Source organism: Falco rusticolus, chromosome W (assembly GCF_015220075.1).
Source record: "Falco rusticolus isolate bFalRus1 chromosome W, bFalRus1.pri, whole genome shotgun sequence".
In the NCBI taxonomy this organism is placed as follows: domain Eukaryota; kingdom Metazoa; phylum Chordata; class Aves; order Falconiformes; family Falconidae; genus Falco; species Falco rusticolus.
This window is the reverse complement of record NC_051209.1, coordinates 12,147,304-12,215,249: the sequence shown is the minus strand read 5'-3', so window position 1 is coordinate 12,215,249 and position 67,946 is coordinate 12,147,304. Positions and strand designations below refer to the sequence as shown.

Here is a 67,946-nt window from a genome sequence, read left to right as displayed (position 1 = left end):
CCCAATCCTCTCAACCATTCATCAAAGGGATTATCATCAGCAAGAATATGCTTCATGTTTCCCTGCACTTGTGACAACTTCTTGTGCATCGATATGGAATGATTGGAAATGCTCATACAACACATCCCTTCAAAATCCTCACAACCGTGTCCATGTGCTAATAACAAAAAAATTATTGCAGCTCTATTTTGTAATGTAGCATGCCTAACACTATCTACATGAAGCAATAACGAACTTAAAATCTGTGATGTAGGATTAAATTGTTTCTCTCCCCAGCCCGCTAACCTTCGTATATTCTTAGTATTTAATGCTGCCGTTGCCCCCAGCATAAATATGGAAGCCAGGACATTTGCTGTTACTCTAATGTAGATCGACTCGGTCATTACATGTTTCATCAAAGGTGCGCAGTGCCCTCCGTGATCTGTGAGATTGTTGAGCCATTTTCAATAAGTCTTTCATATGTGGAGCAAACAAAGTCAAACGCCCTAAATAACATGGTCCACCGACAGGATACAAAGGAATCCCTGGCCACGCTCTGTCCCCACATATCAGAAAGATTCCCGGTGGTAACTGATAACCCCCTGATACATCTATATGGAAACCCCCGGTTTTCAGTTCACCCCAAATAGGTGAACCGGTTAGGTTTTGAAACCCTGTATAAAACTCCCGTTCACCTTGACGTGTTAGCCAGAACTGTCACGGGTCACCAAACCAAATTACTCCAGTGCCATTCACGGGTTGACGTGGTGATGACATGTGGGTACAGTCCGCCATACCAGTTGCAGTAACATTAACATATTCAACAGGTACAACACTAGCCAATAGGTCTAACTCAGGGGTCCGAAAACTACAGCCCGTGGGATGGATACGGCCCCCCAGGGTCCGCAATCTGGCCCCCAGTATTTACAGAACCCCCCTGCTCCCCCCCCCCCCCCCCTCACAGGGGTTGGGGGGGATAACCAAGCAACCGCAGATGACTGCCTGCCACTTCATCCGCGCGCCGGCCCCCTGTTTAAAAAGTTTGAGGACCCCTGGTCTAACTCCTGCAAAGGTAAATGATGTGGCTGATTTAAATTCTCAATAACTGTCTTCTGCCACGCTGCATTATGCATAGAAGGCCAAACATTGCCCATTGGGACTCATACATGTACCATTCTGATTGGAAGTCCGATCCACTGTTTTAACATTCCAAAAAACATCAACATTTGTTTCATTCTCTTGCAGGGGAATACCAATTAAACAAGTTCTAAAGGGGTTGTCTGCCTGTTGCAGACTTAAACAAAAGTCTGTTACTCCCGTGATATTTGCCCATGTCACCCATATGTTTGTCCTAGGCAAGATGTCAAAAATACTGTGGCCAATGGGTAGAAAATTCAAGACCATAAACCAAGTCCACCACTCAAACATGTTTACTCCTACAATTTCCACAATTTTTTATTATTTTTTTTTTACATTCCACACCACAAATCTCTGGTGCTATCACAGATTCTGATGATGTACACTGTCTCCAATCAGCATGGTATTACACTAGTCGTATGCTTTCTCTTGCTTCATGCCCGGTTACTAATCAAACACATACACTCTTTACACCATTTACATTTAAGCTTTGGCTTACAGAACCGTTTTACCCCACATAGCATACATTGGCATAATACCTGTGGGTTACATCCCTTAAAACATAGACAGTTTATTCTGTCTGCTCGCTCTGAGTCTTCTCTTCCGTCTTCTGATCTTGACATACAGGTCACACAAACTTGCTAGGGACCCATATAGGTCCTTTATCTGTGGAGATACAAAAATAACCTCTACTGATAAATAACACCGGATTAGGTCCTTCCCATACGCCTGAAGCCATATTTTTATACAAAACATTCAAACCAGGAACTGTAGTTGTTTGGTTCCCTTGCGCTGTTTGGTGATGTATAACAACAGGTGGTCCCTCTCTATCCTCCGTAAGGGAGAGTTTAAGGTAAGCAACACCTTAGTCAACCGTTTAGTTACATCTATGTCCTGCCATACTTTCTGTCTCTGAAGATAATCCTTCAGGGTACGGTTTGCCCTTTCAACAACTGCTTGCCCCGTTGGGGAGTGAGGAATTCGCTTAACATGTTTAATTCCCCAAGTTGTCATAAACCTAGCGTCTCGTTGATTACTATACGCTGGACCATTGTCTGTCTTTATTTCTACAGGTACTCCCATGACAGCAAAACAAGACATTAAGCATCTCTCCACATGTAATGCCTTTTCACCGGTTTGTGCAGTGGCCCATATAAAATGAGAATAGGTGTCAATTGTGACATGCACATACTTAAGCTTCCCAAAGTCAGGTACATGTGTTACATCCATTTGCCAAACCTGAAGTGCCTTCAGACCTTTTGGGTTAGTGCCCACCCCTAAACCAGGTCCATGATGACTACATTGAGGACAGGAGCGGACAATACCCTTTGCATCTGCTATGGGTATTTGATACTGTTGATGTAAAGACTGCATTCTGATGAAACGTCTCATGGCTGTTACGAGCTTCTTCAAACTTATTTGTTGGAGGAGTTATTGCCAGACAGCTGACTGCTTCACCAGCTCTAGCATTACCTTCGCCAAAACCAATGGTCCACTGATGACTTCTAATATGCAATAATACAAAATTCATGTTTTCTCTATCGAAGAGTACTATGCAGTCGTATAAGCATTTCACCAAGATGTTGGTTCTTTGTCTCTCTCAACAAGGCATCTTCAATGTGCTGTACTACACCAACTACGTACAATGAGTCTGATACTATGTTTACAGGTGTATTGTTCCAGCTTCCCAATGCCCAACACACTGCTTTCAGTTCTAAGGTTTGAAGGTTGTCCCATGGTTCACCGGTGATCACGTGTTTCTGCCACTGATTATCGGATTGCCAAACACACGCAGCCTTCTTTTTCTTTTGCCCTGCATCTGTAAACACCGTTGGCCCGTCAACTGGTCTTTTTGAGTATAACGGTCTCGCAATCCACTGGTAATGTTCTAACATCTTCCAGAGAGGTCCTTTTGGCCGGTTGTTGTGTACAACACCTGTATAACCCATCAAGGCTTCTTGTATGGCTGTTGAATGTCTCAGGAGCCACTCATAATCATCACCACGGACTGGAATACTGATATCTGCTGGTTCAGTCCCATCAATTTCAACAATCCTGTCTCTTCCTTTTCTCACCAAGGCTGCTACTGCTTCAGGGTGACTTAAAATACGATGTCTGGGTTGCAATGGCAAAAACAACCACTCTAAAACGATTGCTGTATTTTCCCCTTTTTTCTTTTGCCATTGCAAAATAAGGGCAAAAGGTGAAGTGGCAACATCACAAACCAAAAAAGATAACGGATGATTTGCCATTCGGCGACCACACCAGCCAGTCTGAACCTTGCAGGACACAACTTCTAGGGCAGCCCGCTGTTCTGGTGAACAAGTTCGAGGACTGTTGGCTTCGGTGCCACGCAACCAGGATTGGAATGGTTGCAAATCATCATTAGTGAGGCCAACTATATTACGAACCCACCGTAGATCTCCTAAAAGCCTTTGAGCATCATGCAGATTAGCTATTTGTGTAGTAAGTGTTACCTTTTGGGGTTGGATTTGAGCATCCGAGATGAGCCAGCCTAGATATTTCCATGGGGCCAAATGTTGAACCTTCTCAGGCGCCACAACCAAACCACATGATAGAAGGTGATCAACAAGCCATTTCATTTGATCATCTGAAATCCCTTGTTCAGCGGCCAGTAAAATATTGTCCGTATAATGGTAGATCAGGACGTGAGGCCAATGTTGTCATACCGGAACAAGTGCCCAATCTACAAAAGTCTGACACATCGTAGGAGAGTTCTTCATTCCTTGTGGTAAAACAACCCATTCATACCATTTGGTTGGAGCGGCACGGTTTATTGATGGCAGAGTGAATGCAAATCTTTGCGTGTCGTCAGGATGTAAGGGAATCGTAAAGAAACAGTCTTTCAAGTCTATCACGACAATTTGCCAATTCTGAGGGATCATCGTAGGAGTTGGAAGACCAGGTTGCAACGCTCCCATCGCTAACATCTGATCATTAACCTTCCATAGATCATGTAAGAGTCGCCATTTCCCATTCTTCTTTGGTATCACAAATATAGGAGTATTCCAAGGACTTGTAGAAGGTCGAATATGACCTACTTTCAGTTGTTCCTGCACCAATTCCTCAGCAATGCACAGCCGTTCTTCTGTTATCGGCCACTGGTCTCCCCAAACTGGCTTTTCTGTTAACCATGTAATCTTCAGTATGGGTGGCTGCCGATCAGTGGCCGTGGTGCAAAATGCTGGTCAGTTGTCATAACTAGACACAATTGTGACAAAACATCCCATCCAATCAGCCCTGATAATGTGTGTGGGAGTTGCATTACGTATGGCCGAATTACAATAGCCTGTCCGTCTTCAAACTGCAATGTAATCAAGTCTTTACTCTGCTTTGGGGCTTTTGCACCTCCTACTCCTACCACTTGGGTGATTGGAGATTGCAGTTCCCAATCCTGGGGCCATAGATGTTGATTAATGATGGTGACATCTGCCCCGGAGTCTAATAGAGGTTCCAGACTAATTTGCTGACTGCCTTTCTTCAATTGAATCTTCTGATATGGTCTTTGATTAAGAGCTAATGTGAAGCACACCTCATGTCCGGTAGATCCAAAACCGTCTTCTCCTATCTTAGATGTCTGGCCTTGTTGTCTGAGTTGCTCATAATATTGTCGATGCACAACAAGGCTTTCATAGGGAAGTATTTGAGCAATTTTACTTCCTTTTGGAATAGTAACAGGTGGTTGTAATGCATAGGCCATAACTTGTATGTGTCCCGTAAAATCTGCATCAATTACTCCAGGTAAAACAATTACTCCTTGCCTTCCTGTCGAAGATGATCCCAATAAAAGTCCTTCAACTGGAGAATTCACATTACACAAAGGTCCTTTTACTTCAGTTGGAATTAAAGTCACTTTATTATTCAAAGTTACATCTACTGTGGTTGCCACGTCCACCCCGAGGCTCCCCCAGGTGGCTGGGATGCGCTAGTATAAGAAACCACATTTCTCATCTGCATTGTTGGGGCCTGTACTTGTGTATTCACGCGTAGACCTGTCGTACTGTGCTGCATGTTTCCCGACCTGTTATATCTACAAACAGCAGTAGCATGTGAACCTAATTTACATTTATGACACCAAAGTCTTTGAACAGATACGCCTCATGTGTCCAGATTCACCACATCAATAACAAATATCAGATCCTGATTTACCATCATTCCCTTTTCGATGTCCACCTATATGATTTGTTAAAGCTGCTGCAATTATATGCCCTTGCTCCCTCAACGCAGCAGTAAAGGCAGCCGCTTGGTTATTTTGTTCGGCTCGAGTAGCTCTAATCAACATTTCATCTACGGGACTTCCTTGGGGTAGTGTTGCTAAGATCGCCCTTGTTCTTGGGTTAGCCCCTTCAAAAGAGAGGGTGCGTAACAAATGTTCCTGCAGATCCGAAGTCTACAAATTGTCCATAGGGCTCCGTTGTCCCCTGACGAACAGTGGTATAGGAAGCAGGTTTCTTCTTGTCTGGCACAGACAAAAGGGCTCAATGTGCTAAAGTTTGAGCAAGTTGATGCATTTGTATAGGATACTGCAATTGAACCTGCGTAGTAAAGTCCCTGCCCAGTTAACATATCTGCCCGTAGACCATAAAGCAGATCTCCTATATTTGGATCTTGATGTCTGTTTGCTTCCTCTACAGCTAGTCTCTTCCTCTCAAACATTAAATATTGAGAAGGAGCCAATAACAGGGAAGCAAGTCCAGCACAGTCAGCAGGTGAAAGAATGTCTGCTGTGAAAATAAACTGTATGATCTGTTGTGCAGCCTCTGAACACAGACCATGAGTAGTGACCGTTTGCTTTGCTTGTTGCAATATTTTCCAATCATGCGGCTCCCATTGTGCACCAAGGTTATTAATCGCTACTGGACAAGCTAACGAGCTAGTCATCTGCCAATCACCCTCCAAAAGAGCATCACGAATAACACCAGACCAATGCTGTAGAATTGGATCTTTTCTCGAGTTCAGCATCGTAGGGGCAGTTGGGCTAACTGGAGGAATTACAGGTATTGAAGTAGTAGGCAGGTTCATTTTAACTCGCTTTTCCAGTTTTCTTAATTTATCTATTACCTCCTGTAAGGATTTCTCTGTATTGTTATCACAAAGCTTCTCCCCGCCTTCCTCCTCAAATTCGTCCGATGATGTTTCAGGAAGAGGAGGATACAACATCGGACATCGCTTTTGCCCTCCTTGATTTGATCTATGAGCTGTAGCCACCCTCCGTTTTGGCCTTGCTCCACCCACAGCTCCAATTGGTGCAGCATGACTTGCTGCTCCTCCTTCCTGGGGAGGCTCAACAGGCTCTTCCGGTTTCAGCTCAGTTACAACAGACCCCCGAGGAGTAACTTCCGGTTTGTCCGCTGTCTTATATAATAACTCCTGTACTGTTGAACACGCAGAGGCTGACATACCCTTCATAGGATGAGCATGCCCAACTCCGAAAAACATAGCCAAGAGAGAAGGCTTAGGTGAATCACCCTTCTGCTCTATTGGCTTTTCTACCACATCTCCTCCCAATGCTTCTATAGCTGTTGCCGCTACTTTTTTTTCCGCCTTCATAGTTTCCAGAGTGTTAATTATAGACCGCCATGTAGCTCCTAACGCTTTAGCTTCTTTTCCTTCTTTACCTCCCTCGATCGTAGTACCCCAGAGGCGATTTCCCACTTCTCTTCATTTCGTAATACTAAACAATAACGCAGGTTCAGGAATCAATTCCTTTTTTTGTGCCCAGCGAACTAAAGCCTCCACTTCTGTTTCTTTAGTGCTCTCATCTCTCTTAAAGAGGGTACTAGTTAAGAGTTTAATTTCCGCGTCTAATTCCATTGCGGTCTTCCTGAATGCCCTCCCCTCTCACAGAGAGGGTATCAGCGGAGAGCCCGGTTGCGTTTTTTTTTCGTCACAGTCTTCATTAGTGCTCCCCCCTCTCTCAGAGAAGGTATCAGAGGAGAGCCCTGCTGCGTTTTATTCGTCGCGGTCTTCGTTAGTGCCCTCCCCTCTCTCAGAGAGAATATCAGTGGAGATCCCTGCTGCGTTTTATTCGTCGCGGTCTTACCACCGGCAGGGGTGCGATCTGCAGCTCTACACCGAACTCTGGACTCCGCTTTTTGCCTTCCAGGTTCCGCCCACCTCTGACCTCCAGCTCCCTAATCGGACAACTTCCCTTCAGGTCCGATGCATGGAGACTTCCACCATTAAGCGAACCACATTTAAGCGAATAAATGGGTCCCTGTTTAGGCACCAGATGAAGAGGGTCCCCCGTGGAGAGTCGGCCAAGTCACGACAATCACACCAATATGACTACATGCCGTGCCCCTTTAATTAAACAAACTGGTCATATTTATAACTTAAACTGATCACTCACATGACTTTACACACAGGTGATTGGATAAAAGTTTCTGGTCATGGGGGCGTCTGTGTCGCTGATTGGTGAGCATGCTGCAGGCGCCTGATCAGAGTGTGCTGATGAGAGTGTGTTGATTTCCCGGTTCCCAGGACTTGCTCTGCACCTGGCTACTTGTTTGGGCATAGCTTGTTTTCTTTCTCCCACTGCTTGTTCCCAGGACAATTTAAAGCTGCTCTGCAGCTTCAACTAACAGGCCTGGGTTGTCCAACCCAGACAATGGTAACATATGTCCTCGGTCCTTTAAAAATTCGTCTACAGCCAACAAACCTGCTCCAGTGTGGGCTCCGCTCCACAGGCCGTGTCCTGCTAGGAGCCTGCTCCAGCATGGGGTCTCCACAAGGTCACAGCTTCCTTCAGGGCACTTCCCCCTGCTCCGGCCTGGGGCCCTCCACAGGCTGCAGGTGGGTATCTGCTTCACCATGGACCTCCATGGGCTGCAGAGGCACAGCCTACCTCACCATGGTCTTCACCACTGGCTGCAGGGGAATCTCTGCTCCAATACCTGGAGCACCTCCTCCCTCTCCTTCTTCCCTGACCTTGGTGTCTGCAGAGTTGTTTCTCTCGCATATTCTCTCTCCTCTCTCTTGGCGGCTGCTGTTGTGTAGCAGTTTCTATCCCTTCTTGTCATGTTATCCCAGAGGCGCTACCACCGTCGCTGGTGGGCTTGGCCTTGGCCAGTGGTAGGTCTGTTAGAGCCAATGCCAACTGGCTGCATCTGACATGGGGGCAGCTTCTGGTGTCTTCTCACAGAAGCCACCCCTGTAGCCCACCTGCTACCACCAAAGACCTTGCCACAAAAATTCACTTCAGTCAGATAATTCTGTCAATTCCCTGGGACTTCATTGTTATTATTTTTAACCTGGAATTACACCTTGCTGTATCTCACACAGCATCCTTAACTTTGTGAATGAGAAGTGGATCTGATATATGCTAAATGATTAAAAGATGATGGCCATTGTCATTCAGCAAGTATATTCTTCAGTCTTTAGAAATTCAACTTGTCGGAGTATTGGGTGTGATGACTTAATCTTGACATAATATTTTCTTGATGCAAGGTTGTATCAGCATACATTGAAATGATGCTGTCTACTTGCATCAGCAGAGACTATTGTGTTGTCTCCTGGTAACATTTCTCTATTGAACTCTAAAGATAAACTAAATTGAGACTTTGTAATCTCTACAGAGTATTCCTACTATGCTTATGCCTGTCTCCTTTCCTTGAATGAGTTCTTTACACCTCTGAGAGAGCAAAGAAAGAAGCTCTCTTCATATGGTGTCAGAAGTAATGTGGCATTCTATTTCACCAACATGAAGGCCATGTTAGGCTGATGTTTTATATGAAAATTGCAGGAACAGAAATGGTGTCAAAGCTTACCACTTTTTAGGTAAGATAGGACATATATAATGTGCCTCTGTGGTGAAAAAAAACCAACCCCAGAACTATTGATGAGAGGATCTATTATAGTTAAGATTCAGACTGTCAATCCTTATTGCCAAAACATATATGTCCTTTCTCAGATCTACCTTTTATCCTTCTTAGGCAAGAGATAGAGGACATGGTTAGTTTGCACACACTTTCTGTAAAGTTTTGAGTTTGGCCTCTTTTTTTATTTTTTATTTTTATTTCCTCTGTCCTTTAGGAGTGTTGCTCTTGGTGCTGCCAAGAACTAATGGCAGTATATATTGAGACAAACACGTGATGTTCCTGGTAGCTTGTTGCTGGTCCATAATAGCCATACTTATCTATCCTGTTGCAGCTATACAAAGTCCTTGTGATCCCAATCTTAGATCGTGTGTTAGTGACTGATTCTTCACCCAATCCTAGTGTGGGAACTCTAGTCTTTGGTCTCACTAGAGTGTTATCTCAGTGGATTTATCATGGTTTAACCCTGGCTGGCAACCAAGCACCACGCAGCCACTTGCTCACTCCCTCCCCACCCAGAGGGATGGGGAGGAGAATCAGAAAGGAATGTAAAACTCAAGGGTTGAGATAAGAACAATTTAACCATTTAAACAGAATAAAGAGGTAAGAACAACAATAATAATAATAACAATTAGGATGGAAAGGTTGGAAAAAAGGGTAAAATCCAAGGGAAAAGGGAAAAAGGAAAAATACCAAGTGATGCACAGTACAACTGCTCACCACCTGCTGACCGATGCCCAGCCAGGCCCTGAGCAACGATCCCCCCCAGCTAACCCCCCAAGTTTATATACCAAGCATGACATCCCATGGTATGGAATACCTCTTTGGCTGGTTCAGGTCAGCTGACCTGGCTGTGTCCCTTCCCAGTCTCTTGTGCCCCTCCAGCCCTCTGGCTGGCAAGGCCCAAGAAACCACAAAGTCTTTGACTTAGTATAAATATTACCCAGCAACAACTAAAACCATCAGTGTGGTTATCAACATTGTTCTCACATCATAGCCAAAACACAGCACTGTACTAGCTACTAAGAAGAAAATTAATACCATCCCAGCTGAAACCAAGACAGTATCCACCCCTTATTCCATACCATTTATGTCATGCTACATTTTCCAATACATTATCATCATCGCCTCTCCTGCCCTTTATATAAATACACAGATTATCATTCCCTTAGTCTATGTAGCATCCCTCTAAAATCCATTGAGTTCATTTAGTCCATGATGTTGGGCTCCATCTGTTATAACAATCTTTCTGGGCAAGGAGGACCGTATGAGGTGTTGAATTGTTCCATGTTGAAGCCAGTTCTAATCCTATTACAGCTGTGCTGATCTGGTTTCACCAGTCAGTCTTTGTTGGTGTGGCAGTTGAAATAAAAATAAGGTTCACATCTTCAAATCTAAAGATGGTAGAAATGAATGCCACAAAATTATCCAGTCTCTCCGGGACGTGGGTTCAAATTCTGCCATCATCACCAAAGACAATATACAGCATTATGTAAGAATTGACATCACTTAATTTATTGACTGTTTTCACCCAAAAACAAATCCCCTCGAGGCACACATCGGACTTCCCCATCTTCCTGCATTACCCACCAAGTGCTCCCAGGCCCTTGAGTAAAAACAATCCCACGAATGGGTTTGCCTTTGCCTGAGGCAGGAATGACCCAGACTCTTTTCCCAAGCATATTTTTAAGGTGTACTACAGGAACTTTATCCCCTACTACAGTATGCAAAAGCTTTGACTGGGCAGGACTAGCTTGTGTAGCAGATCCTCTGGTATTAACCAACCAGGTAGCCTTTGCTAGATGTTTATCCCAGTGTTTGAAAGTTCCACCACCCATTGCTTTCAGTGTAGACTTTAACAGTCCGTTACATCGTCCAGTTTTCCCAGAGACTGGTGCATGATAGGGAATGTAATATACCCACTCAATGCCATGTTCTTTGGCCCAAGTGTCTATGAGACTGTTTCAGAAATGAGTTCCATTGTCTGATTCAGTTCTTTCTGGGGTGCCTTGTCGCCACAAGACCTGTCTTTCAAGACCCAGGAGAGTGTTCTGGGCAGTGGCATGGGGCACAGGATATGTTTCCAGCCATCCGGTGGTTGCTTCCACCATTGTAAGCACGTGTCGCTTGCCTTGGCAGATCTGTGGGAGTGTGATATAGTCAATTTGCCAAGCCTCACCATATTTATATTTCAGCCATCGTCCTTCATACCAGAGAGACTTTAACCATTTGGCTTGCTTAATTGCAGTGCATGTTTCACATTCATGGGTTACCTGTGCAATAGTGTCCATGGTTAAGTCTACTCCTTGATCTCGGGCCCATCTGTATGTTGCATCTCTTCCTTGATGACCTGAAGTGTCATGAGCCCATTGAGCTATAAATAATTCAACTTTATGTTGCCAATCCAAATCTACTTGAGCCACTTCAGTCTTGGCTGCTTTAGCTACCTGCTGCTGGTTGTTTAAATGTTCTTCAGTGGCCCGACTCTTGGGTACATGAACATCTATATGATGTACCTTTACAACCAAGTTCTCCAACCGAGCAGCGATATCTCGCCATAATGCAGCAGCCCAGATGGGTTTACCTCTGCATTGTCAATTACTTTGCTTCCATTGCTGTAACAACCCCCACAGGGCATTTGCCACCATCCATGAGTCAGTATAGAGGTAAAGTATCGACCACCTTTCTCGTTCAGCAACGTCTAAAGCCAGCTGGATAGCTTTCACTTCTGCAAACTGGCTCGATTCACCTTCTCCTTCAGCAGTTTCTGTGACTTGTCATAGGGGACTCCATATAGCCGCCTTCCACCTCTGATCCTTTCCTACAATACAACAGGACCCATCAGTAAACAAGGCATATTGCTTCTCATGGTCCAACAGTTCATTATATATACAATGGGGCTTCTTCAGCATGTGTCACCTCTGATGACATCCCAAAATCTTTACCTTCTGGCCAGTCCATAATAATTTCCAAAATTCCTGGATGATTGGGATTTCTTATCCGAGCTCATTGTGTAATCAGTGCGATCCACTTACTCCACGTAGCATCAGTTGTGTGATGTGTAGAGGAAACCCTCCCTTTAAACATTCAGCCCAGCACTGGTAACTGGGGCACCAAGAGGAGCTGCGCTTCAGTACCAATCACTTCCAAAGCAGCTCGAACCCCTTCATAAGCTGCCAAAATCTCTTTTTCAGTTGGAGTATAGTGGGCCTCAGAACCTCCATATCCCCGACTCCAAAAGCCCAAAGGTCGTCCTCCAGTCTCCCCTGGTGCTTTCTGCCAGAGGCCCCAGGTAAGGCCATTCTCCCCAGCTGCAGTGTAGAGCACATTCTTTACATCTTGCCCAGTCCAAACCGGCCCAAGACCTACTGCTTGAACTATCTCCCATTTAATTACTTCAAAAGCTTGTTGTTGCTCAGGACCCCATTTAAAGTCATTCTTCTTTCGGGTCACATGATAAAGAGGGCTTACAATCATACTGTAGTTTGGAATGTGCATTCTCCAGAACCCCACAACACCTAAGAAAGCCTGAGTTTCTTTCTTATTAGTTGGTGGAGACATAGCTGCTATTTTGTTGATCACATCCATTGGGATCTCACAATGTCCATCTTGCCATTTTATTCCCAAACCTGGATCTCCTGTGCAGGTCCCTTGACTTTATTTTGTTTTATGGCAAAACCGGATTTCAGAAGGATTTGGATAATTTTCTCCTCTTTCTCAAAAGCTTCTTCTGCTCTATTGCCCCATACAATGATGTCATCAATGTACTGCAGGTGTTCCGGAGCTCCACCCTGTTCCAGAATGGCCTGGATCAGTCCATGACAGATGGTAGGGCTGCATTTCCACCCCTGGGGCAGTCGATTCCAGGTGTATTGGATGCCCCTCCAAGTGAAGGCAAACTGTGGTCTGCACTCCGCAGCCAAAGGGATCGAGAAAAACGCATTTGCAATATCAATAGTGGCATACCACTTGGCTGCCTTTGATTCCAGTTCATACTGAAATTCTAGCATGTCTGGTACGGCAGCACTCAACGGCGGTGTGTGACTTCATTCAAGCCATGATAGTCCACTGTTAGTCTCCATTCTCCATTAGATTTTCGCACTGGCCATATGGGGCTATTAAGGGGTGAACGGGTTCTGCTGAGCACTCCTTGGTTCTCTAGTTGGCGAATCAGCTCCTGGATGGGAATCAGGGAATCTCGGTTGGTGCGGTATTGCCGCCAGTGCACTGTGGTAGTAGCAATCGGCACCTGCTTTTCCTCAACTTTCAGTAACCCCACCACAGAGGGGTCTTCTGAAAGACCAGGCAAAGTAGACAGCTGCTTAATTTCCTCTGTTTCCAGGGAAGCTATACCAAAAGCCCACCTATACCCTTTCGGATCCTTGAAATACCCTCTCCTAAGATAGTCTATGCCAAGGATACATGGAGCTTCTGGGTCAGTCACAATGGGATGATTTTGCCACTCATGCCCAGTCAGGCTTATTTCAGCCTCCAATACAGTTAGCTGTTGCGATCCCCCTGTCACTCCAGAAATAATAATTGGTTCTGCCCCTTCATAGCTTGATGGCATGAGACTACACTGTGCACCTGTATCTACTAGAGATTTATATTCCTGTGGGTCCAATGTGCCGGGCCATCGGATCCACACAGTCCAATAAACCCGGTTATCCCTGTCCTCCACCTGGCTGGAGGCAGGGTCCCTCTAATCCTGGTCTAGGGACTCCGCACTAGGGTGGCTAGCGGTGTGAAATGGATGTAGCGTGGAGTGGTTCCGCTCACTTATGTCTTGCCAGAATGGGTTAGAATTCCTTTTCACAGGATCAAGAGTAAAGTCAGCCCTATCACTCTGTCTGGAAAACTGTCCTCTGGAGACTGGAGCAGCAACCTTCCTGGAAGACTCTTTATTTGTGATTGGTTTTCCTTGTAGTTCGTGCACTCGTGCCTCCAGAACTGAGGTGGGTTTTCTATCCCACCTCCTCATGTCCTCTCCATGGTCTTGCAGATAAAACCACAGAGTACCTCGTGGTGTGTATTTTCTATATTCTCCCCTCCAAACAGAAGGGCGTCTACGGTTGATATCTGATATGCGAGTCTGTATTGGTGGAGAGTAGGACATATTCTTGCCAAGCTCCTGGACCAGCCTCTCCACAGCTGAGACGATGCAGGTAGAGACACTATCTTCATAGTCTCGGAGCTGATGAACCGCCTCATCCACTGTTGGTGGTGCAGTGTCTGACCAACCCATTACTGCCAATGAGTTGGCATATGCTGATGGTGCGCTCTGTATCAATTTCTACCACATCGGTTGAGCGCATCGGACTTCATCAGGATCTATGGGTGACTGTGGATCATTCAGGTTATAATAGATCATCTCTTTCACAGCTAATTCCCTCAAGTACTGAATACCCTTCTCTATTGCAGTCCACTTGGTTGGGTGACATGTAATATCCTCCTTGTAGGGATACCTTTCCTTCATGCTTGACAGAAGTCGCTTCCAGAGGCTGATGATTTGCACTCCTTTTCCAATTGCCCCTTTCTTTCACAAGTGATCCCAGTTGCTTGGCTTCCCTACCCTCCAAGTCTATACTATGAGCTCCATTATCCCAGCATTGAAGCAACCAGGTGATAATGTGTTCACCTGGTTGACGGGCATAATTTTTCCGCATATCCCACAGTTCACTCAGAGATAGGGATCAGGAGGTTACCTCTTGTTCGCTTTCTTCATCTTGTTCCTGTGATGGGCCTGCTCCTTCAGCCTCCTTTACCAAACGAGCTGCTTTCTGTTTCCATTTCCTTTTATCTACAGGGGCCACTAACACTGACAACAGTCGGTCTTCTGCATCACTCGCTTCAGGGGCCAAAGTAGCTGGAATGCCTGCCACAGGGGCTAGAGTAGCTGCAGCGCCGGCTGCGGGGGCTGGAGCGGCCGCAGCGGCTGGAGCAGGGGCTGGAGCAGCCACAGCGCCTGCCACAGGAGCTGGAGCGGCCGCGGAGGGTGGAGCAGCGGCTGGAGCGGCTGCAGGGGCTGGAGCAGTAGTTACAGTTTGTCGCTTAGAATTCCACCAGATCCAGGACATGAAAACCGCATTCAGTATTCCTATCACTAGGTTCAGGACTGACACTATGGAGCTTCCAGCGGACCAAAGATACTCAGTGTCTCCTAAAATCCTAAATGTTTCATTAATTAGCCCTGAGGGGAAGGGGGAGGTGTAGACCCCACCCACGGGCCGACTCTCTGGGAAAACAAAGCCAAAGGTACAGTTGTTGGCATTCCCCCGCAGGGGCCACCAGACACACAGAGGAGACAACACCGAGTGCACAGACCAGATTAGTTTCATAACCAATGAGCCCATCATATTATAGATTAGTACTATATAGTACAACACTACAATAACTTTAGCCCAGGTCCCAGTGTAAACAAACAACACAACAGGGAACACATACAAGACATAAACAAGACAGTTCAACCCTGGGACCATGGGCAGCAAATTCAAAAGCAGAGAAGCCAGCATTGTAGCCAATTATTATTAATTTAATACAATGAATACTGCAAACAATTTAATCTAACACAGTCTGATAAGACCTGTTGTTATCTCAAACCTTCGAGCCCCACGTTGGGCACCAAAAAGGACTGTTGTTGTTGCAGATTATCCTAAGATTTTTACTGAATCTTTCTATATTTTGTGTTTATGTAACAGTTAGTTATAAGAGCATTTTGATTTTAAGGAGTTAACCTCCACGTTAGAATTATGTTAGCACTTATCAACCAATGACGTATGAATTGCTGTGCTGCTTGTTATCCGAGACTGTTACTTGAAGTCCCTATGCTATAGACCATAGTACCCTTAGTCTTTACTCTCTAGACCATAACCAGAGCACCTAGGTTCTACTGTGTATAGGATGAGTTATTGGACAGTTTGACAAGGCCGATATCCAGCCGTCCAACTTGGCAACAAAACTTACTTTTAAGGTGTCCTGAAGTGAACTACCTTCATTATAATACTAAAAATCACGCCCACAGGTCAAGAAGACCCTTGCCCAGGTGAAGACCCTTCCCCTGCACAAGCATAGTAACAGAAAAGAATGACACAGCAAATATTACAATTGTATGCAAATTACTAACCAATCATTGTAACTGGGAGTGTACAACCTTGTAATTTTGTGTATAAATGTAACAGTAAAATCTACACAGGTGTGCTTGATTTGTGGAGATGCCACCGAGCACCCAGCGCTGCAATAAAGGAGTGCCTGCTTCTTAATACTACATTGGTGTTAAGAGGTTTGATTCCCAATTTCGGTGACATTGTGGTTCCAAGCACCACGCAGCCGCTTGCTCGCTCCCCCCCACCCGGAGGGGTGGGGAGGACAATCGGAAAGGAATGTAAAAAACAAGGGTTGAGATAAGAACAGTTTAATAATTTAAACAGAATAAACAGGTAAGAACAACAGCAATTACAATAATAACAACAATAACAAATAATAACAATTATAATGGAAAGGTAGGGAAAAGGATAATATCCAAAGGAAAAGGGGAAAGGAAAACAAGTGATGCACAGTACAACTGCTCACCACCCGCTGACCAATACCCAGCCAGTCCCTGAGCAACGATCCCCCCCGCCCCAGCTAACCCTCCAAGTTTATATACCAAGCATGACAGCCCATGGTATGGAATGCCTCTTTGGCTGGTTCAGGTCAGCTGACCTGGCTGTGTTCCTTCCCAGTCTCTTGTACCCCTCCAGCCCTCTGGCTGGCAAGGCCCAAGAAACCACAAAGTCCTTGACTTAGTATAAATATTACCCAGCAACAACTAAAACCATCAGTGTGGTTATCAACATTGTTCTCACATCATAGCCAAAACACAGCACTGTACTAGCTACTAAGAAGAAAATTAATTCCATCCCAGCCGAAACCAGGACAGTCTGATGTGAGGCTGTCACACTCAAGGATCAGAATCCTTGAGATAAACTTTTAGTCTGAAGGTGGATGAGCTGGTATTGAGAACATTGCTTGAGTACTGCCTTTGTCATTAGCTTTAAGGATGATCTTTTAAGTTTATTTCCAAAATGCTTTGGATTTTTAAAACAAGTTGAAGGTAGAGCAGTGTCTCTGCAACTCTGATCTTGTTCATACAATGACTTTGTCATTCAGAGTACCTTACTTTGACGTAAAATATTACCGTAGAGGAAGGTCCTGTCCCCATCCTCCCCCAAGTCACCACCACAGATTTTTCTGGTTTATTTTCTGGTAATAATGACACTAACAATTCATCTAGCTCTACAAGCAGAATTTGAAATGGCTTTTTATAAACTATTACTGGGATCCAAAGCAGTCTTGTGGGTTTGATGTGAATGTTTTCTGATGAGTGTTGGAATTTAATTTTGATCTGGACAGCAGTTTTCATGAGTCTGTTCCATTATGAACTTTCTTGGTGTGTTGGTGTTGAAAGATCTTTGAAGCTGAGCAAGAAAAGGACCATTGTGTGAGGTCAGGTGTTGATTTAACCATCTTCCAGTTTCAGGAAGGTATTTTTGATAAGCAGGATTAATTCTGAAAAGTGATCCAGCAGCTTTAACTGTTTAACTAAAATACCTCCCTACTATCACACCCTACCCCACCCCCCAATACCATCATCCCACGTGATGTCATTATTAAATAGACTAAAACAACTGCCAAGGAGTGAATCTGATCAGGTTACAATTCAAAAGTCAAGTCAGATTAACGTACCCTTACTGTTTAAAATGCCACATAACATATGTAGTGTCCTACTTAAAACATTTTTTACCCCTTAAATTCAAATACATTAAGAATTACAAAAAGAAATTAAGCCCAACTGAGTTTTAGTAATCAATACATAAAGTAATTGAGGTGCATAAATATCTTAAGGGAAACCAAGTTATGAGATAATGAATTTTGTCAAATCACACCACTAAAAATTCCATTTTATATCCCCCCCCAATGGCTAATTATTCCATTCCATGCTTCTGTATAGATATTGTACTGCAGATTTAAGGAAAATGCTTCTTTTAAGTCGTTCTATAGCATACATACCATATGTGAGAAGTGACAGACTTTTATTTCTTCATTTAAGAGTCTTCAAAAAAACTTTGACATTATTCAGTGGATTGTGTTAAGTGATTCAATGCTTCGGGAATACTTTATTGAAACTCCTTATTCTGAGCATCCAGAATGAGTGGAGTACGCAACCTCCATTATCTCTTTCCCTATCCCTGAAGCCTATAAAATGAAAGCATTGAAAAAGAGCACATGCAATGAAAAGGTTCTTGACTGTAGTACCTGTTTAGTACCCTAGTGCCTTCATGTACTTAATCATATTGGTTTAGGTTCTTCAAAGGTGCTGTTTGCTGTAAGCAAAGTCACATTGGGGGTGAGTCTTGAAATATGGTTTCTCTCAAGTAGCTTGTGGACAGAAAGGACAGAAGTTTTTAAGCTTTCTCTTGATTATTAAGGTTATCAGGCTTTTATAGAATCATAGACTGGTTTGGGTTGGAAGGGACCTTTAAAAATCATCTAGTTCCAACCCCCCTGCAATGAGCAGGGACACCTTCCACTAGACCATGTTGCTCCAAGCCCCATTCAACCTGACCTTGAACACTTCCAGGGATGGGGCATCCACAGCTTCTCTGGGCAACCTGTTCCAGTGCCTCACCACTCTCATAGTGAAGAATATCTTCCTAATATCTAATCTAAATCTGCCCCCTTTCAGTTTAAAGCTATTCCCCCTTGTCCTTTCACTACACTCCCTTGTAAAAAGTCCCTCTCCAGCTTTCCCCTAGGCCCCCTTTAGGTATGGGAAGGCTGCTAGAAGGTCTCCCCAGAGCCTTCTCTTCTCCAGGCCGAACAACCCCAACTCTCTCAGCCTGTCTTCATAGGAGAGGTGATGCAGCCCAGGATGTAGTTGGCTTTCTGGGCTGCAAGTGCACATTACTGGCTCATGTTGAGCTGCTTGTCTACCAGTAGCCCCAAGTCTTTCTCCTCAGGGCTGTTCTCAATCCATTCTCTGCCCTGCCTGTATTTGTGCTTGGGATTGCTCTGAACAATGTGCAGGACCTTGCACTTTGCCTTGTTAAACTTTGAGGTTTGCATGGGCCCACCTCTCAAGCCTACCAAGGTCTTTCAGGATGGCATCCCTTCCTTCCAGTGTGTCGAAGCACCACACAGGTTAGTGCAGTCATCAAATTTACTCAGGGTGCACTCAAATCCACTATCCATGTTGCCAACAAAGGTGTTGAACAGCACCAGTCCCAATACTGACCCCTGAGGAATGCACCTCATCACTGGTCTCTACTTGGACATTGAGTCATTGACTGCAACTCTTTGAGTGCGACCATCCAGCCAATTCCTTATCCACTGAGTGGTCCATCCAGCAATACCATGTCTCTCCATTTTAGAGACAAGGATGTCATGCGGGATGGTGTCAAATGCTTTGCACAAGTCCAGGTAGATGACATCACTTACTCTTCCCTCATCCACCAATGCTGTAAACCTAACGGGATGACTCACACAACTGCAGTGCTGCAATGGATGGCTACAAACGCTTCAGAAGGGATACACAAGGAAGGAGAGGTGGTGGGGTAGCCCTGTATGTGAGGGAGTGTTTTCACTGCCTAGAGCTTGATGATGGTGATGAAAGGGTTGAGTGTTTATGGGTATGAATCAGGAGAATGGCCAACAAGGCAGATATCATGGTGGGAGTCTGTTACAGACCACCCAACCAGGATGAAGACACAGATGAAATATTCTACAAGCATCTGGGAGAAGTCTCACGATTGCTAGCCCTTGTTCTCACGGGGGATTTCAACTTACCAGATGACTTGGAAATACAATACAGCAGAGAGGAAACAGTTTAGGAGGTTCCTGGAGTGTGTGGAAGAGACCTTCCTGCCACAGCTGGTGAGGCAGCCAACAAGGGAAGGACTGGTGGGTGATGTGATAGTTAGAGGCCATCTTGGGCACAGAGATCATGAAATTATAGTTTTCAATTCTTGGAGAAGTAAGGAGGGGGAGTCAGCAGAACTGTTCCCTTGGACTTCCAGAGGGCAGACTTTGGCCTGTTTAGGGGCCTAGTTGACAGAATTCCTTGGGAGGCAATCCTGAAGGGCAAAGTCATCCAGGAAGGCTGGACATTCCTCAAGTAGGAAATCTTAAAGGCACGGGAGCAGGCTGTCCCTATGTGCCGAAAGATAGGTTGGTAGGGAAGATCAGCCTGGCTGAACAGAGAGCTTTGGCTGGAACTCAGGGAAAAAAGGAGAGTTTATGACCTTTGGAAGAAGGGGCAGGCAACTTGAGAGGACTGCAAGGATGATGTGAGGATATGCAGGGAGAAAATTAGAAGGGCCAACGCCCAACTAGAACTTAACCTGGCTACTGCTGTAAAAGAAAATAAAAAATGTTTCTATAAATGCATTAACAACTAAAGGAGAATGAAGAAGAATCTCCACCCTTTATTGCATGTAGGGGGAAACATAGTGATAAAGGCTGAGGTACTAATGCCACTTTTGCCTCAGTCTTTAATAGCAAGAACAGCTGTTCTCAAGGTACCCAGCCCCCTGAGCTGGTACAGACAGGGACGGGGAGCAGAATGAAGCCCCCATAATCCAAGGGGACATGGTTAGTGACCTGCTATACCACTCAGACACACACAAGTCTCTGAGGCCAGATGGGATATACCCAAGGGTTCTGAGGGAGCTGGTGGAAGAGCTCACTAAGCCACTTTCCATCATATATCAGCAGTGCTGGCTAACTGGGGAGGTCCCAGTTGACTGGAGGTTAGCAAATGTGACACTCATCTACAAGAAGGGCCGAAAGGAGAACCTGGTAAACTGTAGGCTTATCAGTCTGACCTTAGTGCTGGAGAAGGTTATAGAGCAGGTCATCTTGAGTGACATCACGAAGTACATACAGGACAACCTGGTAATCTGGCCCAGTCAGCATGGGCTTATGAAGGGCAGGTCCTGCTTGACTAAACTGATCTTCCATGACAAGATGGTGACCTGCTTATTGGATGAGGGAAAGGCTGTGGATGTTGTCTAGATGGACCTTAGTAAAGCCTTTGACACCGGCTCCCCACAGCATTCTCCTGGACGAACTGTCTGCTCATGGCTTGGACAGGCAAACTCTTTGCTGGGTAAAAAAACCTGGCTGGATGGCCAAGCTGAAAGAGTAGTGATGAATGGAGTTAAATCCATTTGGTGGCTGGTCACAAGTGGAGTTCCCCAGGGCTCAGTATTGGGGCCAGTTCTGTTCAATATCTTTATCAATTATCTGGACAAGGTGATCGAGTGCACCCTTAGTAAGTTTGCAGAGAACACCATGTTGGAGGGGGAGCGTTGATCTGCTTGAAGGTAGGAAGGCTCTGCAAAGGAATCTGGACAGGCTGGATTGATGGGCCGAGGCCAATTGTATGAGGTTCAACAAGGCTCAGTGCTGGGTCCTGCACTTGGGTCACAACAATCCCATGCAATGCTACTGGCTTGGGGAAGAGTGTCTGGAAAGCTGCCTGGAGGGAAAGGACCTGGGGGTGTTGGTCAATAGTCAGCTGAACATGAGCCAGCAGTGTGCCCATGTGGCCAAGAAGGCCAAGAGCATCCTGGCTTGTATCAGAAATAGTGTGGCCAGCAGGACTAGGGAAGTGATTATCCCCCTGTACTCGGCACTGGTGGGGCTGCACCTCGAATGCTGTGTTCAGGTTTGGGCCCCTCACTACAAGAAAGACATTGAGGTGCTGGAGCGTGTAGAGAATGGCAACGATGCTGGTGAAGGGTCTGGAGCACAGGTCTTCTGAGGAGTGGCTTAGGGAACTGGGGTTGTTTAGTCTGAAGGACTCAGGTGGGACCTTATTGCTGTCTACCTGAAAGGAGGTTGTTGGGAGGTGGTTGTCGGTCTCTTTTCCCAAGTAACAAGCAATAGGACAAGGGGAAAAGGCCTCAAGTTGTGCCAGGGGAAGTTTAGATTTGATATTAGGAATAATGTCTTCACTGAAAGGGTTGTTAAGCATTGGAACACGCTGCCCAGGGAGGTGGTTGAGTCACCATCTCTGGAGGTATTTAAAAGATGTGTAGATGTGGCACTTAGGGATGTGGTTTTGTAGTGAACTTGGCAGTGTTAAGTTAATGGTTGGACTTGTTCTTAAAGGTCTTTTCCAACCTAAATGATTCTATCATTTTGTGTCTAGCTGTGGCTGCTAAAGATAACTCATTCATTGTGGCTTGCAAGGGCTTAAATAATGCAGAAATTAAAGGAAAACTCCTTTGGTTTCCTTCCTGGCCAGACACAACATTAAATCTTAATTGCTTATGGAGGACTAGATTTCTTGAAGATGTGCGTACTTGTCAGTGCATTATATTTATGTAAAGAGATCATAATTGGACATATTAAATTGGTGTAACAGTAGATGCAGAGACTTTACTTTTAATTCGGAGTGTGTTTCAGCAAACCTGAGGCTGATCAAGAGTTCATGTGAGAACTTCAGGGGTTTTTGGGGTTTTTTTGGTCATTCTCCACCTGACCTTTGTTATTGACATCTTCAAAACTTTAAACAAAATGACAAAATAACTTCATTTGAATTGTCAAGTAATAATAATAATATTAAGACTTGCCACATCTCATAACCAAGTTTTGTTGTTGAGATGTTTGTTCACTCATCTAGTCTTTAATATTTTTATTTAAAATAATAAATCTATTCTCCCAGAAAAGTTGTTTGCCCTTGAAATGCCGTGCTGTGCAAGTAGAATGACTTTAATATTTATGTTATATAGAAGTTTGTGGGTATTTAAAACCTGTAAAGTAGGTGAAGTTATAGGATTTTTTCAAATATGTATGCATAGATTGGATTCCTGGTTTATAAAGTTAGTGAATTCTGTGTAAAAGCTATATTTGTAAATCAATACATTTTTCATGCTCTGTAACTATTAGTAATGTTTCTTTAGGAACACTGAAATATATTTTTTAATCTTGTTTTTATGTTCATATGATGGCATTCTGGTTTTGGAGCTCAAATAAAATCAGTGGATTTAAAATTAATTTTAACAAAACCCTCTCATCTGAAAAGTGCCATTTCTGTTCTACCTAGCACAAATCACTATAGAAAATATTTTTAATGGCCCTCAGTCAGTCATTATGGGTGTGCTGAGAGTCCTGGTGTTGTGATGCAGTAACTCTTAGTTTTCAAATACTTTATGTTTGAAAGTTATCTCTTATTTTGCTTATATTTCTATTGGGATGTTAATAGTTTTGAAGGCCTGGAATAAAACTGTGTGTAAACTTATAACTTTAGAGTAAATCTTCTTCACAGTAGCTTGCGTGGGGCTATATTTTGGTTTTGTGCTGGAAACAGTGTTGATAACACAGGGATGTTTCAGTTACTGCTGAGCAGTGCTTACACACAGTCAAGGCCTTTTCTGCTTCTCGCCCCATCCCACCAGTAAGTAGCCTGAGGGTGCACAAGAAATTGGGAGGGGACACAGATGGGACAGCTGTCCTGAACTGGCCAAAGGAATATTCCAGACCATATGACATCATGCTCAGTATATAAAGCTGGGGGAAGGGGGAGGAAGTTTGGAGTGATGGTATTTGTCTTCCCAAGTAACCATTACACATGATGGAGCCCTGCTTTCCTGGAGATGGCTTAACACCTGCCTGCTGATGGGCAGTAGTATTCATTGTTTCGCTTTGCTTGCACGTGCAGCTTTTGCTTTCCCCATTAAACTGTCTTTATCTCAGCCCACAAATGTTTTTTACCTTTACCCTGCCGATTCTCTTCTTCATCCCACTGGAGGGAGTGAGCAAGAGTGGCTGTGTGGGGCTTCGCTGCCTACCAAGGTTAAACAACATTGGCTTCATACAAAAAAATTCACCCAAGTGGCTAAAATGCTAATTAAAATTAGCTTAATTTTCTGATTAGGATTACTGTAAATTTAATTTTTCTTATACTGTAAAGGAATCCTTTCTATATAGAATGTCCAGATCTCGCTTTCAGCATGTTTCAGGAGTAATACCAAGTTACTCGGGCCCTTGGTTGAAGAACTAATCATGGGTCTGCTCCAGTATAACTGAAAAATCTAGGCTGTTCTTTTTCCACTCCTCCTCTTGTCCCAGTAATTTAGAGGAATTTGCAGGCAAAAAGAGCTGTAAAGAGAACTCAGACTGTTGACTAAACTTAATTACTCTGTTTAGGTCAATTCTGCTGCCTTTTTTCTTATGGTTCACACTATATAACACTTACCTCTTAATGTTACAAATGTAATTCTGAAGCTAAAAAACTTTGCTATGTGAATTGATGGGTGTAATTGAAGGAGAGATAAGGAAATAAAGACTAATATCTCATTATAAACTTTGATCTTGTTGCATTGTCTGGAAATCTGCTTTATCCTATGAGCTGATTGAAGTTTGAATGTAATTATTTTTTGTTGCAGATGAACCGACACGTTCCTTGAGTGGTCTCATCTTGAAGAATAATGTAAAAGCACATTTTCACAACTTTCCAAATGGGGTAACTGACTTCATTAAAAGTGAATGTCTGAACAACATTGGTGATTCCTCCCCCTTAATTAGAGCTACTGTAGGTAAGTTTACTCTTATAACTGTCTTCTGAACGCTAAAAATCTTACTGATAAAAATGAGAGCTGCACTACTGAGTTATTAAACACCTAAACTGTTTGCTTCTGATAATTGTCACAGCTATGCTGTTTTCATGCTGATATTAATCTTCGTTGGAATATATGAAAGTCACACTTCTTTTTGCTTCCTATTCTCTTAAAACTAATTTTAGCAATTCAGTTCATATCTCTTGAAATGTGACTGAACATAAGTTTATTTGAATCTACTAAAATTCAACTTGCTGCCAATTTTTATACCTAAAACCAGGAGCAAGGTAAAGGTCTGACTTCAGAACTATTTCAGCACTTCACTTGCATCAATGAAACACTTCTGTTAGCTGATTTCCTCCCTGCCCCCCCCTCCCCCCATGCATACCCCTTCAGGGAATCATCATACCATGCATGACAGACATTTAACATAATGAATTTCTGGTTTTTAAATACCTTCTGTCAGAAAACAGTAGATAAAGTGTGGTGATAAGAATATCAGCTAAAGTGTTTTTGTTGCATGGATTTCAGACTTTCTAAATATTGTGTTGTAGTATACCTCTTCCATAACATGCATATTTCTATTATTTTTACTTATTCCTAGGTAATGTTGTCTTTCTGTCTGCTCTTTGAGAGTATGATTTCCCCCAATTGCTACAATCATAGTAATTTTCCTCATCCACTAACAAAAGCTAGAAAAAAGTAAAATAAATGTATATTTAAGTACAGTAGAAAAAAACCACAAAACAGTAGCAGGTAGAAGTTCATAAATTAATTCAGTTTGTATAAACTGATTTATGTTATAAAATAATCTACCAGTTATTGCTCCTTTAGAATTCTTCAGTCTTTCTATAGGATTCCTTCTGCAGACATCTGGGTTAAGGACTTTGGACTAGAGAAAAAATTCCATCTCTGCTTTTTCCTGCTGTCTCTTCCTTTGAGAAGCTGCTTTACTGTGAATTTTATTAATGCCCCGTTTCCTTAATGACAGTAGAAATAAGTTTGAGTGGCTGGCATTTTCATGATTTCAGGTTGTAGAACTTGTTTACTTATTCATAGCTGTCATCAGTGGAGTACAATTGGAGCTGACTAAAGAACATAAGAATATATTGCAGCTCTGTTTGGATTACTGTCTTAGGGTGGTTTGGTGGTGGGGGAAGGGGTGGGGTGCAGGCTGTTTGTTTTTGAGCAGTTCATTATTTAATTTCTCCTAGTAGGAAACATTTGTGGATTAGTAACTCAACTGTTTTTGAGCTTTAAGTGGTTTTGCAAGGATTATTCCAGCATATGTGAATTCTGAAGATGTGTACCAGCTGATGAACCGTATGCTTACATAATAAGAGTTGCTATTTAGCGTGTGTTTTGCACCCTCCTGTGTGGAGGAGTTAAATGTTGGATCCTTTGTAGGCTTCTGTCTTGATAGAGAGATTGGTCCAGTACTCACTGGTCTCTTGATACTAGTTAGCTGTAAGCATATCATTACCTGCCCAGGCTGCCTTGTTAGCATATGAGTTCGCATGTGCTAGCCATAGCTGCTCTTTGAGATGCATAGATGTTTGCTGTTCAAGCACTATCAATTTATGAGTCAACTGCAAATAAGATCTCTGGAATTCTGAGAGAAAGATGAGCAAGTACATCAAAATAGCATCAGGGAAGAATTAATGCAACCTTTGTGGTCTCTGGCATCTGATGCTAACCACACAAAAGCTGATACCTTTTGACAAAGATGGAGGCAAGCTGATTAATTCCATTCTCAGAAGTCACCTCACAATGAAGATGGCAGAGTCTATTTTAGAACTGTGATTTGAGACAAAATGGTGACTACATTGTTGTATCCTTAGCTTTTCCGTGTTTTAAGCCCAAATGAGTAACAGTGTGGAACTTCTGTGTTGTGTGGTACAGGTCTTAAAAACCCTTGTGCCGACAGTGAAATATGGATTCAAGTTTGAAAAAAGATGGCTGAGGGACCCACAAATTACCAGGAAATAAATGCATCTACTTAGGAGGTATCTATGACTGTGGCCGGCAGGTCAAGGGAGGTGATTCTCCCCCTCTACTTTGCCCTAGTGAGGCTTCATCTGGAGTGCTGTGTCCAGTTTTGGATCCTCAGTTCAAGAGGGACAGGGAATTGCTGGAGAGGGTCCAGCAGAGGCTACAAAGATGATGAGGGGGCTGAAACATCTCCCTTATGAGGAAAGTCTGAGACAGCTGGGGCTGTTCAGCCTGGAGAAGAGAAGACTGAGAGGGGGATCTGTCACGGTCCACTCAGTGGACTCGTGATGGTTCGTTAACTATGATCTCGAAGCACAAAAATCAAGGCGACCATGCCCAGGGGTTATGCTTCAATCAAACAGCACAATTTTATTGTTTGCCCGTAAAGTGACGTGCAATAGGTAGAAAGACAGAAAGTGAATAAAAGGTAAAGTAAAAAGAAAAGGAAAGAGGATTATAGCTACCACCACGGGTCCAAGGCGTCCCTATGGTCCCAGGTCCAGGCAGCGTCCCGCCGGTCCTTCCGATCGTCGTGATCCTTGGTGGGGAAGATCTCCAAAGTTCAGTTGCTAAGAAGGCATCTTTTTATGCCAAGCATCACACCTTGCTCCTCCTCTGGTCCATGGACTTCTGCCAGTCTCCGCCTTCTCGAGCCAGGTTATCTTGCCCCAGAGGCGGGTAGCTTCAGACCAGGAGGCGTGTTCTTGTATTGTTTTCTGGTTCGTTGTTATGACCACGGTTGTGATCCATCTTCTGGACAGCTGTTATGCGGCCTTATTCAATCCCAGGTGGCAGGGAGCGGCATAGTACTCCTCGTACCGTGCAGTCCTCTTTCCCAGAGTCTTTGTGTCTTGGTGTCCATGAGGACCACATTCCATCTCCAGGTCTCTGTTGGCAATGTTGAGACAATATTGTTCTCTTTAGACCGACTCTTACAGGATCTTAACAATGTCTACAAATATCTTAAGGATGAGTGTCAAGAGGATGGGGCCAGGCTCTTACAAATATCTTAAGGATGAGTGTCAAGAGGATGGGGCCAGGCTCTTTTCGGTGGTGCCCAGTGACTGGACAAGGAGCAACGGGCACAAACTGCAAGACAGGAAGTTCCATCTGAATACGAGGAAAAACTTCTTTACCTTGAGGATGACAGAGGACTGAAACAGGCTGCCCAGAGGGGCTGTGGGGTCTCCTTCTCTGGAGACATTCACAACCCAACTGGACGCAATTTTGTGCAACCTGCTCTAGGTGAACCTGCTTTAGCAGAGGGTTGGACTAGATCAGGGGTCCTCAAACTACGGCCCGCGGGCCAGATACAGCCCCCCAGCGTCCTCAGTCCGGCCCCCGGTATTTACAGAACCCCCCTGCCCCCCCCCCCCCCCCCCCACTGGGGGTTGGGGGGGAAACCAACCAGCCGCAGATGGCTGCCAGCCCCTTCATCCACGCGCCAGCCCCCTGGTTAAAAAGTTTGAGGACGCCTGGGCTAGATGATCTATAGAGGTATCTTCCAACCCTGACCATTCTGTGATTCTTATAACTTTCTGGGGATTCTAGTCTAGGCAGGACCTTAATGTACCTCCCTGCTTAAAAGCAAGCAGGGGAAATAGGTTGTGTTTAACAGTAGTGGCAGGACTGGAGAACTTTATTGCAGGAGGAAAGTGAAAGTTAATGATTGCCCTATGAGGGGGGGACTTTTTTTGTGAAGTTTGACTTTTTAGGACTGAGGAGTTCAGAAATCAACTTTAGAAGCTACAGAGGCAAACCACCACCCCAAAACCCCCAAGCTTTCCCCTGTCCTATTATTGGCATAAAAGTACTGAAGCATAGTTGCTTTCTCTTTACATTCAATTTTTTTATTATAGAGTTGGTGCTATAAACTGGGGTTGCATGTAATTGGAATAGTGACATAAAAGACGCTGTCATGACAATTACAGTTGTTTTTAACAATTTGTTACATCCCTCGAGTCTGTTCTCATGTTTACTGCCTGTCGTGGTTTAACCCTGGCTGGCAACCAAGCACCACGCAGCCACTTGCTCACTCCCCCTCACCCAGAGGGATGGGAAAGAAGATCAGAAAGGAATGTAAAACTCGAGGGTTGAGATAAGAACAATTTAATTGGTAAAGCAAAAGCCGTGCACACAAGCAAAGCAAAGCAAGAAATTCATTCACTACTTCCCATGGGCAGGAAGGTGTTCAGCCATCCCCAGGAAAGCAGGGCTCCATCACGCAGAACGGTTACTTGGCAAGACAAACGCCATAATGCCAGATGTCTGTCCCTTCCTTCTTCTTCCCCCTGTTTATATATTCAGCATGACGTCATATGGTATGGAATACCTCTTTGGCTAGCTTGGGTCACCTGTCCTGGCTGTGTCCCCTCCCAATTTCCTGTGCTGCTCCAGCCCTCTCACTGGCAGGGCCCAAGGAACTAAAAAGTCCTTGATTTAGTATAAACATTACCCAGCAACAACTAAAAACATCAGTGTCCTATCAGCATTGTTCTCACATCATAGCCAAAACACAGCACTGTACTAGCTACTAAGAAGAAAATTAACTCTATCCCAGCTGAAACCAGAACACTGCCCAATTAACTTAACTGCTGTACTTGTTAGGTTTCACATTTGTCAAGTGAAATATCAATAGATTCTGTAATACTGATATGTAATTAAGTTTATTACAAATCAAAGGCCACCTTTATAAAGACTTTCAGTTTTCTATTTCTAACCTTGCAACTTACTGTATTGGTGAGAAGGAAAGGCCTAGTTTAACTGTCAACTCTAGCCCAAACTTGTCAAAAAGCTGCAAGCTACTAAATTGATTATTTCTTTACTTTGATTACTCTTCTGATGTCCTTGTTTCTGTGTCTGTATTGCAGAGAAAGCCACAAAGGCAGATCTCTGGTGTCTTTTGTTCCCTGCTGGCCAACTAAAGCAGCAGGCAGGTGGGAAATATTTCACATTTGAAAGGAGGTGAAGCTCATTAGAAATCCATGTAGTTTTCTTTTAATGTGAACATGAGTGCCTAAAACTTTATATGGCTGTTCCCTCATTGTTCTTAAAACCTTTTCCAAAGTTTCAAATGCTATACCTATTGCCTCTTTAAGTTCTTGATAGTCTGATACTTATTTATGTATTTCTGTCCCCACCAAAGTGTCTCTTCATTTAAAAACCAAACCAAACTAGCACAACATTAAATGACTTCTCTGTAGACCCTTACAGAAAGCTTGTGATGACACATTTGGTCTAAACTGAGCACATCTCTGTTGCAAGGGGGCAATGGCCTCAAGTTGCTTCTTGCCTACGTATCTGGAAGTGTTTCCTCCTAGGTTTATCCTGTTACTGTCTAGGATAAGTCTTTTTGAAGAATGCTTATAGAATCATAGATTCTTAAGTTTGTTTCTCAACTTGTGCTAGATCTGGAACAGGATTGTAGAATTAAGTCAGGGAGACAATTTTGCAATTTAATTACGTTGTCTAGGAAGCAAGAACATTCACTTATTTTGTTCTGTTTATGAAGTTCAGTTTATTTTTTTTAAAAAAAAGCAGATCATTAAGATCCAGCAACAGTAAAATATGTATTTTTCTATTAACACATCTGATATTCTTTGCAGGACCATAATATCCAGGAGAAATTGTTAAGACTCCATAGATCTCCATAGGCTTTTGGGAATCTTTTCTATTCAGTTGCAATTATAAAGACAGCTGGATACAAACTACTTCTGGAGCTGTAAAATTGTGTTTTACCTCTGTCTTCCTTTTTGCCCTTTGTCTTCTTGGATTCTCTGGCCTTATTGCATCAAAGGAAATGCAATGCAAAATATCTTTGTGTCTTTTCCAAAATGTCCTTTGCTGTGTAATGTTGTCCTATATTTTCATATATTTAGTAAGAATTTTGATGTTTTATTCCAAAGAAAAAGGATATATGGTGATTAGCTCAATGAAAAAGCCTAGGAAAGCTTTTTTCATCACTTGTCACTTGGAAGTTTACTAATTGAGGCTAAATGAACTCGTAGTTGGTCCTAGTTTATAAGCAGCCTTCCTCATTCCTGTCACCTAATTGTTTTTTCCTGGGGTTTCTGTATGTGCTGGAAATGGAACTAGTGACTCTTTAAGCCATCCTATCTGTTTGCTGGATCTGAATCAGCCAACCCCTACAGCAGCTGATCACTGGATGACCTGCCATAGTGTGTAAGCTCTTAGTAGGTATCTCAGTCTTAGAATGTGTCCTTAATGTTTTGTGTAAACACAGTAAAATTGTGAACACATAATTTACTTTTGGGTTATAAGTTTATTGAATAACAGCTTCCCATGTTCGTGATTTTTGTATCATAATAAAGAGGAGGTGACTTGAGGTAGATACTCTGTTTACTGGAGGTCAAGATTTGTATGGTTTTTAGTAAACTTAGAGCAGAACCTGTCCTGCAGTGTTTGGGCATGATTTATTTCCTCAACTGGAATTACTCTGTGCTTGACTTCTCACATCTGAGCCCTTCATGGTAGCAGGAAGGAACCACTTGCCTTTGCATTTCAAAGCCCTTCAAATACTGTTTGTAATTACACATACTTCCTCTTTTTATGCTTGCCAACTCTTAATAAAACAAGAAATTTCTTAACTCCTTAGATCTTTGGGAGAAGTAAAAATGAGAAAAATTGGTGTGAAACCTGTGAAGATATGAGAGATCTAGTTTCCTTTATTCCTCTGATTCACTTAGGCATTCTGATAACAACCATTGCTTCAAAAGGGGAATTGCAGAATTGGCCTGAACTCTTACCAAAGCTTTGCAGCCTGTTGGATTCTGAGGATTACAATACCTGTGAGGTAAAGAGACTTATTTTGAAATGGATTATCATCTAAATATGATTATTTTTTGGTTTTCTTCATAGATACTATATATAATGTATAGTATTTTGTGTGTGAGTGTACGCGCACATTTAGAATCCCTTCAGAGAACAGTGGCTCAAACTTGATGCTTTTTATTCTACCTGCATTCCATGTTCTTAGTGTTTATTCAAATTATATTTTTTTTCTTTGCATAAAAGCAGAATAACAGTGTAGATGGGTAGTCATAGCATCTCAGCTGAGAAGTGTCCTAAAGTTACCACTTTGATACCCAATCTTTTAGGCATCATCAAGTTAACCCTGAATTTTCTTTTACTTAAAAGTAGTTGTTCATTCTTCTTATAACTTAATCTGGAAACATGAACTGTCACTGCTATATCAGGCTAGTGTGAAATTAACTTTTTTGTTCAGTATTTATGAAGGAAAATAAATAAATACCAGCTCAGCTGGGGGAGGGGGGGAAAATTTTGTCTGATTTTAAAAAATAAAAATCTGTGATCACACAATTTTAATTACTTGATGCTGTCTCCATAAGTGTGTGAAGTATTTTGTATAAAATAATCCTTAGAGATATGACAGTGATCCAAGATGTCATGTTGTTATGTAGTGTTTTAGTGCTGCTTTTTTAAGAAAAAAAACCAACAAAAAACTCCCCAACAAACAAAACTTGAAAATTAAACTCAAATTGACCATGTCCAGAGTTTTGTTTCGCCCTATAACAAACCATTACGGGAAACAAAATCATACATGAAATTAAATTGGATGCTTCTGCAACTTGTCACTTATTTGAAAAATATGATTTTGGTTTTAAGCACTCTTTAAAATATGATTGAATAAATGAGCACTGAATGCTAAAATTATCTAATCATCTATTATATATATTATAAAATTATCCACTTATCTGTTATAGACTCATCCTGCTTGAGAGCTTACAGATGTCAGTATGAAGTGCTTAAATAAAAAGCCTTTAAGGATGTTTTAATTTAACTCCATATTTAGTTAGATATATTTACTTTGTTAATTAGCTACAATTACTGTAGTGTTGTGCTAAAATTACCTGTTCTGTACAAAATCTAAAATGTTGCTTTCTTCAAAATGTAAAACAACAAGGTTTGGGGGGGAGGGGGAGTTTGTGTGTGCTTTTTTGGGTTTTTGTGTGTGCGGTTTTTGCGTTTTTGTTTAAAACAGGGTGCATTTGGCGCTCTTCAGAAGATATGTGAAGATTCTGCTGAAATTTTAGATAGTGATGTATTGGACCGACCACTCAATATCATGATACCTAAATTCTTGCAGTTTTTCAAGCACAGCAGTCCAAAAATAAGGTAGGTTTAGGTGTTGTACTAAAGTTACCAGTTAAAATTTTATTTACATGACCAGTGAGGTTGATATTTTGTAGATCAGTTTAAAACATGCTTAGGGTTTTTTTTAATCATCCTGCATGTGCAAATGTGAGAAGGCACAGAGTTTTCACATATCAGTAATTTCCACACTTATCTACTTCGTTAATAGATCAGCGTCACCTCTTTATACATCTTCCAAATCTAGAATCTGACTGAAAATCAAACTGTTTCTATTAAGATTTTGCATATTATTATGAAAATTTCAATGCTGTGGTTAAAATTTCATATTCTGATTAGAAAGAGCTATCTTGCATTCATTTTGTAATGACTGCAGCAATGGGAGAGTAAAAAATTGTTTGCTTATAATAGTTGAGTTCTTGCAGAAAAATATTTTTCTGCTTTAACTCCACCATAACTCAGAAAGCTCTTTATCTTTCAGCTGGATCAAATTAAATGGATTCAACATCTTTTTACTTTAATACAGTATTAATCTCTCCAAAGAAACAGAAGTATAGGGTAGAAGAAAAATTCCACAATTAACTTGTTATTGCTAATATTTATCAACAAGAACAGTAGCTTTTACTCTGAAATGAGCTAGCAATGTGCCCTTGCCACAAAGAAGGTGAATGGTAACCTGGGATGGAGTGTTCCCAGCATGGGAGGTGATCCTTCCCCTCACCCTCCAGGTGAGGCCACCCCTGGAGTACTGTGTCCAGTTCAGGGCTCCCCAGTACAAGAGAGACATGGAGCTACTGGAGAGAGTCTAGCAAAGGGCCACAAAGATGATTAAGGGTCTGTAGCCTCTCCTAGGAGGAAAGGCTGAGAGCTGGGACTGTTCAGCCTGGAGAAGAGAAGGCTCAGGGGGATCTCATCAATGCATGTAAATACCTGAAGGGAGGATGTGAAGAAGACCGAGCCAGGCTCTTTTCTGCAGTGCCCAGTGACAGGACCAGAGGCAATGGGCACAAACTGAACCACAGGAAGTTCTGCCTTAAACATCAGGAAACACTTTTTCTTACTGTGAGGGTGATCAAGCGCTGGCACAGGTTGCCCAGAGAGGTGATGGAATCCCCATCCTTGGAGACATTCAAAAGCTGTTGGGATGTGGTCCTGTGCAACCAGCTCTAGGTGGCTCTACAACTTGGAGGCAGCAATTATTGTCAACAGTAGTAGATGGTGAAGACTAAAAGGAAGAGTATAACTTGGAATATGACATGATAGGAATTAAATAAGATTTAGAATCTAACCTAAAATAGATGCACACTATGAAAAATATATAACAAAGCATGAACTTGTGGAAAGATAAGATTAATACTTCATTGGAGCTGAGAAAGATGGGGGGAAACCTCTTTTCTTCTTTATCACATTAAACAGTGTCTTTCACTTTTTGCATGCTGTGATGTTTGTGGCTTTGAGATAGTTAAACCAGTTTCAATTTTAAAGCATATCACCTGCTGACCTGTGGCCTGGTTTCAGTACATAGTGCTGAACTATGAAGAATATTAGTAGTATTAGTAAAATACTTTATATATAAATTTGCCAAGAGACAACTTCTGAACACTGTTTTATGAGACACTCTTCCAAGAAATGTCTGAACAGACTATATGCTTGGAATTATGTTAGTAAAAATACTTGAATGGGTTTTCAAAGGATTTTAAAGGTAGCTTTGCCTTGTGCCTTTACTTACATACTTTGGCTTTTTTATCTCTGAGAATGAAAAAGACTTGTAAGTAATGGCCTTGTATGAATCAGAATAGAAGAACCAGTTCTTCATTCTTAGTATGTTTCTACCACAAGTGTTTTACTATGTACCCTAATTGAAGTGTGTATTTGTTCTAAGATACAACTATATTACTGGTGCATATTGGTCTCATTAAATACTAAAAATATTGCAAAGGCAGTTGGATACTTAGCAATGAAGAAGGGTGTGCTAAAATTTCACCATGTTGACTTGTATGGAATTGTTAATATCAGAGATCAATAATCTTGATATACTGAAAAAAAAATTCCTTACATACTGTTCGTAATAAATGTGCCAGGTATAGTCATCCTGCTCTGTTTTTTATTTACTGAATACTTTATTTATTAAATATATCTGAGTTAAGCATGTGGTTTGGTAATTGTAGATGTGCAGATTTGTTCCCTCTTGCCTCTAGAAGATGCTTGGACAATGTGATTTGCTTCCTAATGTTTTTGATGCCTATGTACAGTTTAGAAAAAAATGTCATGAAAAATGTATGGTTTAACTGTTCCATTTGTAGGTCTCATGCTGTTGCATGTGTCAATCAATTTATCATCAGCAGAACTCAAGCTCTTATGTTGCACATAGATTCTTTTATTGAGGTGAGTGTGCATTCTTGGTTGGGGGGGTTAAGTCAAATTACATATGATTTATCAGGAGCTTTGAATAATGTTTCACAACCACCACTACCCCCAAACTCCATTTTGCTGGCTTCCTATTCTTAGCTTCAGTCCCCATGGATTGAAGTTCATTCTTGTATGATTATGCTCAGATTAGTTTTAGCACTCTCCCAGCCCAAGAAATAGTATTTTGAAAGATGCTTCCTTTTCATAAATAGAGGAAACTCTTGTTGCATAAAGGTACTGACAGCAGTCTGTCACTTACCTGTGATGGAGGGTTCAGTACAGGGGTCATCATGTCACTGAGTCTGGATGATGGGTGTCTCTGAATACTACTACTGACTGGATTAGAAGGGTGATATTTGGGGTTATCTAGAGTATTTTATTTGCTGCTGTTATGTACTGACGGAATTTTCTAGCTTCAGAACTTCATTAATGCTTAGGGGAAAAAAATAATTCAGGAAATAATGTTCTTGCATCTAATGTACACATAACCAAAACACTGGTTAACAATACACATTGAGAGTCTGAAGAGTTTGTTTGCTAAATCATATGTCTTTAAGAAATAATATGGTATTCTGAGGTATGGGGTGGGAGGGTACAGAAGTACGTTTGCATACTTTAGTTTGCCAGTAATGTCAATTTAAATACAAGTTGAACTAGGTGAATTGAGGCTTTTCAACTGGTATTACTTTCCAACAGAATCTTTTTGCACTGGCTGGTGATGAGGAGCCTGAAGTACGCAAAAATGTTTGCCGAGCTCTGGTAATGTTGTTGGAAGTTCGAATGGATCGCCTACTTCCTCATATGATTAGTATAGTTGAGGTGAGTCTCACTTCCCAGATTGCAAGCTGAAACATGTTTGGGGTTGCAGAAATAATAACAAATTAAAAGCATTTATCAGAACAGGTACATTACTCTTGTGCTTGCCTACTCTTCGTTTTCCTTCAAGATTGAGGTTGCGAAAGTTGTTGGGTTTTTTTAGTTAATTGCCAAATTGATGTTGCATTTGACAGACAATGCATGTGTGTGTGTGGCAATTGTTCATTCTTCATTAAGTTAATTGGTCCTGAAGTGCCAGGATCAGCTATACCTACCATAGGGCAGCCAGGCATTGCCTTGACCACAGGTGAGAAGATCATGTTAAAAGTCTTAGTTCTAGCACTGCTACTGCTACAGTTTACACACTGAAGCTGTCACCTTTTTTTGGATCCTTTGACCACAACAAGGATAAGGAATGTTATTTTATATAGTTGAGATGCTCTTTGAGCTACTAATGAAGCTGCCTGCCGTTGCATTCAGTTGTAGAGGTTAGTGTTTCCTTTTATCATTCTAGATTAGTGCAGACTTGTCAGCTGGTTTTTGTCTACTCAACTGTTTGAGTTGTAATTTTCATGTTTCTAGGTAGCCTTTACATACACTACTTGCTAGATTGGAAATATAGTGAAGATCAGTATGTTTCTCATGCAGACTTCATGTGAACAAATGGGTTGTAACCTAGTGTCAAATTCCATAAGGGCTAGGTCCAGACAACATGAAGAAGGTGTTAAGTTGATTTGGTTTTTTTTGCTCCCGGAGAAAGGCATTAGAGAGGAAGACTAGACAGCAAGACAGGACTGTCATGGATCACCTCAATGTTATGCCTGTCTGTTGTGTGAAATTCCATGACACCAACCCTGGCAGACATGTTCTCATGTAACACAGGACAAGTAAGGATTGTTGGTACTTGGAAGTGTTTTGGGGTTTTTTCTTTTGTTTGGTTGGGTTTGGAGTTTTTTTGAGAGAGAAAGAATAAAGCTTTAGAGACTATATTGTCATCAAGTAATAACTTCTCTGGCTCTTCACCCTCCTAAGATCAGTAAGGAACTTCTGGACTTTGCAGGTAGAAATGATGTCACCAACCAGAAGAAGATCCAAGATTGTATTTTCCTTATATCTGGTATTTTGCTATTGGGAAAACTATTACTAGGCTTCTTCTCTACAAGACAGTAGTAGTGATTTTTTTTTTCTATAACTTAAGTTCAGACTTCTTTCTTTCTTTCTTTCTTCCTGGTTTTAGAACTACTGTGTGCTGTTATTGATTTCCCCAGTTCTGTATACATATTGCTATGTGCAAATGTAATATCCCAGAACAGGCTATTGTTCAACATTCAAATGAATCTGGTTTTGCCCCTTTGAAGCTTGAATACCTCCAAGCTGAATGCTGCTGATGGTAGCTGCTCTAACTGGAGGAAGTCTTAAAAAGAGAGAAACTTTTATCCACATGATGGTTTGTTTTATGATTATGGAGAATCACTTTTAAAGTAGTTAAGAATATTAATGATCCATATTCTAAGATCTAATGATTCTAAGACAGAAGGTCTTGGCCAGCATCATACTATTGAAGCAGACAGGTTTAGTATTAACTTTCTTGCCAAGTTCTGGAGCATGTAGGAATGGTTGAGTTCGGATTTCAGTGGGTTTTTTGAGCATGTACTTCCAGGTGAGCAGAAACAGATATGTAATTTTTTTGTGAGTTGGGTGGGGGTGGGTGGGGTGTCTTTGTTTTAGGGTTTTTTTCTCCTTTCTTTGAGAATGTGACAACAGGATATGTCAGGAGTAGACTGACCTAACAGATTTCAGTTACTAGATTGCATTTGTATGTTCATAGAGCATATTTAGCAGAACACATGGCTCCTAAGATCTTTCTGAATAAATTCCTTATTTTTTATTGTACAATGCGTAATGAGATTACAAGTAATGAATGGTATATTGATGTTACGAAGTTATAACACAGAAGCTCAGCTTGTTGCTGAAGCCATAAGACTGTGTACATCCTGTTGCTTTCTTCAGTTAAAAATGTCTGCTACTGCTCAAAGGATATGTTATTAATGCTTTGTGCATCACGCTATTCTTTTCTTGATGGTTTGACATAACAAGACTAACAACACTGTTACAGAGTACGCAGACCAGTTCTGAATAATCTTCCTGTGGTATTTTGTAACTTGTTGTTATGAAACAACTATTTCTATTACCTAAAGTCAGTAGAACTTTATAGCTTATTAAAAGTACTCATTAACATTTGTCACAATACTATTTAAAAAAAAACCACCTTCAAATACTCTTCCTATACTTTACTTTGTTACTAGTATTAGTGTTTTTACTATGGGGACCTACAGGAAAGATGGGGAGGGACTCTTTATCAGGGAGTGTAGTGATAGGATGAGGGGTAATGGTTTTAAACTGAAAGGGGGTAGCTTTAGATTAGATATTAGGATGAAATTCTTCACTATGAGAGTGGTGAGACACTGGAACAGGCTGCCCAGAGAAGTTGTGGATGCCCCATCCCTGGAAGTGTTCAAGGCCAGGTTGGATGGGGCTTTGAGCAACATGGTCTAGTGGAAGGTGTCCCTGCCCATGGCAGGGGGTTTGGAACTAGGTGATCTTTAAGGTCCTTTCCAACCCAAACCCGTCTATGATTTCCAGGCTGTGTATATGGCTATCGTATACCACTGAGTGTAGCCTTTTCAAGCTACTGCTATCTTCATGGAGCATATACTAGAATGCATACTTAAAGATGAAATGACAGTGTAAGGCACATCTTCAAACAGGGATTATTTTTGACATTATGTTTTTGTCTTTGTGACAAATAACTGGATACAACAAAACAGTGGATTTTCAAGCCCTCTGGGGAAAAATGTCAAATCACTTCAGGTGCTTTAATGAAATCTTGCTTATAATGGGTAGGACACTTGTCAACTTTTTTTTGAGCTGTAATCTGTTGACAACTCGGAATAGAGCAATATTTCTGTTACTGTGAGTTGAGTTCTTAATCACAGTAGTGACCCTTTAGGAAATACTTGCAGCTTAGTGCAGTCCTGTAGGAAGGGGTGTGTTTGTGGCAAATTTTGCATCCCTGAAATGCAAAAGGATAACATAAGTCACCCCGTTCTATTTAATTTTGAGAATAAAACGGTATTCTAAAGAAAGATTTCCTTTGCTCATTTAAAATCCATGTGTGAGGAAAGGTAGCTGCATGGGCTTCCCATGAGGCTTCTAAAATGAGTGGAAGAACCAACTGTTTTAGAAATAAGGGCTTGCATGGAAGAATGCAGAAATTACTATGTTGGAAGTTGCAAGCATCTTCACTAAATTGTTTTGACAATTGTGTATAAGAAACTGATGTAGCCATGGTATACACTAAGTTTTCTGTTTATGCAGGTATCTGATTATTTTTTGTTTAAGGGAGATTAAATTTTAATAGCAAGCTTAAAGATTTGATACTGAATCTCTGAATTACCATTTATGCTAGAAGAAAGTGAGAGTTTCCCCCCCCAGATTCTACTTAATCGCATCCTGTTAGGTAGTCAAGATTTGAAAGGGAAGCATTTTTATGGTACTGGATATAAAAACTATTTCCATTTTACTAAGTGTATAGTTGTACCCTTTTTATTTAAAAGGACAAAGGAGAGGGAGTGGTAAATAATATTAAAAAAAAAAACAACAACCAAACAACAAATCCACCACCAAAACTATTCTCAGGATACTGCTGTTTATTATCTTGGGTCTCTTTCTATAGTTTCTTGGTAATAATGTTCATACTTAAGTAGTGAAGAAACTTAAAATCTGAATGATCTAGCATTAAGAAATAAGTGTCCCTGTCTTATTCTCACCATAGCCTTAAGTAGTCTATTATATCTGTTTCTTCCCCTTGCCTCAAAGAAACAAAATTACTCTGGTAGCATAGTCTGGTTTTGCAAACACACTTTGCAATGTTGATAGTTTCTTCTGGGCACTTACAAATTTATATCTTATGCAAGTAATTTTGTTGTTGTTGTGTAGTATATGCTTCAAAGGACCCAGGACCAAGATGAAAATGTGGCTTTGGAGGCTTGCGAGTTTTGGCTGACTTTGGCTGAACAGCCAATTTGTAAAGATGTATTATGTCGGCATCTTACTAAGTAAGTATTAAGAATTACAACTCCTAGTTATGTTGAAATAGTCATCTTCAAACTTCAGTTGACTTGTTCCTGGCTACTTTTATAGAGACTGTATCTAGCTTGCTGTTTGCTTAGAAGGAGGTTCCTATAGTTCTTGTGTGTTGTAGCGCAGAGGTCACTGAAAAGACTTCTGAGGATTTCACTTGGCTCAAAAACCAACCTAAACTCTGTCACTGGTGCTTTACCTCGAGCTTAACAGCCTGTTAAGCATCAGATGGATGCAAAGGTATGCTAACATGCGCTTAAGCTTAAATATCTCCACATGACATTACCTGTAATATCTGGTGTACCATGAACATGTTGTCTTGACAACTGCTATTGTGAGCATCTCTGCAATGCTTCTATGTGCATAGTCATGCCAGGGATTCCCTACCTTTATGAAGAACATAACAAGATGACAAGATCATTTAGATTTAGGAATCAATTTCATATCAATTGCCACTGCAATTTAAATTTGAAGAAAGCATGTATAACATTTTTTCATACTTCTTCAGACTGACAGTAGGGTTTTTTTCACATTTCAAAAAGTTATCCTAAGCTTTAAAATATAGATCCTTGATTGAATGGGAATGAATGTCCATGTTTGCGACTTCAACATCTGCATGTCTGCAACAGTGCTTATAACTTTTTTCCAGACTAATCTGAAGACTTGCAATAGGAAATTAATTCTTCAGTGTTCCCAGTAAATGGAGACTCTGTTTTTGACACATGCATGGAAGGTTTTTTAAAATACTAGAGCAGTTTTGTCTGTGATTCTGTTCTTCCAGTTGAGATATTGAGAGAAGAGACACATTAGTTTCAGCCAAAATTACCTTTTTAGATGTAAAGCAAGTTAAAAAAGAAAAAGGGGGTGTGTGTTAAAATTGCAGTTTTCATAAGCAATTAGAAAGCCAAGAATTGAGATTAAAACACCTACTGTAGCAGTACAGGAATAGAAGTTGAAAATGGGAGAACTAAGGTTATGAGAAATTATGTTTAAGTTAAAATGTTTTTACTTAACTCCTTTTTATAGCTCAAAAGAATGATAGCACAGTTTTTGATTCTACCTGCTCCCTTCCCAACACATATATTAATACTAATCACCTTCTCAGTATAAAACTTAAACCTCTTCTGGCCTACATGAACATTGACACTGCAACAGCTTCATCCTTGGTTGTTGGGGATTTTTAAGAAGCTTTTAAATTTCTAGAAAAACAGATAAGAGTAACATTACATACCTCTTATCTTTCAGTGTTTTGATGTTTCAATTTGTTAAAAGCAACTTGTTTGTTGGTGAGTTCTTTTTGGCTAGGGAGCTATATAAATTTGCTAATACTTGATGAAAATCTTATTTTTTTTTTAATATTACATTGTGGGACAAGATCTTCTAAAAACTTGTTTAATATCTTGTTCCATTTTGCTCCTGTAGGCTTTCTTTTAAAATATATAGCTCCTGCATACTTCATGAAGTATGCTGCAGAAATGACAATGAATGGGTGTTAATCAGAATACTTACCTTCTGAACTTTCAATGAAGGAATAGTAATGTGCCGTTGAGATGCACGAATATTATTGGTGGCCTGAGTACCTTCAGAAAGAATGCTCCTCAGCTGCAGAATATACAGGGATTGAGTCTGTCACTGGTGCTGAGACAGTCTATGGCGATTTCAGTATTACCTTGATTTGGCTTGTAATACATATTTTTGTGGGTTTCTTTTTGTAATGAATGTGTTTTTATGTGAATTATTTGACTTTTTTCCTCTGTTGTGGTTTAACCCTAGCTGGTGACTAAGCCCCACACAGCTGCTTGCTCACTTACCCCACAGTGGGATGGGGGAAGAGTATTGGAAGAGTAAAAGCAAGAAAACTCATGGGTTGAAATAAAGACAGTTTAATAGGGAAAGCAAAAACCGCGCACACAAGCAAAGCAAATCAAGGAATTCATTCACTGCTTCCCATGGGCAGGCAGGTGCTCAGCCATCCCCAGGAAAGCAGGGCTCTATCTCACATAATGGTTACTTGGGAAGACAATCACTATCACTCCAAATGTCCCCCCCTGTCACAGCACTCTCCAAACTAGCCAGCTGCAATAAGATTTTTTACCATCACATACCAGCATACTCTTCATGCTAGTCCCTCTGCTGCCTTCTCCTATGAAGCTTGGTTAATTAACATTGATAACATACAGCTGTGGGCTGGCTTCAGGGGCAGTGGGTTGGCTGATGTAGACAAGGTGCTGGTTCTGTTAAGAGGTTGGGCAGCCAGTGAAGAGAGACCAGCCAAGGAAGAAGCAGAGAGAATATGTGACCTGGATAAGGAGAGATTAGGAGTAGGCAGTAGAGGGACTGGCATGAAGAGTATGCTGGTATGAAATAATAAAAGACCTTGTTGCAGCTGGCTAGTTTGGAGAGTGCTGCAACACCCCCCTTCCTCCTTCCCCAAGCATGGCACCATATGGTATGGAATACCTCTTTGGCTAGCTTGGGTTGCCTGTCCTGGCTGTGTTCTCTCCCAATTTCCTGTGCCCCTCTAGCTCTCTCACTGGTAGGGCCTGAGAAACTGAAAAGCCCTTGACTTAGCACACTGATGTTTTTGCTTGTTGCTAGGTAATGTTTATACTATCAACACTGTTCTCACACCAAATCCAAAACACAGCATACACCATCTACTAAAAAGAAAATTAACTCTATCTCAGCTGAAACCAGGACATCCCCTAGTACTTTTTTTTTTTTTTTGACCATACATCAGTACCATTGGAATCCCACGACCATAACCAGTTTAATAACTAAGTAAAGTTCTGATATAGGCTAATGACTAATGTCAAGATCTCTGCATTGTTGGGAACTTGCCTTAAGGGGCAATACTTGAAGTAATCAGAAAGGGATAGGATAGGAGGGCTTAATGTGGTTAGACTTCCATCCTTAAGAGTAAACATTGAAGATCACTGGCCCTAGAATTGAGCCCTGGGGAACCCCACTGGTGACTGGCCACCAGCCTGATGTAACCCCATTTACTACAACTCTTTGAGCCCAATCAGTCAGCCACCTGGTCACCTAGTGTATTATGGACTTGTCTAGCTGTGTGCTGGACCTCTTGTCCAGAAGGATACTGTGAGAGACAGTATCAAAAGCTTTTCTAAAATCCAAAAACCCCTATGTCTACTGTCTTCCCTTGGTCAACTAGATGGGTGACCTTGTCACAAAAGGAAATTAAGTTGGTCAAGCAGGACTTTCCCCTTGTGAACCCATGCTGGCTATGACCAATGACTGCATTGTCTCTTGAGTGTTTCTCAATAACTCCGAGGATAACCTTCTCCCTAATTTTACCAGGGACTGAAGTGAGCCTGATAGACTGGTAATTACCAGGTTCTTCTTTCTTAATATGTATCAATATTTTTTTTGTAGACTGATACCTGTGTTGGTAAATGGTATGAAATATTCAGAGATTGATATTATTCTGTTAAAGGTAAGCATTGATTTCTTTTATACTCAGTAAGATTATCTGATTTGCTTCTGACTTGTAAATCAGAATGATTGAGCTGGTAGGCTAGATCTTGTCTGCCATCTGTTCAATAAGGATCTAGCTTTCTGGGGCAAGGTATGCTGTTCCAAAAACTAAATGCGACTACTGCCATGTTTGTTGCAGGAACAATGGCATTTTTAGTTAGCTGGGCAGCACAAGTGGGATGTGAATCTTTCATATGCTTATAAAATCTTGAACTAAAATTTACATTACATTCTTAATTTCCTTGAGCATTATAGTTGCACTAGTTTATCTGACAAAAGATTTTGATGATAGGGGGATGTTGAAGAAGATGAAGCTATTCCAGATAGTGAACAGGACATAAGACCTCGTTTTCATCGTTCACGGACAGTAGCTCAGCAACATGAAGAAGATGGTATTGAAGATGATGACAATGATGACGATGATCTTGATGATGATGATACTATTTCTGACTGGAATTTAAGTATGTCAAAGTAATGTGTAAAATGTTTTAAAATATAGCTACTTACATAATACAAGAACTATAGTAAAAAAGAGGAGTTTGCGTATAGGAATACTGAGGCTTTGTTTTGAATAGAAAAAGAACTATCTACTGATATAATTGGTGGTTGGGGCAGAGGGGGAAGTCTTTCAGGTGGTGTTTTGCCTATGTAACTATTGACAAAAGCTAGCCATCTGTAAGCTTATTTCAAATATGACCGATAGAGCTTCAAACATCTACTGTGTGCAATTCAACAGAAGCTTTGGATTTTGAATTTTAATTCTACAAATCATGGATCACCTGTTATTAATTTAAAATGTCTTACACATTCTTAACTTGAGGAAGCTTAATAATGCTTTCTTCAGTCTTCCCTCTAAATCTGGTTTGTGTGTTTGATTTCCTGCCACTTCCATTTGAACATGCTACTACTGACAACCATTACGGGTAGTTCAGATGTAGTACAGATGAATGTACCTTGAAGCTTATGAATCAAACAACTTTGAGACATATCTAAACTTTTAAAATTATTATTATTTTAGAAGAAAATAAGTACAAATATGCTTACCTTTTGTAAAACTTTTTATAGTTTTAAATTCATAATGCTGTTCTTGTAGTCATTGTGTGTAGAAATTGCAGAATTAAATACATATTTTCTAAAAAATGTAGCTGAAATGACAGAGGGCACCCAATGGTCCACAGTTTTGGTTAAGATTGTGAGGAAGCTAAAGCTGACTAGGAAAGAGCGAACAGAACAGTTAAGAAATCTCTTTTGATGTATGTCATCTGGACTTGAGAGAATTTTGATTATCTGCAATTCAGAATTGTGTGCTCTATTTCTTATTCAGTGTTCTATATTTTACTTCCAATTTGAACAGAGAGGAAACGTCAGCACAGCCTGACAATTAGCAGCATTGCTTACTAATGAAACCTGTTAACTAAATATGGGAGCCTGCCTTTTTTTCCTCTAGTAGAAAGCTGAAACAGTCTTAGCTGAAAGCAGCAGGTCTTGGGGAGTCTGTGCTGTTTGTTATTGCTTTGCAGTGGAGATCTGCTCTGAGTTGAGGGCTTGTGTTTTGTTTTCTTCAAACTTGTTGGACATAATCTAAGAGCAGAGCTATCTATTTATTATCTATTCTAGCAGTTGCTACCTCCCAACTGGAAACTTCTGTGTCCTGTTTGGGCCCTCTAGCAGTTTAGGTCCAGTTTGGGATTTTTGCATGTTACATTTGCTGTGTATATTTTGCCTGATTACATGTCTTGTATATACTTTTGTTCCAGTTGGATAGTTTCTGACAGATTAAGAAGGAAATGAGATCATAATAAGCAAAAAAAGTGCAGTATAAATTCTGTAATGCAGGCATTCTTTATAAATCCATCTTAGCATTATTTTTCTTGATATGACAGCACCACAGCAGAAAACCAGATTAAGGATTTCTGAGTCATGCTTTGAAGTTGGTTTTTTATGAGCTTTTGTGTGCTAAAAATATGAGATTAAAACTTTCAAACAGATTTTGAGGTGGTATTCTTTGTATTGGTGCATCACAAAATTAGGTGTAAGATATAAAAGCTCAGAGCAGAGTTCAGTGAATTTCTTTCAGTCTCTAGAGATTGATGACTTTTTTTTTTTTTTTTTGATACATGGATCATGTTTGAACATTTTCTTTTTAATCAATTGCAAATATTTTTAGGCTATTTCTCCTTAGTTTCTCCAGTATGTTACATTCATGTCACAGACCTTCCCTCTTCCATGGTGTTACACCATCCTGAAATTATGTAGTGTATATAATGTTGCAATATAATGGTGTGGTTCCTGCCAGTGAGTGTTTTAATATCCCCAGTGTATAAGTCCTTTTAGTGGCTATAAAAATGCTGTAAAATGGCTTTCTAAGAGCTGTGGCTTTGTACAGTGGATCCCTGTGTATTGTAATGAAATGGAACTATCTTTCCTCCTAATGCTCTGGCAGCTCAAATTTAAAATGAGGATTATACTGTCTAACTACAACTGCTTGTATAATAAGCAGATTAACACTGTTAATTCCCCTCAGGGAAATGTTCTGCTGCTGCTTTAGATGTCCTGGCTAATGTATTTCGTGATGAACTTCTGCCACACATCTTGCCCCTTTTGAAGGAATTACTCTTCCATCCCGAATGGGTAGTTAAAGAATCTGGTATCCTTGTTCTTGGAGCAATTGCTGAAGGTAAGGCAGCAGTGCATATCAGGTTGCTGAACTTATGATTGGTTTTAAAACAGCTCTGTGATTTCTTCTAGGTAAGTTTACTTGTGCAAACAAGTATGTGTCCTTAGCTGATTTGGTTTTGGTAATTAATCTCTACATCTACTAGTTGGTGACTGAAGTTATTTAATTTTCCATTTTCAAATCTATGCATGTTTTGGAAGCTAAATAACTTAATTTCTTACATTCCTCCCTTTCTTAACTCTGCAGCATATATTTATTGGTCTCTCATGAAGTACTACCTTGATTTGATGCAACAGGAATAATTAATAAATTTGAGCCTTACATTTCATTCAGTGCTTTCAGAAACGGAGAAGACCTGTCCTGTGACTTCAGTGCCCTGAGCTGCTTTCTCTGGATGTCACTGATTTTAATGTGATAACTTCCATTTCTTTGTATTTACTCACAGGCTTGGCTTTTTGCCTGCATTTCCAGCATCTCTGTTCATTTTGCAAACTGAAGGAATATGTTTGGGTCTATCTTTTCCTAGTGTCTAGTGAACATACTTTTTCTTTGTTGCTAGAAAACTTTTTTGTTGGTTTTGATTTCAAGTCAAGCAAGGTAAAAGTTAGTACCTTGGCAAATCTCAGTGTATTGCTGCCCTTGCTGGCTTAGTGTGTAGCTTTTATTGCTGGTCAGTATTTGTGTGATATTAAGAGAAAACAAGAAGAAAATTAAATTTCTTAAGGAATACTTTTTAATGATAGGATTGCTTGTTATCAAGGCCTAATCTTTCTCTTCTTGTCTCTTGGTCACTCTGAGTAGACTGGCATAAGACTTCCAAGCTTTATAAACTAATTTTATTTGGATATTCTTGCTATAATCCATTTAATGAAGCAGAATTTTTCGGGGTTGGGGAAGTAATGAAGTAGAAAAGTAATTGAAATGAATGTAACTTTGGGGATTTTAATTATTGTTTGTGGTGAGGTTTCTTTTTAGGACTTAACATAAATTAGTTAGGCTTGCTTTGTATATTGTTAAAATGTATTACTACATGATAAAGGATGAAAATACATCCCTTCTAGGAAATAACAAAAAGTTTTATTACGTTTTCTAATTCTCATACTGTAATAGCTATATTTTTCCTTCTAGGATGCATGCAGGGTATGATTCCTTATCTTCCTGAGCTGATCCCTCACCTCATTCAGTGCCTCTCTAACAAAAAGGCTCTTGTGCGCTCCATTACATGCTGGACTCTTAGTCGCTATGCACACTGGGTAGTTAGTCAACCCCCAGACACATACTTGAAGCCATTAATGACTGAGTTGCTAAAGCGTATTCTGGATAGCAACAAAAGAGTACAAGAAGCTGCCTGCAGGTGAGCCAAATCTTAAACAAAAAGCACTATCCATGACAGTGCTTTTTCATGGGAAACTATTTTAATGCCTTTATTGATGAATGCATGACTCCATTTCTAGCTCATAATGTATTTTTTTTTCCTTTTAAATTGGAGTAGGTTCAGCATCTTCTGAAGTAGTCACAAATTACTCCAAGCTGTAATAAAATAAAAACAGATACTTTGTATTCTCTTCTCCATTTGTTGTGGTTTAACCCCAGCTGGTAACTAAGTGCCACGAAGCCACTCACTCACTCCCCCCTCACCCAGAGGGATGGGGAGGAGAATCAGAAGGGAATGTAAAACTCAAAGGTTGAGATAAGAACAATTTAATAATTGAAATAAAATAAAACAAAAAGAACAATAATAACAATAACCATTATAATGGAAAGGAGGGAGAAGGGGAGAGGAAAGAAATCAAAAGGGAAGGGAGAGAAGAAAACGAGTGATGCACAGTACAGTTGCTCACCCAGCCAGTCTCCCCCTCCCCCCTTCCCCTCCCCCTCTTCCCCCCCCTCCCCCCTCTCCCCCCCCTCCACCCCCCTCTCCCCACCTCCTCTCTCCCCCTCTCTCCCCTCCCCCCCTCGTGCAGGAAGTTCAGCAAATAAAGTTTTTACATGTCAGTTTGTGTGGGGCAGGAGTGTACACAGCAGGCTGCCAAGAAAGTTTCTTCATAAAGCAGAATTAGATCTTTAACATGTATGCATAACAGGATTTACAGGAATATTTTTAAATTTTCTCATCCGAATATAAGAGCTGTATCTATGTTCAATCAAAATAGGCTGAGTTTGTCTCAGTAATACCATTTTGAAAAAGTACCTTGGATGAATTTGAGGAATAAATACAGTTCTATATTTAAAAAGAAATGGGTAGTGTGGGACATTTCGGGGTGGTCTTGTTTTGTTTTTTCCAAGATACTGACTGACCTGTTTGGGGTGGGTTTTTTGTCATTCAGTGCCTTTGCTACTCTAGAAGAGGAGGCTTGTACAGAGCTTGTTCCTTATCTTGCATATATACTTGACACTTTGGTCTTCGCATTTAGTAAATACCAGCATAAAAACCTGCTCATTCTTTATGATGCTATAGGAACTCTAGCAGATTCTGTAGGACATCATCTAAATAAACCCGTGAGTATACCTTACGTTCTGTAGAAACACTTGTCATATATTGAAAAACTGTTTTGGTGGGTTTTGTAGTGTGCTTTACATGTTATAAAATGGAAAAGCTGACCTTTCTGTGTAGGCTTCAATAGTAATAAATATTTACTTGTAAAATACATAGACTGCATGTAGTTTTCCCACTACACAAATATTCCCCATTTTGAATAAATAATTGTGTGTGGTGGCTTGTAAAATGTGCTTCTCATTATTGTGACTTTTTTCCTCATTCTCTGAATTTTTCAGCTCAGAGGAGATATGTATATATCAATATAGATATGAAATGAGGCTTTAAAGAAAATGGTGGAATGTGTATGCTAATTTCTTATGACTGACTTTTGTTGATTTTTTTTAATTTTTGTAACCATTTTCAGTATAGCTAAGCTGCTCTGTATCTTTCCAATGTATTGGAGCACATTATCATTAGAAATTGCTTTATCAGAGTGTAGGAAAGACATGCATTCTTTATATATAAAACCACAGAATCCTTTGGACAAAGCACAGATAACACACAGGCGAATATAGCGGGGGGGGGTTGTAATGTACATATGTTCATTAATAGGATGTGCATACATGTCACATGCATCTTATGATGACTATTGAAACTTGATTTATTTCTCCATAGTGCTTCACATGAAATAGACATACTAGAATAAAACAATTTGGATTGTTGCCATGGCATTTTATTTGCTGTCCAAGACTCCACACCATCAAAGGACATCTTTTTTCCAATCTCTCTCTGGCCCTGGCCAGCTTGATATTTGACAGCACCAGGAGGAAGCTAAATGGGAGCTCCTGGTGATGGTGGGACTTTCTTCAGTCACTTAAAATATTGTATCTTTGGACACAGCATTAGCTGGCAGCATCTGTTGGCTCTCTAGATGCTTTCTGGGAACAACAGTACTACAGGGATGCTTTGTTTAATATCCTTGTGACTGTGACAGCAGTGGCAGGGAAGATGCAATATCTTTATACAGAATTGATAAGTGCACCCTGCTGAGGGAATAGAAAATTACTTCATCGATGAGTAGTTGCTTGAGGAAGAGGTTTCAGGAACTTGGGGGGATAGGGTTGTAGCATCAGGGGCAATGGGAGATGGTTGAGAAAAGCAGGTGGCAGATGCACGGCCAGATTGCATTGCCAGTAAAAACATTTTCTGTAGGCCCTGAAGCAATCCTATAGACTTGCAACAACCCAGGTAGCTATTAAAAGTTGCTAGACTGAAGCCAAACCTAGAGGAAAAGATTTGTTCTTGCAAAGCTACTTAAGTGCCTCAGCAAAAAATCTTGACACATAAATTGTAAATTCTAATATTAAACTACTTCTACATATTGCAACAATTATTACAGTATATCAATTTTCTTTTGCTGAAAAAGTAGAATATATCAATTCTTAATATATCAGTTTTCTAGCTTTGAAATAAACTAGTATGCAGTGAAGTGTTTCAGTAGCTGATGCATTTTCATCCTAAACAGGAGTATATTCAGATGCTAATGCCTCCGTTAATCCAGAAGTGGAACATGTTGAAGGATGAAGATAAAGATCTCTTCCCTTTATTAGAGGTAAACATTAAAATTTGAGCATGTTTTATCAACTTCTTTTAGGAATTACCCCTTTTACTAAAGATGCTCCTACTAGGAAGTGTGACTAATAAAAGCTGACAGTGTTAGGTATTTCCCATTATGGAAAAAATATTATGAATTGTAGTGAGAAAAATCTTGTGACTAAGGAAATGTCATTAGGTTTAGCAGAAATCTCTTAGGTTTTAGGGTTTTTTTTCCTGCTACTCTTGAGTGTTTTCTTTCAGATTATTTAAAAAAAAAAAAAGTTCTATCCCCCTATTGTTCTTGTCTTTTCTCCTCACTCTCCCTTCATCCCTCTTTTAAAACTATTATCAGACAGGCTGAAGGTATGAACCAGACCATGTAGTCTATTCTCTGTACTTTCCAAGTGTAATGCAGGGAAACACTTCTAGAGAAATTAGTTTTGTAACTCTTGGGTAATGTTAGGGCTTGTACACAGTCAGGATACTGAAGTTTAGTATAAGTTCTAGCTGAATTATAGTAACTGTCTTCATATGAAATTTCTTGGCCACCTCTAAGAAGATGCTGCTTCTGCAAAATTTTCTCAAGTGACATACACAGGAGAGAGTAACAATTAGCTGACAGTTGCCTTGGCTCAGCTAATCGGTACTGCCTTTCTAGGTTGTTTTTACTTAATCAGTTACTTGTGGGTATACTTAAAATACTTCTAATTCACCTCTCCCAAGTAAAAGGCACTTCGGGGGTTGAGGAAAGTTAGTGTGTGTGTATCTCATTTGTTTGTTTATTTGTTTTATTTCAGTGCCTGTCATCAGTTGCTACTGCCTTGCAATCTGGCTTTCTTCCATACTGTGAACCTGTGTACCAGCGTTGTGTAAATCTGGTTCAGAAGACTCTTGCACAAGCCATGGTATTTTTCTATTGCTATTCTGATGTTTTCAGAATATCTCCTTATACCAGTGTATTAACTATGTAAAGTTATGGGTCTGCAGGGAGATTTATAGTATTAACCACTGAATATTTAAATGAAGCTGCAGTTCTGAAACTAATTTTTTTTACTTTTATGCATAGCCCTGAGAATATCTAATACTCATTTTGAAAATGCGTACTTATTTATTGCAGTTGCATAATGCTCAGCCAGACCAATATGAGGCTCCAGATAAAGATTTCATGATTGTGGCTCTTGACTTACTCAGTGGTTTAGCTGAAGGACTTGGAGGCAACATTGAACAGCTGGTGGCTTGCAGTAATATCCTGACATTAATGTACCAATGCATGCAGGTGAGATGAGTAACCTGTTTAATCCAAGGATTTTCGTTCTTAAGAGAATCAGAAACACTTCTAGAATTGTCAGATTTTTTTTCTTCCTCTCTTTAGGATAAAATGCCTGAGGTACGGCAGAGTTCTTTTGCATTGTTAGGTGATCTGACAAAGGCGTGTTTTCAGCACGTTAAGCCTTGCATCGGTATGTTTCTTTTATATATTAAATAATTAACATGTTTTACAAACTGATAAGAGGCTGGTTTAGCCATTGTTAAGTTCCCTTTTCTGTGCCTTGCCTTGTCATGGTGTTGTAAGTTTTCATTTTCCTTCATTAGTAAGGGTCTGTAGTCTTTTTTTTCCTTCAAACTGTGTGTTTAAGACATGTTGTTCTTTTTGTAGACAGTGTAAAAGTTCATTTTACTTCTTGATTTTGATAATGTAACATGCTTCCTGTTGAGCTGGAATACAGCTAAACAGATGTACTTAGACTTCAATTAGAACAGCTGCTTTCTTTGATAAACTTTTTAATTTGTAGCTTTTTTTGTTCTACTAGTATCTATTGTTGCATATTATTTATATATATTGAAATTAGAAAACTTGGCTAGAGGGTAGGTTTTGGGGTTTTTTTTGTTGTTTTGTTTTTAATTTTAGTAGGGAAGTAGCATTAGTTATACACTCCCACATTATTCACTGTCTTTTCCTTCAGATACTCTTGAAGATACACTTAACTTAGCAAATGAATGCTTGAATAGGCTTGGAATTTAAAATTTATTTGGCAGATGTTATAATCTGTCACTGTGACTAATATTTTATTAAAATTTAATCAAGGCTCTGATTTTCTTTCTAGACTTCATTTTTGTTGGCTGTTGGGGTTTTTTTGGGGGGGGGGGTTGGTGGATTTTGTTTTTGTTGTTGGGGTTGTTTGGGGGTGTGTGTTTGGGGTTTTTTTGTTTGCTTTTGTTTAGTTGTTTTTTAGCACAGATGAATACATAGTTATCCAGGTGTGGGGTTTTTTCCCCTACCCCCAGGAAGGGGAGAAAAAAGGTTTCTAAAGTTACATAAAGGTAATTAGAAATTACTATTAGAAATATTTTTAAATCGTAGTTTGAAAAGATTTGTGTTGATCTGCTTAGGTTTTAAAATCCAGGTTAATCTGATATATAGCATAAATACAACTCTTGTAAAGCATTACACCTGAATTAACAAGAATTTAAATAAGCTTACACAATGTTTTAAAACCTTTTGTTCCCTCCCCATGATCTTACACTAATGGGACAAGATGGTTGTATTGTGTAATGAGAATTTAAAATGTTGTACTTTATAGCTGATTTCATGCCCATTTTGGGAACCAACCTAAACCCTGAATACATTTCTGTGTGTAACAATGCCACCTGGGCAATTGGAGAAATCTCCATCCAGATGGGTAAGACTTTTAATATTTTTTTTTTTTTTTTTTTTTTTTGCACATTTACAATGGTTTGTCTGGGTGGTGGTTTTAGGGGGTTGTTCTTAGGTTGGTGGGGGTTTTTTGTTTGGTTTTTTGTTGTTTGTTTTAGTGATACTTTCATGTTAAAATTTAATTTAAATTTTATATTCTTGTCCTTGACAGTAAGTTAAATGTACCAGTTTTAAATAGATTATGTATATTAATGATCATTTTCTTCTGAATGTTTCTTTTTGGCTGTTTCAGGTATAGAGATGCAGCCTTATATTCCAATGGTGTTGCACCAGCTTGTAGAAATAATTAACAGACCCAACACACCAAAGACATTGTTAGAGAACACAGGTACCCAAAAACTGAACCATTCATGGTGAAGGGAATTAGTTATTATTTTTTAATAAGGATTAAAAAAATTGCATAGGAGTTATTTTATTGCTATGTATTTGGCTTTTGTAAGCAAAACCAACTTGTTTTGCAAAAGCTCTTACAAGTCTGTCTTGTAGCAAAGCATCTATCATATCTAGATTATTAAAGTTATTGATTTCACACCTTTATAACATTTAATATTTATTCATGATCTATTTAAGTATTCTTCTAATTTTATTTATGTATACAATATGACAAATGTATGCAATAGCACTTAAAGACTTATTGGCTTTACACTGATTTTAATATGCATGTACTGTATATATATGCCTAGTGTTTGAAACAAATGTAATTGGCATATATAAAATGAATAATGATCTCTGAATTGACAAAAAATGCACTTATTTTTTTAAGATAAATTTGTAATAATATGCACAGAAATTTAGATCTCTGATGGCAGTTTTACCACAACACAACTAAAAATTACATATAACTTCTGTTACCTGGTCACTTAAATGCAAATTTCTGAAAAAAAGTCTAATAGTGGCATGCACACTTTTGTTCTGGCTAGCAGTTTTGCTGTCCAAATTGGGAGCAGTCCCCAAATTGGAATTTCTGAGGCTTGTTTCTTTTGCCTTTATAGAGGGCATTTTCTGGTATGAAGAGCACCTTCCATACTTCAGCAAATCTTTAATAATCTAACAGGTTTCTGGTTTACAATTTTACTAATTGAGAATCTTTTGACTTTTTTCTGTTGGAAAACTGGTAAGAAAAATAATGGTTTAGTCATTATACTTGACATAATTCTGAAAATTATGCAAATTCAGTGCTACAATTAGAGATATTTTTTTTTTTTTTAGTTAAATATAAGATAAATTGAAGAGTGGTTTCTTTCAGTGCCTATTTTTTCTTCAGTACTCTCTACGCCTCACTCCCTCATTTAGTATGGAAGGTGAACTTGAAGGAAAAATTGCCTAGTTGTCTGGCATATTATAGATACTGCTTTTTGAAAATATAATTTTGGAGCAAATAACTACCTGCTATGAAATACACCATAGAATAGTATAGTAATATAAATTTTCTTTCCCCCTGCCCCAACCCCCTTTGTCTGCACTGATGGATGTGTAATACCTGTAACTGAGAAGCATCCAATACTTAAAAGTTTGCTTCCATCGCTGCTAAGAGAATTTTTTTGAAGCATCCAAACACTGATTTATATATTTGGGGGGGGGGGGGGGGGGGTAGGGTTGTTCGGGTTTGTGGGGTTTTTTTAGTATCTTAATAGTTACTTTAAATGCGGATGCATAACTGCAAATAAACGTTGAGTGTGGTGTATATAAGTTTGTTGTGGGATATTGTGCTGCATGCCGTTGGTACATGCAAGAGTATTAATGTTTTCTGCTTTTGGTTGTTATGTAATGAGCTATAAAAACACTTATATGGAAACATACGAGACTACCTTAAGTAAAAGTAGTTGCATAGGAAATAATGAGTACATGCCAAAAAGTTAAGCTCTGACAGAAATTACTATTCCTTGTACAGACTATAGCTGTGAGAACTTAACAGATAAACCTTAAAAGTGTATTTTCACTTGAAAGTAGCACTTCAAATGCAGTTTTAGAAGTTAGATCTGCTGAAAAATTAGAGACACTGCATATTGAATTTGAGTAATGTCTGGGCAAAATAGTACATTACCAGTGAGCCACAGCTTTTGTGGAATTAATAAGTTTCAAACTGCTAGTATATCCTACACTAAACTTATTGGAGAAAGCATCATCTGCTTTATTGCATGTTTCATGAAACTGTTCACAAATGCCTGTTAATTACTGTTGCATAGTACGTCCCTTGAACATAGGTTTCCTTTCTCTGCTTCATATAAATCTGCTGGATTTTAGTATTATTCATGTATTTTGCTTCAAATAATCCTGATACATTATTCCCCACCTTCTCCTTTTTCTAAAGATTAATCTTTTGTGAGTTGAGCAAGCACCATTAAAACACACATTTGCATGATGACATTTTCTTCAGTCTGTTCCTCAGAACAAAGGACCAAACTACCTAACTGTCCATAGAAGCAGTTTTGCTTTTCAAGTTTCCTTTATGATTTTGTATCAGAAGTCAGATTCTTTACAACTTTTATGAGGAAGCCTTTTCTGAACAGGAGAAATATTGAGATTAAAGAATTAATTTTCTGCAGTCAGTTGCTGTGAGTTAGCAACCACTTCAAATTCTCTACAAGATTATGAAGAAAACAAATATTTGGTGCTCTCTGAGAAGTGTTTCATCTATTTAGTGTTTATTAGACAGACCACAATATATTCAATGTAAAAGTATTATTAATGTATTTTTACTGATAGATAGTAGTAGGCCTATTAAAATCTTTAATTCAAACTATTGAAAAAATGTTTATGAGTACTTGATACTTTAATTCCTTTCTGTCAAGAGTATCCATAATTAGTACTTTTTATTAAAAACTTTGAAGTATATGGTAGATAAATTTACTGTAAGAGATGATTCTGAAGAGGGCAGAATGACTGCTTATATCGGGAAGCCTTTGGATTTTAAATTGTGTTTTTTGGTGTTCTCTCATTTTCCTTAATTTTTCTTTTACCCTGGAGAGTATACCGTATATGTTGCTGCCTCTTATTTAGGGGGTGGTAATAAACAGCACTGGTGAAATCTTATGTTTACTATCATACGCAGATTCTGTTGGCTTCTGTTTCTGAGTTATTTGTTGTTTTTTATTTTTTTCTCCTCCCCCCTCATTTGCTCATGTCTTGGTTGGCGTTTGGTGGTGTATAACCGTGATTGCATTACCTTAGCAATAACAATTGGTCGTCTTGGTTACGTTTGTCCTCAAGAGGTGGCCCCCATGCTACAGCAGTTTATAAGACCCTGGTGTGTATTATTCAATCTTTTTTTTTTTTAATTCATCTTTCCCCCCTTTCCCCCCTTTCCCCCCTTTCCCCCCTTTCCCCCCTTTTCCCCCTTTTGATATATTTTTCAGTTGGTTACAAAATCTCAATCCTTAATCATTGCCAACCATGTGACTAATCTTGTCCTATCAGGTTTGTGAGTTTTTAGTAGCACTGTCATCTATTCTTTGTTGTGGCTAACGACTAATTTATGCATGGGATAAGATTGTCACATGCTTGCGTGTTAAAGCTTGACTACAAAAAAGCATTTTAAAATCCTCCAGAATGATAAAACAACGCATGCAAATACTATAAAATTTAAACTGTGCATTACTTTATTTAAAATTCAGTCTGAGGCTTGAATTGCTGTAAAGAATGTTTCTAGACTTGTTATACATAAAATAACTTGCTTGATGCTGTAAAAAATAACTGTTCTATAAGTGGTATTTGACATAATTCATACTGTGAAAGTATTATATGTTCTGCTTCTAATAATGATAGTTTCTATAAATATTTCATATACATGTTTCTTTTGTATTTAATGGAATACAAATCACACTTTCTATCTGTATATAGTGCAACAGGAAAGCAAGATTCTGGAGATGATACCTAATGGGAGTATACTAGTAAAGACTGTGTGCAACAAGTATCTTTCTAAGTGTCCAAAACAGTGTTTCAGATAAGATTATCAGTGTGACTTATTCCATCAAATACTGTAATCTAGTTCTGACCTGACTGAATGAAAAAGTAATAGAATTACTAAATCGTTTGTTCTCCAACTTACTAGGTGTACCTCTCTGCGAAACATAAGAGACAATGAAGAAAAGGATTCGGCATTCCGTGGGATATGTACCATGATCTCAGTCAACCCCAGTGGAGTAGTCCAAGTAAGATACATGAATAGATCTTAACTTTTTTGTTTTCTTTACTCGTGACATTTAGTGGAAGCTATATATGGAGTATGAAAAAGTTTAGTTTTATGTTAATTCCCTGTAGTACATGCTATAGTTGGGTTTTTTTATGTCAAGGAGGCCAAAATGTTTATATTTCAAATTATACATATCATGATACTTCAGGATTTCTGCCTCAGTAATTATCACTTATGGAAAGGACGTTACTGTTAAATTCATTTTTTGCCTTTTACTTACAAGGAACATGTAAATAATGATCTTTGATTAACTGTATTTTGATACTTTTGACAGTCTTTTTTTATGTTGAGGATATGTATGAAAATCCAAGGCAAAAGTTACATCATGGTTTAACCCCGGCCAGCAACCAAGCACCACGCAGCCACTTGCTCACTCCCCCCTCACCCAGAGGGATGGGGAGGAGAATTGGAAAGGAATTTAAAACTCAAGGGTTCAGTTTAGAACAATTTAATAGGTAAAGCAAAAGCTGCACATGCAAGCAAAGCAAAACAAGGAATTCATTCACTAATTCCCATGGACAGGCAGGTGTTCAACCATCTCCAGGAAAGCAGGGCTCCATCACGCGTAACGGTTACTTGGGAAGACAAACACCATGAGGCCGAATATCCCTCTCCCCCCCCCCCCCCTCTTTCCCCAGTTTATATACTCAGCATGACGTCATATGGTATGGAATACCTCTTTGGCTAGCTTGGGTCACCTGTCCTGGCTGTGTCCCCTCTCAGTTTCCCGTGTCCCTCCAGCCCTCTCACTGGCAGGGCCCAAGGAACTGAAAAGTCCTTGATTTAGTATAAATGTTACCCAGCAACAACTAAAACTGTCGATGTCCTATCAACATTGTTCTCACACCAAATCCAAAACACAGCACTGTACAAGCTACTACGAAGAAAACTAACTATCCCAACTGAAACCAGGACAAGTTGACATACTAAACCTATTTTTCAGATGCAATCTAGGTTTTTTAAAAAAGAGAACAAAAACAATAACCACCCCTTCATTCTTAAAACTTGGGTAGAGAAGATTCTCTTTCAACTCAAGATATAGTGCTTACATCAGAGGTCCTCAAACTTTTTAACCAGGGGGCCGGCGCGTGGATGAAGGGGCAGGCAGTCATCTGCGGCTGCTTGGTTTCCCCCCCCAACCCCCAGCGGGGGGGGGGGCGGGGGGGTTCTGTAAATATCGGGGGGCGGATTGAGGACCCTGGGGGGCTGTATCCAGCCCGTGGGCCATAGTTTGAGGACCCCTGGCTTAAATAGTCAATATGACAAGATGCATCTCTTTAAAATAAATGGTACATCTCAAGAATAGAATATGACTTACTCTTTAGTCTCTGCAGCTCCTAATATTTTTTAAGAGGAAAACAAAGGCTAATTTCCCTCTCCTCTGCCTAGAATCCTTTCCCCTGAAACACAAGAATTAGGCCTCTATCTTGCTTCAAATTTTTCAGTTCATTTCACTAATCCCTTATTTTGTTTTTAGCATTTCCCTCTTCTACTGTCCATATGTTCTTTCACATAGCTTAAAGAGAGGGAGTAATTAAGGACTTTCTTCATTATCCCAGCTCTCTTATATAGTTTTCCTCAGTTCCTATTGAAAATCATGTGCATTATCAACTTTAAGACATCAGTCTTAAGCATTAATGGTGTAGGAGGAGGTAATGCGTGACAGCAGATGAATTAAACGTAGGGATTTTGGAGTGGCTTTAGTTTTGAACCTGTATGATAAACATTCTGTGTATCCCAGAAACAACTTCTGGCTCTGCTTAAAGAAGTAAAACAGATTTTTTCCCAACTGGAAATACATGTTAGTGAGTTGTGAGTATGGTCTTGAGTTTGTCGATTGTTAAGATGATTGGTTCTCAAACTTGGTATGTGTACTGAAGGAATTAGTTAAACAAGTGTGGTGTGGGAGGGGAAGAGGTGTTTGATTTCTGTTTTTTTAACTGTACTTTTATTTAATCAAAAACCTGAAAAATCAAAGCTATTCCTACACTCAGCTATTTCTATTTCCATACACTTAAACAAACATCAAGCATTGTTTTCAGACCTATAAATTGAGGTTTCTAACCTATGTGATTGTTTAATCTTATAGGACTTTATTTTTTTTTGTGATGCTGTTGCATCATGGATTAGCCCAAAAGACGATCTGCGGGACATGTTCTGTAAGGTAATGTTTCTAGCATGACAGTATATCTGAACTGTGGTAGTTCTGGATCTTTTGTTTCTTTCTTGCTTTCTGTTTCCACTGTTAGCACTTACTGTATTTGTGGTCATGAAGGCTTTCTTGTGATGTCATAAACTTTCAGACAAAACATCATAAAAATCTGAAGTTTTTTTACCTATATTTTCTTATATGCTTTCAGGTTATTCCAAAAATTCTTTTTAACAGTGTTGAAAAGCTCACTTGAGATCTTATTAGAAATGATATTCATCTTCAGAGAGCTTTTCATAATGTCCAGCCTACTCCATTTTGACTGCATTTGGAAGAACAGGGCTTTTTGTACCACATATAAGACATTTTTTCTGGGTTGTTTTTTTTTTTCTTTCCAGAACATGAGATCTGTGCGGTTCAAGACTCCCCCCCCTCCCTGATGCCTACTTTTTTTAGAGATATCTAGAAAATTGCAAATGAAAAATCTTCCAGTGCTAATCTGATATCCTGATCTGTTTATCTTGCTTCAGCTGTAAATAAAGTTTTTTTGGGATTGCTTAACCCTCCTCAGAATTCCTCTTAGATAAGCAAGTCATCAAGAAACCAATGTATAGGGATAGCCAAGAATGCATTCCTAGACAAAGTGTCAATAGATTTATAGATTTTAAGCAAAAGGACTGTTTGCCTTGTGTAAAATAAACAAAAACCAACCAAACAAAAAAACCCACCCAGAATGTAATATATTGTGTTTTGGCACTACTGTCTTAGGTTAACAACCAGAACAAAATAAACTTATTTCTGTTTCATGAACAGATGCTGTTACTGTTCAGTAGCGTGGCTCCCCTCATATGTTGTAAAGTGAAATTTCTATTTTTAGGAAGGATGTATATCAAGATTTAATGGTCCACTTAAAGCTGAAATGGAGCATATTTCTAAGTATGTACTTAGATCATGGGTCAGTATTAGCACTTTCTCTTCAAGTAGTGCCAAGTGTTCACATCAGAACAGAAGCTGGAACTCTTGAATCCCATCTTGAGGAGCAAAGACAAAAATTTTGTCCTAGTTAGGAGAGGCTTCAAAGGAACATCAGGGTCAGGAGATGCATGGCTGTGAGTATCCATCAGCAGAAGGAAACAGGAAATACAAGCTTAACAGAAAGTCCAGGAATACTGTCTGTGATGAGTCCAAAGCAGTTTCAGTACATGTTTCTGTCCTGGTCCTTCAGCTTTTCAGTACTTGCTTCAATAAGCTATGCTCCTCTTGTTCAAATTTTTTCCAGGATATCCATGTGGGATCTAATATGTTCAAACTATACAAAGTGTTTCTTGATTGCTTGGTGTACGGACATCCTTGCTTTTTAAAGTGCATTCTTTTGTGCTTTTTGCCATGCAAGAAAGGAGACAGCTTTTTTCAAGTAATGGCGTGCAAATTTTTTAGATTACTTCCTCACTGGAGTGAGTTTTTATGCTAGCTGAATACACGATTACTGTAGTCCAGTTGCATGTTTTTCCAGCAATAATTATGTCTTTTAGGAACAATGGGGAAAAACTTTATGTAGTCCCATGAAGTCTTTTTCTTGCTAGTGGATTGTGCAATGTTTGGGTTTTGGGGTGCGTTGGTTTTTGGAGCACTAGAGCTGAGAGAGAAAATACCCCTTCCAAAAGCACAGGTAGATGAACTGTCAGTGTTGAGATCTGATAAATACACTAAGAATTGTATCATGTTTTATAAAAGCAAGATATCTGAAGACTGTAGCTGAAGCTCACTTGCTAAAACTGTACTGCAAGTGTTCCTTTTGTTGCACCTGAACATTCTTACATAATTATTTTTTTTTGGTAGTTTCTTGGCAGCTGGCTAATAAGACTCTTTGGGTTAGAGAGGGGTGAATCTGCCTGTGAAAGGTCTCTTTCAGAGAGAAAAGCAATAAGTTAACTGGTGATGCTGTAATGTTGTTATTGCTACATGCTATTTAAGAACACCTCTGCTTGAGAAAGCTGTGTTGAGGGTGAACTCGGTGCCATGAGCTTCAACTTTGACATTGCCTTTTTTTGTGAGGTTGTTTTCCTGACAGACTGTTCCACAATTCAGTATCCTTGAGTTTAAAAAGAAAAACAAACCAAAATTTGAGACACACTGCATTCCTTTCTATTGGGAGGAGCCACTTCATCTGACTTTGTTCTTTCATGTTTGCCTTTTAACCTGCTGTTTTCAGGCTAAAATACTAAGACCTTTTTGACAGTACCATTCAGTTTTCATAGTTTTCAGTTAATTTATTACATTGGAGGGTCCTGTAGAAATCTCCCCCCTCCCCTCTTATGCCAGCTTTTGACTGCTGTGGATCCCTGTTCTTTCATAACACAAAAGATTTTAATAGCTTCCTTTTTAGTAATAGTTGTTTACAGGTTCCAAGGAAAAAACACAGCTCTTGCAGGATGTTTTTATATTTGCTTAAAATTGACAGGCATTCATTCTGTTAAATGCCGGTGGTGGTTCTGGCTCAGCTTTCCTACCAAAACATATTACGTGGGTTTTTTGGAGGGAAAAAAAAAAGTTAATGCAGTAATGTTAACATATAAACTGTAATTGACAAAATGTTTACCATTCTGAAATGGCCTAACTCTAGCTTTTAAGTCACCATAGTCAATAAAAATACATACATACACATATGTATATTTATATAGAATATAATATATATTTATGTATTTCATACTAATTTGTGTGGGTAGCTATACTCTATGTCACCCTTAACTGAAATATTGTGGTTTTTTTCTTTTAAGATAGACATTATTAGGCTTCCTTTGTTTCTTAGTAACACTTAAATATTTAACTGGAGAATTCAAATGGACAGATGCACAATCCAGCAATTTGTGATTTACTGCATATGTTGCTAGTAAATAATGATTGTGTATCTGCTGTTTAATGATTATCTTGACACACACCCCCACCACCCCCCTTGTAGATTCTTCATGGATTTAAAAATCAAGTTGGGGATGAGAATTGGAGGCGCTTCTCTGACCAGTTTCCTCTTCCCTTAAAAGAGCGCCTTGCAGCTTACTACGGAGTTTAACCTTATGCACTGTAACTGCAGTCCCATAATTAGAGGTAAGCACACGAATTTTCCTTGCTTAACAGAGCTGTATAACAGACTTCCTTCCTGTTTACATTATATGAAACAATTAATTCACTAGACTAAAATTTTTTAGATATGCTGGAACAGATATCTTTCCTTCCTATAAGAAGAAAAAAGCCTCTGCTGACTGTAGAGCTTGACATTTTGCAGAGGCTGATGTGTTTTATGCACCAATTCAGAATTGTTACAGTTCTGTCAAGAGAATGATTCAACTTCAGCAAAGAACACTGACTGTGCATTCTAGAATACTTGTATTCTTATACCACCTTGCTCTGTATGCTGTTTGTGTACACTATAAAAAGCAAAGTTCTTGTATGTAAAGTAGTGCGATACTGTGAAGAGATTATTATATTACCCCCAAAAAAGGGCAAATTAAGTTTATTCCTTCAATCTTTATATAAATTTGATACTTTTTCTAGAATTTTTATATTGAAATTATGGGAGTGAATATTGCAATTCTGTTTTATTGTTGAATGGACAACTATTAAAAGTCAGCCTAAGATTTGTCAGTCAGTGACATAAGAAACTGAATTACATTTTTATCTGAACAATGGATTAAAAATAAACCAATGTCAAACTTTTATACATTTATAAATTAGGGCATTTTAGTTCTGAAATAAGTGGATTTTTTCATCCTAATGAAGAGGAATCCAAAGTGGTAAAGCTGTCAATTATCCTCAGTTTGTACTGAGGAGACACTATGGCTATCTTTTTTAATCCACCTAAAAATGACATTGTTAGGTCAGTAGAAGGTATGTTTAATATTCTTTCTCAATGTCATAACTACCTCATAATCTTGTACTAAAAAGGCAAAAGCTTGTTAGAATATAAAGGACTGCTTTTATCTTAAATCTAAGCTTAGCCACAGCAGTGGAACTGTCAGTGTAGCTTTAAAGTATATGGTGGTGTTACATGAATAATAATTTATCTGGTGTAAATGGGTTCTTTTCTTAAACAGACTTAAAAAAGAAAATCTAGACATAAGTTCATTTTTAAGTTAAAGGTTGGCACCTTACCACTTAAAAAAGGCAAACAAGCTCTTTGTTTATGCACTGATCTGTCAGTTAAGGTTCAAGGTAAGATTTAACTCTATACTTCTATCTTTTCTTTTTCAGGTCCTTCAGTCTGGGAGACTATGAGGGAGCCTCTGCACCCAGGGAAAATGTTACCCTTTACTGGGGGGAAGGGTAAACCAGTAGGGAATACAGTACAATCCCAACCCTACTGGGAGGGGCGGGAGGGAGGTGTTGCCATCGCTGTATTAAGTCGATGTTGGGAAATGTTTTAACATCTGGAGCCTTTGTGGGTGGAAATCTGTCTCCTATTACAACTCTGCACTGGATGGGAAGAAGAAAACAAAAATCTATTAACAAAACAGTACATTCTGGACTATTGTGGGGAATTGTACCAAAATAAGAACAATATAATTGAACCATAGGAACATGTAAAGAGGAAAACTATTTTGCGCACAATAAAGGAAACCTAAGAATAGGGGTCAAAAACAGTAAAAGGCTTTCTTTTTTCTTTTATGGTTTGTTTTTTGGTTGGCTTGTTTGTGGTTTTTTTTTTAAGGGTTTTCTACATTATTTCATCCTGCTTGATGGGATTCCTAGGTAATTTGCATGTTAATGAATAACTAAACAAATGAAGTTAGTACAGTTAAAATGCAGCTTGTGTCTCTATTAGGAGCAGACACTTGCAGTGTACAATATAGAAACCCCATCATAAATTAATAAAGGTTAATGTAGACAAAATGAAGCAACCTGCAAGCTGGCAAATTAGTTGCTCCTTTCATTTTTGGGGTAAGGGGAGTAACACTTCAAAGGAAAGATTGACATCTTAATTTTTTACGTTTAAAAAAAATTAAAGTAGCAGATATGATTTGGCTATTGTACTTAATTAGATTTAATTTCTAGAGTAAGGCATTATTCTTAATGTGCAGCTTAAGGTTCAGGCATTCATTCTGGCTCATAGCGATCAGAAGTAATTTAAATTAGTGGGAAAGTAGCATGCTTGCATCACATAGAATGAAATTGGTATACATTTACCTACGTTGCACCAGTCTTGTGCTGCAGTTTACCAATTCAATATAGCCCTGCATTTAAAATTCCTTTTCTGAGATTCTGTGGATCTTATTTTTCTTAAGAAAATAGCTATAAAGTACTGTAGTTAACAATTAGGCCTTGAAATACATTTTTAGGCTCTGTTAAGATTGATAGTGTATTGTGTGTAACCTGCACAATGTGGAAAGCTAATATAACTACAAAATATTTGCCTCTGTGCTGCCAGTGTGATGTGCTTTCTGCATGGTTATATACTAGTGATTTTTAGCAGAATCTCTAAAAATGAGTTACATGGTAAGACCTGTTAAAAGCTGCATAAATGTTAGTTGGCACGTAAAGATAGTTGTAGAAGTTGATGACGTGATTGCTATATTTGTGTTTATTCCCACTCAATGTGTATTACCTTTTATGCTTTCTTTTTGTTCACAGCATGATCTTGGAGATGTTTAAGTTAATGGATGTAATGCAGGGTATCTGCAATGTATCAGCACATGTTGGTGGCCCTGTGTGATGTAGTTAAATGCACAAGGGTGCAAGTTTAAAGCTACGGAGTGAAAGTTGATTTGGATCCTCTTCATTTCATTTGTTTAGCTTTTCTGTTGATGGGGTTTTGGTTTTTTTTGGTTTGGGTTTTTTTTTTCTTCTCTCTACTTACTTGTATTCCTGTGAATAAATTCTTATTAAGTTAACCCTTTACTTTTCTTTTCATGTGTATTTTCTTATGTACTGTAAATGTGAAATCCTAACTGGTACACTTGATCTTGTGTTCATCTGGAAGTAGCAAGTCTTTATTATTTTAGATTGCCTAAAGAGTATCTCATGATGATAAAGGAAAATGGAGAGATTTTAAACTGCTGGTCAGAGGTGTGAAGCTGCACCTTTCCATTTTTTGAGTGCTGCATAATTAACCTGAAAAACAAAACTAAGTCATAACAGCCTTTTTATAGATTTAGTTTCTCACCGTTACATTGCAAAATTGGATATTGAATAACAGTTTGGGGGTTTTTTGGTGTTCTGTGGTTTGTTTGTGGTGGGTTTGTTTAGTTGGGGATTTTTCATGGGGTTTTTTGTTGGTTTTGTTTTATTGGTTTTTTTAAGAACTTGCTGCTCTTTGCATGGTTCTATTCTTTGAGTCTTAAATGATTTAGCCCTGAAGTTTGAGTTGTATGAGTGTGGACTTATAAATGCTGTTTAAAGAGTTTTGGTGGGGTTGTTTTTATGTGTGATAGCATGCACATGCACATTTAAATGTGTGTGTCCTGTTCTCCCCCCCTTTTTTTTTTTTTTTGCTTTGCAAATTTGAATGGATTATACCTGAAGTATAGTTTGGACATATACTGTATGAAGTACATTGCTTTGATAGCAAATACAAAATTCCTTCTTAACTAAGAATGCTGAATTATTAATAATTTTAGGCACTAAAAACACTTTAAAACCAAATTCTGGAAGAAGAAGAAAAAAAAAATTAGCAAGGTAGGATATTATTTTAGATGACACTAAAAAAAAAAAATTGTTGAATAGAAAACCTACCAAAATAATACTGTAGTATTACAGCTAGAATCTGAATTTAGTTAAACTTTTTAAATTTCAGAAAGCCCTTTTAACCAAATAAAACTGCTCCACCTCAGATTAGTTTAGGATGCCACTTCTGTACATAGTATTTTAATAGATATTTGTACAAATGTAAACTAATCTGGTATAACAACAAGGAAAGTAATTAAGGCAGAAATAAACAGTACTGACAAAATAGTCTTTTGTATCAGTAAGTTCTCTTATGGTCTATTTTAAAGCAAATAAACCATGTTCCTAATGCATAAAATAGAGATTTGCAGAAACCATTTAGGGTTTAATCTGAGGTAAGAAAAGTTCTGAATCAGCATTAAAAGTTATAATTCAGTTATTGCGTCATGGGATATATAAAAAGCATTTTAATTCTCATGATGTTGTCTTGACAGTTCTTGAATGTTGACTGGATGTTTATACTGGTACAATTGTTTGTTACATTCCAGTGTTTCTGCCTCTTGGCGTCCTAAAAGCAGGGCTTCATTTGCTCCTTACAAGCTGAATAAAGTGCTGTTAGTCTGCTAAACTACAGAAATTGCTGCTAAGTCATGTTGCAGATTTTCTACTTGAATATTTTTGTTGTAGGAACCTCAGGAGGTCAGTGTTTACTGGTTTTATATATGCCTTTTTCTTGTTCTGAGTTTCCCTTTTTGAAGGATTTAGAGAGTGAAGAAAAGCTGCTGATCAACCTAAGTTGGTAACAGAAAGGGTATTTAAAATCCTTATTAAATGCATCTTTTTGGCAGTTCTAAATTGCTGTTAAATTAGAAGTTCAATACTAAATTTTATTCATTGCACATTCAGGAAACTGTTTTTTTCATTTAGGAAAGAAGATTAGAATGCTTCATTATTTTAAGCAGTGCAAGCAAAAATAATCAATTTTGTAATTTTTTTCCAAAGCTTGATTATTTTCAAAATTGGTGAATATGTATATATTGTAATAAACTGATTCTTATGCTTTAGTTTATTGCTCCTTAAAGCTTGTACTCAAAACATCAGTTTTGGAAGAATGGGTTTAAAATTTATAATAATTATAATTTGTAAAAGTTATGCAGTAGCATAAATTTTGTAACTAACAATATTGATACACTGTTTTTTCTTTTTGAGTTCTTTAGGACTGTTATGTTAGCATCAATCTTAATTACTTGAACTGCATATATTATATAATAGTAAAATGTATTTTTTAAAGTTTCAAGTGGCTTTCCTCAAGCAAAATGCATTGCTACTTAGAAATAATCAAAGACTAGCTTTATCTCAGGTGAATACTCTTGTGCCCTTTTTGTTCAGAACACATGCTTATAAAAATGTGTCTTAATTATATCAGTTTATGTATTTTATATTAGGCAGCTCCTCTGTCTTAAACTTACTCTGAATTAACCTTCTACTGTTGAACAACAATGACTTTTGCTTCACCTATTTTATTCATATTGAATGTATTAACAGATAAAGGTGCAAAAACATTCTTCCCTTGAGGAGAATGCATCCATATTCAAACAACTTAAATATTTTTTGAAAAATGCTTTAAATGTAACATTGTATTGGAAATCTTTCGTTTCAGATTTTTGTCAAGAAGTTGCAAATTAACACTAATTGCTTCAATACTGTCCTTTTCATGAGGATAAATGCATAAAATTTTCTATATAGGGTCTAAAGAGTAACTTTTTATCTTAGATAAAGGTTAAGCTCTACAGTGAAACGACTGCTGTAAATTGCAAAACATCCTGCAGTTATTTCTGATAGATGCTGATGTAATTTGCATGCATATTTGTGATATATTACATAAGTATTTCCAGTAACCTCATCTTGAGTAAATAAAGCTTGATCAGTAGCTGTGT

At 39.4% G+C, this 67,946-nt stretch overlaps 1 protein-coding gene across 1 annotated transcript; it reads left to right on the top strand.

Annotated features, from left to right (window-relative positions):
• The first annotated feature begins 7,529 nt into the window (after window positions 1–7,529).
• On the top strand, window positions 7,530–65,244 carry LOC119140703 (transportin-1-like). The gene is made up of 24 exons (XM_037372239.1): window positions 7,530–7,554; window positions 8,697–8,813; window positions 24,386–24,535; window positions 31,255–31,361; window positions 32,571–32,704; window positions 34,984–35,065; window positions 35,786–35,908; window positions 39,905–40,023; window positions 43,445–43,505; window positions 43,839–44,007; window positions 46,071–46,223; window positions 47,352–47,577; window positions 48,551–48,722; window positions 50,228–50,314; window positions 51,096–51,203; window positions 51,416–51,574; window positions 51,671–51,758; window positions 52,881–52,979; window positions 53,247–53,342; window positions 56,186–56,261; window positions 57,066–57,165; window positions 59,296–59,370; window positions 62,394–62,457; window positions 63,601–65,244. Exons 1-24 carry the CDS (start codon window positions 7,530–7,532, stop codon window positions 63,771–63,773), a joined length of 2,763 nt encoding a protein of 920 aa, XP_037228136.1. The 3' UTR covers window positions 63,774–65,244.
• Window positions 65,245–67,946: the final 2,702 nt, after the last annotated feature.

What these genes read in the sequence shown, in the direction of transcription:
- LOC119140703 (XM_037372239.1), top strand. Translation starts at nt 7,530, where the DNA reads ATGGGGGCGTCTGTGTCGCTGATTG. An exon ending in GGCGTCTGTGTCGCTGATTG is followed by an intron (nt 7,555 to 8,696) that starts GTGAGCATGCTG and finishes AACTAAATTGAG; the next exon opens with ACTTTGTAATCTCTACAGAG. An exon ending in TGCGGGACATGTTCTGTAAG is followed by an intron (nt 59,371 to 62,393) that starts GTAATGTTTCTA and finishes TTCCCTTAAAAG; the next exon opens with AGCGCCTTGCAGCTTACTAC.